The sequence below is a fragment of the Panthera pardus genome, unplaced genomic scaffold (genome assembly GCF_024362965.1).
Source record: "Panthera pardus isolate Hobbes unplaced genomic scaffold, ASM2436296v1 HiC_scaffold_17, whole genome shotgun sequence".
NCBI classification, from domain to species: Eukaryota; Metazoa; Chordata; class Mammalia; order Carnivora; family Felidae; genus Panthera; species Panthera pardus.
In genome coordinates, this window is record NW_026526732.1 from 145,074,409 (window position 1) to 145,138,759 (window position 64,351).

At 46.3% G+C, this 64,351-nt stretch overlaps 1 protein-coding gene across 8 annotated transcripts; it reads left to right on the forward strand.

Moving 5' to 3' along the window:
• Window positions 1–27,586: 27,586 nt before the first annotated feature.
• Window positions 27,587–60,738, forward strand: ETV7 (ETS variant transcription factor 7). Of its 8 annotated transcripts, none has more exons than XM_019456929.2 (9): window positions 27,591–28,150; window positions 28,966–29,044; window positions 29,706–29,835; window positions 43,595–43,759; window positions 44,128–44,253; window positions 46,326–46,541; window positions 48,932–49,074; window positions 51,111–51,211; window positions 60,130–60,733. In XM_019456929.2, the coding sequence occupies exons 2-9, from the start codon at window positions 29,039–29,041 to the stop codon at window positions 60,518–60,520; spliced, it is 1,278 nt and encodes a 425-aa protein (XP_019312474.2). In that variant the 5' UTR covers window positions 27,591–28,150; window positions 28,966–29,038; the 3' UTR covers window positions 60,521–60,733. The 8 variants fall into 8 exon arrangements, with proteins under 8 accessions (XP_019312477.2, XP_019312474.2, XP_019312473.2 ...); XM_019456930.2 differs by lacking the exon at window positions 27,591–28,150 and adding an exon at window positions 28,190–28,790; XM_019456928.2 differs by lacking the exon at window positions 28,966–29,044.
• Window positions 60,739–64,351: the final 3,613 nt, after the last annotated feature.

Here is a 64,351-nt window from a genome sequence, read left to right on the forward strand (position 1 = left end):
TTGTGGCTAGGGGCACCTGGCTGGCTCAGTCAGTAGAGCATGTGACTCTTGATCTTGAGGTTGTGAGTTCAAGCCCCAAGTTGGGTGTAGAGATTACTTAAAAAAAAAAAAAAAAGATTTGTAGCTGGATTCACAGTTACTACCAACCAAGAAGTAGTTATTTAGAGTTTAACGATCTTAGTTTTTATGATTGTTCAATTATTGTTACAGAAATACTATAATATGGACTCTTGTCCATCTCCAAACTTATTTTACAATGAACACTTTTAAAATTATAATGTACTAGGGGTGCCTGAGTGGCTCAGTTGGCTGAGCATCCGACTTCAGCTCATGGTTCGTGAGTTTGAGCCCCGCATTTGGCCCTCTGTTGTCAGCGAAGAGCCCGCTTAGAATCTTCTGTCTCCCTCTCTCTCTCTCTGCCCATTCCTCTCTCTCTCAAAAATAAATAAACATTACAAACAATAAAAAAAGTAAAATTAAAATGTACTGATAGTAATGTGCACCCAGATCAGCATAGTGTATGAGTTTCTGCTGTTATAAATGACCAGAGACTGAGTGACCAAAACACAAATTTATTATTATCTTATAGTGCTGGAGGTCAGAAATCTAAAATGGGTTGGCAAGGCTGCATTCCTTCTGGAGGCTCTAGGGGAGAATCATTTTTCTTGCCTTTTTTAGTTTCCAGAGGCTTCCTCTATTCCTAGGTTCATAGAATCTTTCTCATATCATTCTGACCTCTGCTTCCATTGTCATACCTCCTTCTCTGACTCTGACCTTTCTGATTCCCTCTTATAAGGACCCATAGGATTAGGTTTTACCCAGATAATCCATGATAATTAGGTATTTCTCAACAGCTTTAATTTAACCACATCAGCAAAATCTATTTTGCTGTATAAGGTGAAATATCTACAGGTTCTGGGGATTATGATGTGAACATCTTTGGGAGACCATTATTCAGCTTACCATACATAGGCAGCAAAATGTAAATCCTGGGGCAGCTGGGTGGAGCATCTGACTCTTGATTTCAGCTCAGTTCATGATCTCAGGCTGGTCATGATCCCATGATCTCATGGGATAGAGTCCCACTTTGGGCTTAAGATTCTCTCTCTCCCCCTCTGCCCCTCTCCCCTGCTCATGCTCTCTCTCTCTCTCTCTCTAAAATAAAATAAAAATGAGTAAATCCATACATAAATTACTTGCTGTAAGAAATGATAAAAACTTCACTCATACATATTTTTTAGGATTTTATTTATTTTCATTTTTTATTAAAATTTTAAAATGTTTATGTATTTATTTTTAATTTTTTTAAATGTTTACTTATTTTTCAGAGAGAGAGAGAGAGAGAGAACACAAGCAAGGGAAGGGCAGAGAGAGAGGGAGACACAGAATCAGAAGCAGGCTCCGGTCTCTGAGCTGTCAGCACAGAGCCCGGAGCGGGGCTCGAACCCACGAACCGCGAGATTGTGACCTGAGCCAAAGTCAGATAGATGCTCAACCAACTAAGCCACCCAGGCGCCCCCATTTATTTTTAATTTATTAAAAGTTTATTTATTTTTGAAGGAGAGAGAGAGACACAGAGCGTGAGCAGGGGAGAAGCAGAGAGAGAGGGAGACACAGAATCCAAGGCAGGCTCCAGGGTCTGAGCTGTCAGCACGGAGCGCGGGGCTCAAACTCATGAACCATGAGATCATGACCTGAGCTGAAGTCAGACACTTAACTGACTGAGCCACCCAGGCACCCCCATTTTTTAATTTAAATTCTAGTCTCATGTGTACCTTAAACTTTAAGTCAGAACAACTTCCAAAGTAGATAAAATAATTTATTGAGTGAAAAATATCATAAATGCATATTGAAATAATAAGACAAGCATAACCCAATGATTATTAAATAGACAACATACATCAGATCAGTAGCTGCTTCTCCTCCATGTGCAAATCCATTATCATGCTTTCATGAGTCATGGGATTTGCTGGTGTTTTCAGGTAGGCACACTATTTCCTAAAGGCAATTATCTAATTATCTAATTATAAAAGAGCATAGTGCTTTTCTTACATATATTTAAAAGTATATTTTGGATGAAAAATATAATTACTATGAATTATTTTTCAATAAATAACCTCTCAACATCCTGCAGAATTGTTTGGGAAAAATGATAATGAAAACCTATTTGGGGAAAATCAATTCCAACATTCTTTTTTTGTTTAAATATTTATTTTTGAGAGAGAGAGAGAGAGAGAGACAGAGCGCAAGCAGGGGAGAGGCAGAAAGTAGGGGTCACAGAATCTGAAGTAGGCTCCAGGCTGTCAGCACAGAGCCTGATGCAGGGCTCGAACCCACAGACTGTGGATTGTGAGATCACGACCTGAGCCGAAGTCAGATGCTTAACTGACTGAGCCACCCAGGCGCCCCTCAATTCCAACATTCTTGATTGTTTACTTTATTTTTTTTGGTTGTTTATTTTAAAAGGTCACGATTACATATTTTATTCTGAGTTCTCTAGCAATGTCATACGAATACATAGTACAAAATGACAATCTTGCAATGGACTGATGGATAAGGCTATCTGGCTCTTTTCAGATAAGAACCTCACTCTGTATCTTGACTGTCAACTTCGACTAATTACTAATTTAATAATTTTATTCAGGGCTGATTTGGCCGTGATGCATTAGCTGGAGAGCATGTCCTTTTTCCAATGTAATGTTTACTTGAGAAGTCAAATTAGGATCAGAAGTTTGCCTGATGAATATAGTTAAAATGTCAAGCTGTTAAAATAGGTGAAGGGGATGAAGACGTACAAACTTTCAGTTATAAAATAAATAAGTCATAGAGATTTAAAAAATACTGTCCAACTGCCCAAGATACCAAAAATGCCCAGGCACTTACAACCCTTCAACCCATAGCTCCCTCTTCCGTAACCGGGCCCAAATTACAAAAATCGAAATATTCAAGCAGCATTCTGCACTGGAAAATGTAGTACATTTGAAAACTGAGTCAGAATTCTACTTGATGATTCCCACCCGCTCTTGGTTTGCATAGCTCAGAAAGCTGCCTATTGCTTTACTTTCATTTCTTTTTAGTTCTTAATTTTTTGCCTCAAGCTGCAATGCAGCCACGAGTCACATGTAGCTCCTGAGCACTGGAAATGTGGCTAGTCTGAGTTGAGATGTATTGTAAGTGTCAAATATATACTGGATTTTGAAGACGTACATTAACAAGAATGTAAGATATTTCTTTAATAATTTTGTGTATTGATCACCTGTTGGAATGATAACATTTGGATTTATTGGGGGATATATTTGATTAAAAAATATATCATTAAAATAAATTTTACGTGTTTCTTTTTACTTTAGTGTAGCTGCTAAAAACCTTAAAATTACATATGTGGTTCACATCTTTTACTGGATAGCACTGATCTAAGGCTCTTGAAGGCCTCTCCTGTTACTTTCTTTGGTTGTTCTTTATTGTCTAGCTTCTCTTAACCATTCCTTCCCTTTCCCGTAACTGCTTAGATTTGGAAGGTAAAATAAAAAAACTAGAAAGTGAAACTCTGTGGCCAACCTTTAAGCCAAGAGAATTAAGTGTACTGGTAAACAATGAAAATCTCAGTTCAATTCTTCAATATATTGGATTGGTGCTACAATACTGGAAAAAAGGGGGTGGGGGGTGGAGAATAGTCTTCATTAGTGTCTGTAGGGATGGGCTACATGTATATGGAGAATTAAAGAGATAATACAAAATCACACACATACAAGGTAGTAGGACAAAATGTATTTCATCTCCAATCCTCCCCATCTCTAGGTTTTTAATCTATTTTCTTTTGGCTACACTAATTCGTCTCCCTTTATCTATGCATACTAATTTAGACTGCTCTCTTGGTAGAATGTGGCTGTTGAAAAGATGAAGAAAAACTGTTTGGAGATGAGAATGTGGGGTGGTGTTAGATCTAAAGACGAACATAGAAAGATGTTTATCTAAGTTGAAAAAGACCTTAATTACCCTGTTCCATTTTCCACTCAAAACCATAACCCTTTTATGCATAGAAGAAAGGCTGCTTGTAATGTTGGAACATTAATATTCATCAAACATACTGAATATATACCGATGGGGGAAATTCTCTGAAGATATATTTTTCAACAGAGAAAAACATGATGCCATTGTTTGTGAACCTAAAGAACTTCTGAATCCCTCTCCCAAAGTAACAAATTGTTGCAAATCCCTGTGGTGAAATACAGTTTTCAGAAGGAGTACATGACCCGACTTGTTAGCTCCCAGCCAGTTTCAGCCATGTCAAGAAGCCCAGGTAAGATACTACTTGCCTTAAGCTAAGATAGATATTTTTCTTGGTGTTGAGGACATAAAATTGGACATTAAATAGATTACTTAAACATTAATTGTGAGAAGATAGTGGTAAATCTATTCATCAATATTCTTAGGTGGTAAAAATCTAAAACTGACTTTGCTTCATGGTATTAAATCTCTTAGTTTCTATTAGTTCTGAATTGTTGATGTGACAACTCATGAAGATGATTGCAAATTAACTAAAACAGATCCAATTTGTCTTTTAACGAGAACATGTCTTTAACTTGACCCTGCAATGTTAAGCAGGGAAAATTCAGTTTCGATTCCTCTTTGATTTTGCCTATATAGGAAAGAACATGAAGGAAAGATAAACTTGCATTTTTGTTTTGCAAAAATTTGCATGATTCCTAGATGCCTTTGAATGTTGGAAGATTAAAGTTTTATATTTTGAGGAGCATTAGAGAGTGTTGGGGTTAAGTTTATGGGGTTTTAGACGTTTAGATTAAAAATATGCTAGCCATGGGCCCCTGGGTGGCTCCATGGATTAAGCGTGCTACTTCAGCTTAGGTCATGTCTCATCGTTTGTGAGTTCCAGCCCCGCATCCAGCTCTGTGCTGACAGCTCAGAGCCTGGAACCTGCTTCGGATTCTGTGTCTCCCACTCTCTGCCCCTCCCCCGCTTGCACTCTGTCTCTCTCTCTCAAAAATAAATAAACATTAAAAAAAAAAAAAAAAAAAGAATATGCTAGACACCCGAAAGGAAGAATTAAAGCAAATCTCAAACTATTATCCGGTTTCAAAAGAATTATATGCCACTGAGAAGGTGGAAATTTCAGGCTGATAGTGTCCAGCCACCATATCAGACATGGTATCTGTTTTCCAGGAAGAACTAAATTGACTAAAATATTGAATTTTGATTTGTGCAGATGTCAACAATAATTTTTCAGAGCCTGAGATTCTGTCACCTAGGAATACCTTCTGGCACGTATCTTTTGTTTTTTTTTTTTAATTGAGATGTAATCCATACACCATAAAATTCAACCTTTTAAAGGGCACAATCCAGTGGTTTTTAGCATATTCCTAAAGTTGTGCAATCGTTATCACTGTTCTGGAACGTATATTTTACTGTAAACTTTTCTCGGTATGTTCTCACACTTCGCTATGCCAATTGATCCTCCTCAAGCACCTTCAGAGGTGCCGTGTAGGCGGTTGCCACATTTACCCAAGATGTTTTCCTCATTAGTTTCACCTCAAAAGCATAAGGAAGCTGAATTAATAAAGCTACTAAGTTTGATTTCTAGAGTAACAGCCAACAACCTAATCTACGTGTTTGTTTCCGTGCCTAGAACTCTCATTTTATTATGACTGTGAAATCTTATTTGTGACAAGTATTGTAGCCGGGTGGGCCACCGGTGGGCGTCCAAGGACTGCCAAACAATAGGAGACAAGGGGTCGCTCAGTGTGAGGTGGCAGCAGGCCCAAGCCTCCCAGGTCCTTTCCACTCGTTCCCTGGCCCAGGAGCCAGCAGCGCGTTTCTCCCCCAAACGCTGAAGCGTTTAGAGAAGGGGGGTGTGCAGGCTGAAGGGGGCGGTGTAAGAGGGACACGGAGGTGTCAGTACGGCGTCAAGAACGCCAAGCCGCAGGGTAATCGGAGGTGCCCGGCAGGGTGTTCGGGGGGCCCAGTCTCTTGGTCACACGCTCTGGTCGGTCGCCGTGAGCGAACAAGGCGCGCCGGTGCCCGCGCGGGAGACCGCTTCTGGCCGCCGCGCGCGCGCGCGCGCCATGTGCGTCCCTCATTGGCCACAGCGGGACCACGTGACCCCTGCCGCCAAAACCGCCGTCCGGGCGCGCGCCTTCCCGCCAGAGAAGGGGCGGGTGCAGCGCCGCGGGTGGTCAGTCTCGCCGAGGTGGAGGGAAGGTCGCTCGGAGGGTTTGGGGAAGTTGTCTTAAAAAAAAAAAAAAAAAAAAAAAAAAAAGGTGGGGGGCGCCTGGGTGGCTCAGTCGGTTAAGCGTCCGACTTCAGCTCAGGTCATGATCTCACACTCCGTGAGTTCGAGCCCCGCGTCGGGCTCTGTGCTGACCGCTCAGAGCCTGGAGGCGGCTTCAGATTCTGTGTCTCCCTCTCTCTCTGCCCCTCCCCTGCTCATGCTCTGTCTCTCTGTGTCTCAAAAATAAATAAAAACGTTAAAAAATTTTTAAAAAAGTCTTAAGTACTGCCCAGCGTAAAACTCCTTCTGAGGAAGCTGATTATTGAAAAGTCCCGTTATCCCCTCAGTGGCTTTTGTGCCAGGCTGCGACACAGACTGGAAATGGAAATCACCAGTCATTATTCAGTGACTCGTTGAAGCCAAAATTTGTCTCTGTTACTTTAGGGAAATAAACACGGATGAGCACGTAGCTTTTTGGAGAAAGAAAACGTAATTTTTGTAGGGGAAACTTAAAGCTGTTTTTTCTTAGAAAAGTTGAGGGGATGGGTAGGCTCTTGGGAAGTCCGGAACAACCACCCTGGTAGGGTCATTTCAGGGAAATGAGAAACTCTTGGGAGAACAAAAGTTAGTAAAAGCAAAAAGAGGCCTTTCCCACTTCTAAAAATGTGATAATTATTGGTGGGAAAGGGCAGAATTATGTTCACATGTGTGCATGTATGTATGTATGTATGTAAGTAGTATAAATGGGATATACTGATTGTAGAAGTCAGTAGAATCCAGATATTCAGCCTCTTTTTTCCCTTTGAGAGTGCTTGGATGCTCATTTTTGCCCCTCTCTTTTTCTTCCAAGGCTCATCAACTCTCCCCCTCTTCCTCCTGATGGACGCATTTTAGTTTTTTATTCATTAAAAAAAAAAATACTAGGGCCTATTATATTTGACACTGTGCTAGATATTGGGGTGACACTGGTGAACAAAAGCATTAACAGCCCCTTCCTTCCTGGAACATACAGTCTGGTAATGGAGGCAGATAGTAGTCAATTAAACATACTAATGGAGGCGCTTGGGTGGCTCAGTGGGTTGAGCGTCCGATTTCAGCTCAGGTCATGATCTCACACTCCGTGAGTTCGAGCCCCGCGTGGGGCTCTGTGCTGGCAGCCCGGAGCCTGGGGCCTGCTTCAGATTCTGTGTCTCCCTCTCTCTCTGCCCCTCCCCTGTTCTCTCCTCTCTCTCAAAAATAAATAAACAATAAAAAATTAAAAAAAAAACAACCCATACTAATGTTAAATACAATGTGCTAAGGGCTGAGAAGAGGTCCAGATGCTATAATGGGGCTTCAACCCGGCAGGGAGATTAGAGAAGGCTTTCCTCAAGATGTACGCCTGGACTGAGACCTGAAAGAGTTAAGGGCGGTGGGAGTTGCAGGCAGAGGGAGAAGCTTGGGCAAGGGAGAGCTGATAGCCTCTCCCCTTCCAATGACTGCCCATCTCATTCATTTCCACTACACATAAATTAATCTTGCCTCTTAGTTATCAGAGACACTTCTTTTTTCTTTCAATTGTTAAATTCTTGGGGATTAACTCATAATCTATAATTATTGTTATAGACAATGTGTGTAAACTAGCTAAGTATATTAACATACTCATCTATTAGGCATTATCATCTCTTGCTTCATATAACAATAAAATTAAAAAAACTGTAGGTATGCAAAGTGGTGAGAGATCATATTATTTTGGAAAATTCAAAAAAAGACATCTTGAGAAAGTAAATTTTGAGATGTGATTCAAAGGTAAGATTTGGTCAAGCAGTGTAAGAAGTCTGGACAGATAAGTTGAGATATATTCTAAGAGCCTTGAAAACAAGTCCAAAGAGTTTATGGAAACTAAATAGAAATGTTCTATCTAACTTTTAAGGACTTTTCTGAGATATTTTTTTCCCTTCCAATGTTTACCTTGGAAAATTTAAATTCTACAAAAAAAAGTTGCGCAAATAAGCCTATTGTTACTCATATACCATTCGCATGAATTTATCATTAGAAAAAAAATTTTAATGCTTCTTTATTTTTGAGAGAGAGATGGGGCGGGGGGAGGGACAGAGAGAGAGGGAGACACAGAATCTGAGACACAGGCTCCAGGCTCAAAGCTGTCAACGCAGAGCCCAATGTGGGGCTCAAACCCACAAACAGTGAGATCATGACCTGAGCCAAAGTTGGACGCTTAACCAACGGAGCCACCCAGGCGCCCCTGGATTTATCATTTTTTGAGGGGACACGTTTGCTTTATCTTTTTATCTCTCTCCATACTCATATACACACATATGGATGCATGTGCACGTGTTTTTCTCTGCTACGAAGAAAGTTATGAGATAAAGTTATGAGATACTAATTTCATCTCTAAATAATTCCATCTCTAAATAATTTGTCTCCTAAGAACAAAGATTATTTTTTGCATAACCACAATACAATTATGACACTTCTAAGATGCGTTTTAAATTAACTTTTGAGTATTTGTGTTAATACATTAAAAATAAATGAGTTACTAATTTTAAATGGCTTTCAACAGTGGCTGACACGCCAAGTGCTATATAAGTGCTTAAAAAAATATTTTCATGGTTGGAAAACTAAAGAATATGAAAAGGCATATGGTGAAAAGTCTTTTTTGTATTCTTGTTCCCCGTCTGTTCAAAATCCCACTCTTAACACTCCTTATTCTAGTCAACCATTGTTCTTGTTTCTTGGGCATTCTTTTAGAGGTTCTTTATGCAAATATGAACAATTGCGAATATAGGTTTTTATACCCTCTCTCTTTTTAGAGGCAAGGTAGCATGCAAAGCACACTATATTTACTTGCTTTCTCACTTAACAATATGATTTGGAGATCTTTGTGCATTAATATTTGCAGAATGTCATTCTTATTTACAATGGCATAATATTCCATTGTGTGAATATAACATATAGTTTATTTAAATATTTTATTCTTAATATACATATGGGTTGTTTCCAATCATATATATATATATATATATATATATATATATATATATATATATGGGCTCTATCCCACAACCCTGGGATCATGACCTGCGCTGAAGTCAAGAGTTGGATGCTTGACCCATGGAGCCACCCAGGCGCCCCCAGCAGGTCCTTTTTTAAAAGAGCAGTTTGACCTTGGTAAGATACTTTGAGCCTTCTTGAGGCTGATTAGTATTCTCGCTAAATTGAAGCAAACTTCAATTGCAAACTTTGAAATTATTAGGTATTGCTAGCAATAGAACATTCAACTACAATGTGTTTAATTGGTTATGAAAGGGTTGTCCTTTGAGAGGAGGCAGTTGCTGTTGATTTTGCACTTGACAGATTTAGATGTTGAAAGTTGGCTGAACCTAAAGCACTAGCTAATGGCTTAAAGCTCTCCTAAAAGAAGCCACTTTCCTCAATTAAGGGAAAAGGTCACACCGAGTTTGAGGTGAGGCCTTGTGTTCTGGTAAACTGGTCTGTCTCTGCAAAGGGGAGGTGTTTTCCAATCTGGAAGCAGAGAGGCCAAGACTTCAAAACCTTCGTACTCGTTTTTGTCCACCTGTTGTGTCAGCATCCAAAGGTAAAAGGTTGTGCAAGACTCTGGGAGTTAGGGATGGTAGCTACCAGGAATAAAATCTGTAAGTACTGGAATGATTTTTTCCTGAGAATAGTCACTTCCCAGTAATGAAACAAGGAACTGAAACGGCGATTGCTTAAAATTTGGCCCAGTCGTACAGGTAGAGTACCGTGAAGTTTAACACACAGGACTATCCTGCTGGGAAGGAACTATGAAGCGGTTCCTTCATTTTCAACTTAGGCCACATTTTAATTTGCTTCACATTCAGACCATAAACTTCCTGCATGACCTTTTATTGTTTTCTGGACTTGCTCGTTGCCTTTCCTTCTCTTCTGCCACATGATGTGTAGTGACGATTGCTTTGAGTTTCCCCCAGTTTTTAGCAAGTCTCTCTTGCCCCCGGAACTTCCCTCCTGGGGCTGTTCTTTTGCTCCATTCTCGGTGCTCTGTAGGCCTATTGTACCTCTGTCATCCTGGGACTTCCCTTCACACGGGTTGAATTCACCTTCTGCTAAATCTCCTTTCTCTTTCTTGGTTTCGTCATACTCTGGGTTTTTGGAATACTCCCTCGGGAGACTTCCTAAGAAATTCCGTATGGGAGGAAAATCTTCCCGAGCCCTTGCGTATCTGCAAATGTCTTTATTCACCTCTCACATATAAGTGAGAGTTCAGCTAGACATAGAATTCTAGGTTGAGAATAATTTTTTAGGGGTACTGGGTGGCTCATTCAGTTAAGCGTCTGACTCTTGATCTCAGCTCAGGTCTTGATCTCAGGGTTGTAAGCTCAAGCCCCATGTTGGTCTCCATGCTGGGCATGAAGTCTATTTAAGGAAAGAAAATATTTATTTTATTTTATTTTATTTTAAAAAATTTTTAATGTTTATTTACTTTTGAGAGAGAGAGAGAGAGAGAGACAGATTATGAGTGGGGGAAGGGCAGAGATAGAGGGAGACACAGAATCTGAAGCAGAATCTGAGCTGTCAGCACAGAGCCTGACACGGGGTCGAACTCACGAACCATGAGATCATGACCTGAGCCGAAGTTGAATGCTTAACCAACTGAGCCACCCAGGTGCCCTAAAAGAAAATAATTTTTTATAAAATTCTGGGGCAAAAATTGTGCCTTTATATTCTAGTATTTGTTGTTGTTGGGAAGTCAGTTGCCAAATTAATCCATGTTTCTCTTTGGAGATTTTTAGCATCTCCTATGCTTGGTGTTTTGAAATTTTAATATGTTCTAGAAGTGAGGTTTTTACTTCCCCATTTGTGGTCCTGAGAACTTGGTGGGGCTTGTGTGTGTGTGTGTGCTTGCGTCCATGCACATGGGACTTTCTAGTCTGAAGTTTGGTGACCTTCAGCTTTGGGAAGCTGTCTTACACTGTTTGGTTTGAAATTTACCCCCTCTATTGATCTCTTTCTGGTACTCCCATAAATCAAATGCTTGTCTTTCCATATCGGCCCTCTACATCACCTATCTTTTCTCTCATGTTTTTTAATCTTCTTTTTTTTTTTTTTCCTGAGTGATTTCCTTGACTTTATTTTTTCAGACCATCCATTTTATTTTTGATTTTGAAAATCATATTTTTAAAATTGGTAAGATCTTGTTTTGGGATTATTCTTTTTTCCATAGCATTCTCTTTTGTTTCTCGAATGTAATACTTTCTTAAATCTCTCAAAATATATACTCTATAATTTGCAAACTTACTTTTCTATTCCCTGAGTTCTATGTTTCTCTTGGGGTTAATTTTATTTGTTTTCTGGTATTTCTCTTGCATCCTGTGGTCCTTATCAATTGCTGGTGATCCTTTGTTATTTTAAAGAAATATGGACTGTGTAGCTGGTGTGGGTTTTTTCTGCTGTTGTGTGAGTAGGACTGTTTTCTTAGCAGCAGTAGCTAACAATTATGTAGTGTTTATCCAAGTTCTAGGCACTGCCCTGTGGGGGATAAATGTATTAACTCATTTTATCATTTCGACAACCTCTCTATGAGGTAGTTACCACGATACTTCATTAAGTTTGATATTCCATCAACTGTAAAATATACCATCATTTTGTTTACTCCTAAGAAGGTAAATGTTGTTGAAATACGACATGCCTAGGATGTAAAACGCATTCTGATTCTGGAGGCAGTAAAAAGCTTAGGGTTGATGAAATAATACATTACTATTCCTATCTTACACTTGGAGAAACTGAGGCATAGAGAGATTAAATAACTTGTCCCAGGTTACATAGTGTTATCTGTAGTGGATTTAACAATCAAACCCAAGTGATCTGGCTTCAGGATTTTACCACTATGCTTAACTGGCTCCCCAATGAGTAGGGACTCATATGGGGGCATAGGAGGGCTCTGACTTGGCAGTGGGCATTAGGGACATGAATTAGGGAGCTCATTTTATGGCCCCAGGTCCCCTAAATGCTAGAACAAGGAGACCTTTTTTTCCCCTTCCGCCAAGGAGACCTTTAATTTGAGGCACCAACATTCATAAAAAGGCTTTAGCTTCCTTCACAAGATTCGTTCTCTTCTGTTAGAGAAGAGTGTTTTTTGCTTGAAGTTTGTGGTGGGTATAGTGGCCTGGGGGTGTTGAGGGACCAACTGGTACAGCTGATCCTCATCAGAGTTCCAATCTCTCATCTCCCTCTCCCAGCTTTGGGGTTTTAGTGAGTAAATGGGCTTCCAAGCCTCAGGAGCTCGTGTGGTGGGGTCTTGGCGCTTTCTCTGTCTGGCCCATTTGTCCTCTTGTCTCATTTGCTTTCTGCCTTCCAGAAACACGTACACATCTCTCATCTGCTGTTGACCCAGTCTCCCATTCTTTTCACTGTTGTGGTTTTATTCTTTTTTTATACATTCATTTTGGTTGTGCCTTGGGAGGGATTAGGGGAAATGGGAGACCAATGCTTGTGCTCACTCTTGAGCCAGAAGTCCCTATGCCTCTATTTTTAGTGAACAAAATCAAGATTCTGAAAGTGATCACCATATGAGAAAATAAAGTATTCACATTATAGTTAGCAGCAGAGAAACACTTATAAAATCTTAGAAGCATGTTTGCTTAAAAGTTTTCCAAAATGCAACTGAAGGGACAGTTGGTCAAAGTTGCTTATGTAGGACTCACAACACATAGCAGTGTTTTTTAAAATTCCACTACATTGAGGCTTATTATTTGCTTTATGAAGGAATTATTCTTGCAAAAGGATTAACCACATGATTGTCCCAAATCTCCCAGTAGGCCATTTAGACTATGATTTTATTTTCAGAATTCTGTGTGGGGATATATATCTCCCTCTGTATTAAAAATTCAATACTTGGGGGGTGCCTGGGGGCTCAGTTGGTTAAGTGTCTGACTTTGGCTCAGGTCATGATCTCATGGTTCATGAGTTTGAGCCCTGCATCGGGTTCTCTGCTGTCAGCACAGAGCCCGCTTTGGATCCTCTGTCCCCCTCTCTCTGCCCCTCCCCTGCTCATGTACACTCGCTATCTCTCTTAAAAATAAATAAACATTTTTTTAAAAAAAGGAAAAAAGTAAAAATTCAATACTTGGAAAATAATAAAGGTTTACCTTTTTTGTTTAATTCATTTTGATTATCTTGTCACAAGACTTCTCACTTCTCCAACATATGACTATTTTATTTTTATTTATTTATTTTTCAAATTAACTATTTATTAATTAATTTATTATTTATTTAACATTTTTTTAAATGTTTATTACTTATATTTGAGAGAGAGAGCATGAGCAGAGGAGGGGCAGAGAGAGAGGCACAGAATCAGAAGCAGGCTCCAGGCTCTGAGCTGTCAGCACAGAGACGTATGTGGGGCTCAAACCCATGAACTGTGAGATCATGACCTGAACCGAAGTCGGACGATTAACTGACTGAGCCACCCAGGTGCCCCAATTTATTTTTTAATTTACATCCAAGTTAGTTAGCATATAGTGCAATAATGATTTCAGGAGTAGATTCCAGTGATTCATCCCCTACGTATAACACCCAGTGCTCATCCCAAGTGTCTTCCTTAATGCCCTTTACCCATTTAGCCCATCCCCCACCCCCCCTCCAGCAACCCTCAGTTTGTTCTCTGTACCTAAGAGAACATATGACTATTGTAGAGCTTTGATTTAGTAATTTCTTTCCTGTAATCTTATAATATTTCTTATACTGTGGTGGTATAACTGTTTTGCTGTGTAAATGTCTGTAGGAGAGGTATACTGGCTCTCTTTAGTCAACAAATAATTCTGACTAAATAGGTTGAGTACTGAATCCATTTTGCATTCGACTTTTGTGAGGAGTGGGTAAATGACCGGAAGCAAAAACAAAAGCCTCTAGCGTCAGGAACCTAGTTTTTTTTTTTTTAAAGATTTTTTTTTCTTTTTTTTTTTTAACGTTTATTTATTTTTGAGACAGAGAGAAACAGAGCATGAACAGGAGAGGGTCAGAGAGAGAGGGAGACACAGAATCTGAAACAGGCCCCAGGCTCTGAGCTGTCAGCACAGAGCCCGACGCGGGGCTCGAACTCACGGACCGCGAGATCATGACCTGAGCCGAAGTCTGACACTTAACCGACTGAGCCACCCAGGTGCCCCAGGAACCTAGTTTTTAAATTTTACTTTCAGAGTCTATCCTGAAGCCAATGTATAGCCAACACTATTTCTTACACAGTTTTATTTATATTCAACAGCTCTGGACAATGATAATTGACATAGATATTTATGATTATTTGTTTGGTTACAGGGAAGAGAAACGTACTCCGGTCACCTCCAGAAAGCTGTGGTTGCTGGTGAGGATGCTTGTGAAAGAGAACTGAACTTGGAGGGTTCAAGTTCTAAGGCAGTTCTGGGGCCAGTCTTTTCTTTTTCTTGCTATCTTTCTAAGTGTTTGCTCTGCTTAGGTCTTCTCTATCAGCCAGCTTCTTCCATCTCTCCTTCAAATGTTTCCTTCCCCTTCATAATTTTCACTTGCAAAGGCTTTGACTTATCCTGGGCCCAACATAATCCCGTGGCATTCCTGGTCCCACTGCCAACTTTTCCTTTAGTCTCCTGAACTTAGTCTCCTAAACAATGAACAGAGAGGAAGGGACCCTGCTCTCTTTTGGCCAGCCAGTGGATGATATGTTCTTGGCTCAGGTGTCCATCTCTGATCTAAACAGCTGTGGTCTGGGGTTGGGGTGGGGACGTGGGAGAAGGAGCTAGACTGCTTAGGCAATATGGCAGATTCTTTTGGAAGGGGGTGTGGGCAAGTCAGACAATGATTGGCATCTTTAATGAAAGGACTTTAAGGTGTGTTTCAGGATTCTGAATCACCTGAATCATTCTGAATCATCACCATTAACAGCAACAACAACAACAACAACAACACACACACTGACACATACACGGTCATTTTCTGTATACCATACTTAACCAAGTAACAATGCCCATTAGTACAGTTTAGAAGGAAATTTTCAACAAGCATTGAAAGATGGTTAGAAAATACTGTTATAGTGTTTCTCCTGTTTCCCCATGTACCTCTCTGACTATTCCTTCTCAGTCATTTTTGTGGGCTTTTGTTCCTTTGCCTATCTTGTTAGCCATCAGTCTTATCCATCAGCTACATAAACTTTGAAAGATCTTATCCACACCTGCATTTTTATTGAATAAATAAATGATAACTCTTAAATCTTTAAGTTCTGACATCTCTTGAGCTTTAGGTATATTCCTTTTATTATTATTATTATTATCATTATTATCATTATTATTATTATTATTATTATTATTATTTGCTTCAGATATATTCCAGATGTCTGCTAAGATGTCCTACAGGTACCTTAAATTTATAAATGAACTCGAATTTTCTTCTTCCTCTTTCTGCCTGCCTCCTCTGCCTTCTATACCTGTCCTCCCTCGACCCTCATTCTCTGTACAGGCTGATACTGCCATCACCTTTCCAGTCTCCTGAGCTGGCAAAGTAAGAATTTCCCTTTCCCTCCCCTTTTTCAGCAAATCTTTTGCCAAATTCCAGCCTATTCTGCTTCCTAAACATTTATAGAATCTGTTCTCCCCACTCCACCTCTGTTAGTACTATTTCAGGTTAGTACTAGTTCAGGCTCTGTATGCTGAGGTTTAAGAGCATGGGCTCTGGAGCCAGGCAGACCTGGGTTTAAATCCTGGCTCTCACGCTTTCAGCCACTGGCAAGTTACTCATTCCCTCTAACCCCACCCCTCCGCCCCGCCCCCCCATCCCCAAGCCTGGTTGCACATGGGAACCACTTGAGGAGCTTTAATCAAAATACCAATTCTTGGCTCAACTGATTTCGCTGGAATGGAGTGAGGCCTGAACAGTGGGAGTTTTAAAAGCCTCCCCAGGGGTGCCTGGGTGGCTCAGTTGGTTAAGCGTCGACTTAGTTGGTTAAGCGTCGACTCGGTTAAGAGCCGACTTCGGCTCAGGTCATGATCTCGCGGTCCGTGAGTTCCAGCCCCGCTTCGGGCTCTGTGCTGACAGCTCAGAGCCTGGAGCCTGTTTCAGATTCTGTGTCTCCCTCTCTCTGACCCTCCCCCATTCATGCTCTGTCTCTCTCTGTCACAAAAATAAATAAACGTTTAAAAATAAAATAAAATAAAAGCCTCCCCAAGGGATTCCAAGGTGGAACCAAGTCTGAAAAGCACTGCTCTAAACCACAACTCTCTCATCTGTAGCATGGGGTAATGACCTCATGGGGGTCATTGTGAGGGAGTACTCAGTAAGACAATGCGTATATGGCCTGGCATGTGGTAAGTATGCTAGTTATTTTTAGGCAACTCCTTATCATCTCTCTGCAGCACTTTGCCGTAGCCTTAAAAAAAAATTTTTTTTTAATGTTTATTTTTTAGAGAGGCGGGGGAGGGAAGGGGGGGGGAGAGGGGGAGACACAGAATCTGAAGGAGGCTCCAGGCTCCAAGCTGTCAGCCCAGAGCCCAATGCGGGGCTTGAACCCACGAACTGTGAGATCATGACCTGAGCCAAAGTCGGATACTTAACCGACTGAGCCAGCCAGGCGCCCCTGCAGTAGCCTTTTAATGCATTCCCTGCCTTAAGTCTTGCCCATCTTCACTCTGATCCCAGAGGGTAAGAGCTAGGAGCGAATCTGATCAAGTCATTTCCTGCTTGAAACCTTTCAGTGGGTCCCCTGCCCTACTGGATGAAGTCCTAGCCTCTCACTGTGCCTTCATGATTTTGCTCTTGCCTACTCTGTTACCTACCTTTTTCTCCCATCATTCGCTGCCTTTTAACAGTAGCACTACTTAGAGGTTATGTACAAAGGCTCACTGTCTGTTACCCCCATGCCTTTGCTCATGTGACACTTGCTGCTGTTGGCAAGGTCTCCTTCCACTCCTTTCTAGCTGGCCCCGCCCCCATCTCCCCATCTCTCTCTTCTTCTCCTGGCTGATTCTTATTCATCCTTCCTTCTTCAATGCTGAACTCAGTTATCATTTTCTTTGGGACATCTGCCCCGGCTCCTCTGTGCAGACCTTACTTTTACGTACTATAACATGTTGAATTGTGGTTTGTGTCTCTCTCCTGCTAGACTCTTTGAGGACAGGACTTAATCTCTCAGTACTAAGCCCGAAAAATCAAAGTCCTTCAAATTTTCAAAGTCCTGAAACAACACAGGTTCAATGCATAATTTGCTGTATCTATGATACAGCTTATATCTATTTTAGCCCAAAATAATCTTCTTCTCCTCTGTATTCCTGAAGCACTTGCTAATTGTTTAATCCCTAACCAGTGGGTTATCAGCAACGTAAGGACAGAAACCTTGTCTTTATAAGTTCCCCAAAGCACTCAACGCAGTAGTTTACTCATAGTGTTGCTTAAAAACACTTATTGGTTAGGGGAGCCTGGGTGGCTCAGTCAGTTAGGCATCAGACTTTGGCTCAGGTCATGATCTTGCGATCTGTGAGTTCAAGCCCCTCACTGGGCTCTGTGCTGACAGCTCAGAGCCTGGAGCCTGCTTCAGATTCTGTGTCTCCTTTCTCTGCCCCTCCCCCATTCTGTGTGTGTGTGTGTGTGTGTGTGTGTGTGTGTGTGTGTGTTAAAAAAACACACTTATTGGTTGTTGGAAGCAAATAAAGTTTGGAGGGACTCATTCAAGGATCATGGATATAAGCATTAAAATGGAAAGCTCTATCTTACAAAACTATAAAGATACAGATCTGTACTGTCCAGGATGATAGCTACTAACTGTTTGTTTCTTGAGTGCTTGAAATGTGGCCAGTTGAGGAACTGAATTTTAAATTTTATTTATTTTCAATTAAAGTTTAAAAACTGATACTTGATTTAATTGTTGGAAAACTATTAAGTACATTTGGAACAACATATATATATATATATATATATATATATATATAAACATATATATATATATATATATAAACAACTTGGATATATGATTCTACCTTTTAAACTGTAAGTTTCATGAAATACAAATACAAATCAGGGTTTTCCAATGAAAAGATAGCACCTGGATTGAGATGTGCTGTAAGTATGAAATAAACACTGGATTTGAAAGACTTAACTATAAAAAATGCAAAACATATTGTTGGTAATTTGGGGACAACTGCGTGACTCAGTTGGTTAAGCGTCTGACTTGATTTCAGTTCAGGTCATGATATTAGGGTCGTGAGATCAAGCCCATGCTAGGCATGGAGCCTGCTTAAGATTCTCTCTCTCCCTCTCCCTCTGCCCCTCCCCTGCTCTCCCTCTCCCTCTCCCTCTCTCTCTCTCTCAAAAAAAAATTGTATTGATTATATGTTTCATGATAATATTTTGGATGTATTGTCTTAAGTAAAATATATTACTAAAATATTTTTGCCTGATGTTACTACTAGAAAATTTAAAATTAATGTGTAGTTTGAATTATGTTCCTATTGAACAGAACTAATCTATCCCAATGCAAGGCTTTGCTTTTCTATAGTCATCGATGATGAGATTTCATCCCTTTCATTGTCTAAGACAGTTTTTAGTGACTAGTGGTGAGTGATTTATAGTTAATACTCTCTTTTGAACTCTTTTCTGTTCAATGTAGATCACAATCTGCCTTCTCAGCCCAAGGAGAGTAGCATTGGCCAGAACCATCACCAGGAGGAAACAATCCACAAGTTGGCCATGCAGTTAAGAAACATTGGGGACAGCATCAATCGTGGGATGGTTCAAGAGGTAAGTCTTCAGTTTCCTCAGAAACAGCCAGTCAGGTAGGAAGGAAGAGCAAACAGAACCATGATTGCCAAGTGGCTGGGAGGCCCAGGAATTAGCAGAACATGAGGATTAATAATGTCCAAATGCTGAAACATTAGATCTGAAAATTGTGAACCTGAGTCAAAGCCAATATTTGATCTCACACTTGTTACTCAAACTGTGGTCCGTGGACAGCAACATCAGCATCATGTAGCATCTGGTCAAATATGCAAAAGCTCACGCCCCAGCCACAATGCCAGAGTCAGGATCTACTTTTTTACACACACCCCAGGAGGTTTGCATGCACATTAAAGTGTGAGAGACTTTGCTCCACACCCTCCAACCTGGGTGCATATTAGAATCACCGTTGAAGTTTTAAGAAATACAGATGCCTGGGCCCCACCTTGAGAGATTCTAATTTTATTGTCAAGAGGTGTGGCCTGGGCATCAGGTACTTTAAAAGCTCCACAGGTGAATCTAATGCCCATTCAGGGAGGAGAAAACCCTTAACTGTGGTTTTCCTCCTTGAACCGACCCAGAGGTGATGATCTAAGCCCCACTCCTGCTGATTTCTTTGTTTCTCCTGATTATTATATGAGATAATAAGGGAAAGAATAATGGTTACTGTTTGAGATCTTAGAGGAGTTCAAGTCCACTAGAATAACCTATAGTTGGCAGTGGAGAGAGAATGATATGTGAGGCTCCACGGGGGAGGGGGCTTCCCCTCAGAGCCTGACTTCTTCCCCTCAAAAGTACCTGTCCTGTGAGGATTCATCACTGCTGCTGCCATCATGCTGCTTTCAGGGATGCCATGTCCTCTTTTATGCTCTGGTTCAAACGCGGCTAATACTCAGCCTTTCCCCCAGGTAAAACATTCCCTGAGACAAAACATGAATGAACGGTCCCAACAACAACACTACTGAAAGTAAGAAGGAAACAAAGAGGAAAGAAACACAGAGAGTCGAATAAAATACCTGACGGACTGATTTCATTCAAGCAAATTTTATTTAGTGTGTACTATATGCAAGACTCAGTTCCAGGCATTGGCAGCTAGAGCAGAGAGCCGGACAGAAGGGGAGCCTGCTCTCATTGAACTCGTGATGAAGAGTAAATCGGATAACTAGGCAGGGATGTAGGCTCAAAGCAGGATTGGGGATACCGAGTGATGGAGAGTGACTTTGGATGGGTGATCAGGGAAGGCCTCCCTGGGGAGGCAAGATTTGAGCTGAGACTGGAAGCGAGGGAGTGAGCCATGGGAATACCTGGGGGACAAGTGTTCCAGGCAGGGGAACAGGGAGCGCGTGCGATAGGAACAGGCCTAAGGAAGAGCGAGGGGGGCCAGAGTAGCTGGAATGGAGTGAGTTGAGGTCCAGGAGTTGGCTTCAGTCATAGAGGCAATGATAAGATGTTTGGGTTTTACCCCACACATAAGGAAGCTTCTGGAGAGGGAGAGCAGGAGAGCTTTGTGAGCTGATTCACATTTAGAATGGGTACTGGCTGCCGAGCAGAGAGTAGGCTGTTGTGAAAATTAAATGAGATAATCTTTGTAAATCACTTAGAACAGAACCTGACCCACAGAAAATGATCAATAAATGTTAACTCGAACAAAAAATTGTTTTCTGCCTTTGCCCTTTTAATAGTTGTGCCCTGGACCACAAAACAGTTGGAGTTGACCACCTCTGTGCTATGGATCATTTACCAGCATGCTCGAGATATTTACCATTTCCTTTCTATGCTACAGTTTCCTCTGTAGGAAAGTTTTCACTGATGACTGGACTTTATGCATTCTAGGAAAGCCCTTAGTGTATCTTCCCTGCCTCTTTATCTGCTAATTCTGAATACTCATGGTTCCTTCTAATTTTTTCTCTGAAGAGGACAGAGGACAAATCACAACCAACTATTTTCTGTATTTGCCTCAACCCAATCAAGAGGTCACTGCTCTCCATAGCCTCCTATTCCATTTTTCTCCCTTTCTTTCTTTCCCTTACCTTTGAAGTTATAATTTACGTGTGTCTTAAATTGACCCCTACAGCTTAATAAGTTGACACTGAACTCCCTAGCTTTTTTTTAAAAAATGAGGGGCACCTCACAGTTTGTGAGTTCAACCCCTCCTCGGGCTCTCTGAGCAGAGCCCACTTCAGATCCTCTGTCCCCCTCTCTCTCTGCCCCTGCCCCACTTATACTCTCTCTCTCTTAAAAATAAATAATTTAGGGGCGCCTGGGTGGCTCAGTCGGTTAAGCATCCGACTTCAGTTCAGGTCACGATCTCATGGTCCGTGAGTTCGAGCCCCGCATCAGGCTCTGGGTTGATGGCTCAGAGCCTGGAGCCTGCTTCCGATTCTGTGTCTCCCTCTCTCTCTGCCCCTCCCGTCTCTCTCTGTCCCAAAAAGAAATAAACGTTAAAAAAAATAAAAAAAATAAAAAATAAATAATTGAACTTAAAGTTGATTCTGATGATGGTTGTACAGCTCTGTGAATATTCTAAAAACCATTAGCTGTACATTACTCAACAGGAAAATTATACAGTATATAAATTTTATTTTTCCATAAAGTTATCATTAAAATTTTTTTTAATGTTTATTTATTTTTGAGAGAGAGAGAGAGAGAGAGAGAGCATGAGCAGGGGAGGGGCAGAGAGAGAGGGAGACACAGAATACAAAGCAGACTCCAGGCTCTGAGCTGTCAGCATAGAGCCCGATGTGGGGTTGGAACTCATGGAACCGAGAGATCAGGACCTGAGCAGAAGTTGGACGCCTAACTGACTGAGCCACCCAGACGCCCCTCATATTGTGGTTTTGATCTGCGCTTTCCTGATGGCTAGTGTTGTGTATCTTGTTATGTGCTTACTGCTCATTTGGATGTCTCTTTGGAGAAATGTCTGTTCAGATCCTTTGCCCATTTTAAAATTGGCTTATTTGTCTTTTTATGATTGAGCTATTGGAGTTCTTTATACATTCTAGATGTAAGTTCCTTATTGGATACATTATTTGCAAATATTTTCTCCCATTTTCACTTTTTGGATGGTGTCCTTTGAAGCACTGAACTTTTAAATTTTGATGAGGTTCGATTTACCTATTTTTTCTTTTGTTTCTACTGCTTTAGGGGTCATAGCTAAGAAATCATTGCCTAATCCAAAGTCATGAGGATTTACACCTATGTGTTCTTCTAAGAGATTTATAGTTTTAGCTGTTAAATTTAGGTCTTTGATCCATTTTTGTGTATGCTGTGAGTTAAAAGTTTACCTTCATTCTTTTGCATGTGGGTATCCATCCAGTTGTCCCAGAACCCTTTGTTGAAAAGACCATTCTTTCCCTATTAAATTGCCTTAGCATCCTTGTCGAAAATTAATTGACTGTAAATGTGAGCGTTTATTTCTGGGCTCTCCATTCTATTCCATTGATCTATATGTCTATCCTTATGCCTGCCCTAGCGTTTCCTGCAGCATTTCACAAAGTCGGCTTTGCCCTAGGCTTTGAAAGGTACCTTGGCCTGGACCACAAAATTGCATTTTAGGTCCACCTTTAAGTAGCTCACGGTGCGTCTAAAAAATAATAGTAAAAATTCCTCCAAAGCGTGGCTCTAAAATGCTCAAGGCTTTTTACTCTGCTGCTTCGAGACTTAAATCAAGCAACTGTAGCAGAATTTCAAATCTGGAATGATGTATTTCTTTTGTATATAGTCATCGCGGATTCACCTTGTGTATTCTGTTTAATCAAGCGGTCACACCGATCCTCCAGATGTCTTCCTGCTTTTGGCATAAGGAGACTTTCATTCTTGCGCTTGGAGCTCCCTAGCAAGGAGTTCACCAAGTTCTGCTTTGGTCTGCGAGTAGATCTCTCTTGAGCGGCTACAAAGCTTGGTCTCTTGTTCTTTTCACGTAAGCAAGTGTTCTTTGTTTTCAAGCGGGCCTTGATTCGCAAAATAACGTCTTCTATTTTGCTATTTAGCGTTTTGGAGGGATTTTGGTTCAAGGACCTGGTCTTTTTTTTTTTTAAATCTGGAGCATGTACTTTTCCTAGATATAAACTATGTTTTAAAATAGTCTTCCCATTGCTTTTAGGATCTTAAATGTGTCTTTGGAATTTTATCTCCATAGGACTCTCTCCTTCTGGGTTCTAGTAACTGTGCTACCCTATATCCCCAACACTACAGGCAACAACTCAGACGTTACCAGCCCACGTGGTATTGTGCCACCTGTGTGCTCCCCACCTTTGTAGACTGTCTCTTTATTTAACTGTCCCTGAATTATCCTAATTTGAGTGTGCCATCTGTCTCCTCTGGGACCCTGACTGGTACAGTAATGCATATGGAATTTCTTAGTTTGTTTAAAAGAGGGAAGGGAAACTAACATCTATTATTAAACAATTTCTTCCAGGTACTCTTTGAGAGACTCTTATGTGTTTTAGTCAATTCTCTCAATAACTCTATGGATTAGTGGATTAGTATGAGGTTCAGAGAGATTAGGTAACCTAAGGTCATTTGGCAATTAAGTGCCAAAGCTGGAATTTAAATATATGAGCCTCTGACTTGGTGCTCTGTACCTTTTCTTATCTACCTTGCTGGAAGGAAATCCATTCCATTTTCCTAACTGATACCAACTATAAAAGAGAAAAAAACCCCTTTAATGATTCCTAGTTGCTGACAGGACAAAGTCTAAATTCTTTAGTTTGCCACTGTTGGTTTATCATTCATTCATTCATTCATTCATTTATATAACTAATATTTATAGAATACTGTCTATTATGTGTCAGGATCCGTTTAAGTGCTGGAGATATAGCAGTGATTAAAAGAGAGAAAACTCCTTGATCTCATGGAGCTTATATGCTTGTTTTTTTTAAACATTAAAAAAATTTTTTTAATGTTATTTATTTTTGAGAGAGAGAGAGAGAGAGAGCAGGGGAGGGGTGGAGAGAGAGGGGGACAGAGGATCTGAAGCAGGTTCTGTGCTGACAGCACAGAGCCCGATGTGGGGCTTGAACAAACTGTGAAGTCATGATCTGAGCTGAAGTCAGACGCTTAACCAACTGAGCCACCCAGGGGCCCCTCTTGGAGTTTATATCCTAAAACGGGAGACAGACTATAAGCAGACAAAGTATGCAGTTTAATCAGTCAATGACAAATATTGTGCAGAAAAATAAAGCAAGGAAAGGAAGGAGGAGTGTTGGGGGGTTTATAATTTTAAGTAGAGGGGGAAGGCCTTACTACTGAGAGGATGACTTCTGAGTGAAACCTTGACAGAGGTGTAGGAGGGAGCCGTGCATCTCTGGAGGGGGAGAGCAGTGGAGGCGGAAGGGGGGTGGGAAGCAGAGACGTGGAGGCAGGAGCATGTCTGGCATGTTTGAAGAAGAGCAAGGAGGCAGCGAAGGAAGCTGAGTAAGGGAGAAAGTAGTAAAAAGTATGGTCAGAGCGGCTGGTTGGGGCAGAGTGGGCAGGATCCCAGGTCCCCCTGAGGACTGAAGCAGAGCCATGGGAGAGCACCGAGCACAGGAGGCACATTTCACTGTTCACCGTTCACCAAGGCTGCTGTGTGGTGAATAGACTGCAGGAGGAGGGGCAGGGCCAGGGAGAGCCATTTGTTCTTCTTTGATGTTCCGGAATAAACAGCGGCCTTTACTTACTCCTCCACAAACCTGCTGTGCTGTCACCTCCCACTTCGCTCATACTCACTCCCCCCTACGCTCATCTAAGTCCTATCAGTTCTTCCAACCCCAAAACAAACACTTGGCTTCTTTGAAAGGACTAAGAAAGTGCCCTGCAAAGCCAGAGGCAGAGGTTACCAGCCCCGGAAAGAGTGCCCCCACGTGCGGATGATTCGGATGGAAAAGATAAATCCAGACGAAGCTTCCCACAAGGCGGGTGGAGGAATAGACCCAGATATCCTCCTGCTCATACAATTCATAAAGCAGCCCAGGAAGCTTGTTTGTGGCATTCGTTGAATTAATATTGAGTTTCTACCTTTGGATTATTTTATCGATTTAAAAAAAATTTTTTTAAGTTTATTTATTTTTGACAGAGACAGTACGAACATGAGCTGGGGAGGGGCAGAGAGAGAGAGAGAGGGAGACAAAGAATCCGAGGCAGGCTCCAGGCTCCAAGCTGTTAGCACAGAGCCCGACCGAACCCACGAACTGTGAGATCATGACCTGGGCCAAAGTCAGACTTACGCTTAACCCATTGAGCCACCCAGGCGCCCCTATTCTATCGATTTTTTAAAAAAGCCTCTCTCTCGGGGCGCCTGGGTGGCTCAGTCGGTTGAGCGTCCGACTTCAACTCAGGTCACGATCTCGCGGTCCGTGAGTTCGAGCCCCGCGTCGGGCTCTGGGCTGATGGCTCAGAGCCTGGAGCCTGCTTCCGGTTCTGTGTCTCCCTCTCTCTCTGCCCCTCCCCCGTTCATGCTCTGTCTCTCTTTGTCTCAAAAATAAATAAAAATTAAAAAAAAAAAAAAAAAAAAGCTTCTCTCTCCCTCTTCTGTTCAACAGGATCTTCTCCAACAGGAAGTCAGGGAGGCACTGGCTCATTGTGTCTTGGTTTTCTTTGGAGGAGTTCACGCACTGCAGCGCTTTCTCTGGAATATCCGTTGGATGTAAAAGATATGTAAATGCCACCTTCTAACCTCTGAGAAAACAAGAATCCCACTGGGGCAGATGGAAGCAGACCCTTCTCTGTCTCCCTCTCTTTTTACTCATCACTGTTGGTTCACGCCCGGTTTCTTGGAGGACTGCAGACTCACTGGCCGTTTGTCTGTTCAGAGCCACCTGCCGTGAGACGTCTGTGACTGCCTCCCCGGCAAAGCCCCAGGAGGCCTTGCCACTTAGAATTCTACCACCAGTGCTGTGGACGGTCCCCGGTGCTCTTTGTAAAGCAACCTGAAGCATCTTCTTTCATGAGTGAAATTGAACCTTGTTCTCAAAGCAGAGGTCACGGAAATGGGTGCTTTCTCCTGGCCCTTCCCTGGGTACTGGGCCCTCCAGCAACCTGCTGACTCCACCCTTGTTGCCTGTGTCCAGACCTGCAGTGCCCTGTTCTTAGACCTCTCCGTCTACCTCACCTTCCTTCTCTTCTCCCCCTTTTGGAAGCATTTAGAAAGTTTCTGGTTATAAATTATAAGTTCTATATATACATTTTGAGTTCTTTGTAGGAAGAGTGCTATTTAAAAATTAATAATTTAAGAAATGAAATAAATATTGTTATATTTTTGAGCATGAAACACCTGTGCATGTTCCTTTTGTGAAGGAGGGGTTCCACTTGTTTCTGTCATATGGGTTCAAAATTTTGTAGATTTTGATCATATGTAGCATTCCCTTCCAAAGGGAAACATCCTCATTTTTTCAGTTTGTCTCAGGCCATGCCTATACAGTTCCAAAATAGATAAACATTAAAAAAAATTTTAAACATCTTTCTTATTTATTTTTACTCTTTTGATAGGTATTTATTCCCATGGTTAAAAATCAAAACATATAGAAAGGCTTCAATGAAAACTCTTGCTCTTCTTTTCTTTTTTTAAAAAATTTTTAATGTTTATTTTTGAGAGAGAGACAGAGAGAGAGACAGAGTGTGAGTCGGGGAGAGACAGAGAGAGAGGGAGACACAGGATCCGAAGCAGGCTCCAGGCTCTGAGCTGTGAGCACAGAGCCAGATGGGGGCTCAAACCCACGAACCACGAGATCACGACCCGAGCCAAAGTCAGACGTTTAACCGACTGAGCCACCCAGGCACCCCATGACAGCTGGAATTCTAAGCCGGGTGGACTGTCCTGAGTCTAGGTTCCTAAAGACTATGCTGTACTGGCTCTTGGAGAACTTGCCATCCCTCACAGAGAGATGAGACAGTGTTCTGTTAAATGGATCTACCATAATTTATTTCATCAGCCCCCTTTTAATGGATGCCTGGATCGTTTCTAATTGTTCCTTATCATAAGCCATGCTGAAATAAACAACATGTACGTTTTGGATAGGTGCGTTGGATTCATTGAATACATTGCCGGCAGTGGGACTGCGGGCTGAAGGGTATATGCATTTGTAACTTTGCCAGATCCTGTCTTACTACCTTCCGTGGGCTTGCCCAATGTGCTCTGTTCCCCTCGGCCTCTCCAGTGGATTATGTCATTAGACTTTTGAATTTTTGCCAGATTAACAGGTAAAAAAATGATATCTCAGAAAACTTTATTTTGCACACCTTAATAATGAGTGAGTCTGAGCACCTTCTATATCCGGGGCCATTCAGCATTTTGTTTTAGGAGGACTTTCTATTCATATCCTTTGCTCCTTTTTCTGTTGGGTTTCTGGCCTTGTTCTTATTAGTTTCTAGGAGCTCATGGCGTATCAGTGCTAAGTAAGCATTTGCAACAGCATCTACCCCCTTGGGAATTTCTGCACAAGGTCAGGCTTTCTCCTTTTCCTCCGGTGAGTGTGTTGGTTTGCCTGGAGAAGCCAGCGGCCTGGGAAAAGGTGTAGGGGGATTCCACTGAGTACTGGGGTCTAAGGCAGCAGGGGGTACCACAGCCCCTCTGATGGTGGGGCTTGGGCGGGCCAAACGGCAGGCAGAGGCGGGGTCAGGGCCAAGAAAGTCACCCATCCCTAAGGGGCGAGGCACCTGGTCCAGGCGGACAGCATCAGAGGACCCGTCCCCATCCAAATGCGGAGACACACAGGGGTGACATGAAGGTGGTCTGTTGCTGTCCTGAGCCCAAGACCAGGGGTTCCTTCGGCTCCCCAGATCCCGCAGCATCTCACCTCCATGCCCCTGGAAACCAGGGCCAGGCTGGCCGGAGGAGGGTCGGTCCACTGGCGGGGGCACGCCGGCAGGACCGACGCCTCCGGGCTGGCGAGCAGACAGCGCCCGCGGCTCTGCTCCCGCAAGGGCCGGCCCCTGCCTCCCCGGAGCCCGCCGGGGCGGGAGTGGAAGCCGGATCCCGCTCTTTCGTTTTCGTTTCCCGGAAGGATAGAGATTACCGGAGCGCCCTTGTGAGCCTGCTCGCCCCGGGAACCCGAGGCCACCCGGCGCTTCTCTTCTCGAAAGAGATTTCCTCCTAGGCCACCTTCCAGTTTTGGGAGCCGAGTTAGGGGTTGGGGGAAGGAGGCCCAGCAGCCGCAGCCGGCGGAGCGCTCACGACGGACAGCCGGTGGCTCCCTCACCTCTCCACCTGTGATGCAGGTAAGAGCCCAGCGGCTGGGCTGAAGTCCGCAGTGCGCAGTGCGCGAACTGAGCCTCCTGCCCCCCATCCCTTCTCCATTACCTCAATCAAGTTCCATACTCATTTTATCAGAACTTTTTCCTGGCTGGAATCTCGCTTTCCAACACATAACCAAACTTCACCCTCCATCCCTCTCTCGCCGGCCCTCTCTCCTCCTAACTCACCTCCAGCCCTTCTGTGTTATATACTGCTCCTCCACACCTCCTCCTCACCCCTCCATCAACCAGTTGTGATGTCCCAGGAGGTTCCTGCACAAACCAGACCCTCACAGCTGGCAAACGCGACCGCGGAGGCCTCCCCCCACCCCCCTCACTCCTTAGCAGTCCCTCTGCCTTTACCGTATTTCCCCAGCAGCCTCAGAACCGCCCCAGAGCTGGACTCCCTCTTCCCACCTCCAAGGCCTTTCTCCACCTCCTCTCTCCATGATCAAGTTTCAGATACATATCCATATTTTATCAGACCTTTCCCCTGGCCTTCCTGCTGAGGCCCAGACCCCTCTCAGCAGCTCCCTGGCTGGCATTTCCCAGGCAGTTAAAACCCCGGATTTGGCTGGTATTAGAATGCTTGGAAGAGGGTTGAAGAGTCCACGAGGGGCTTCCTGTGAGTATCAGGCCCTAGACCCTAGACCCTTCTCCAGCCTGGCAAGCCCTCCCTCCCAGTGGCAACCTTGGAGGCTGGATTACCTGGGAAACAGCACCCACGGAGCAGGGGGGCTGGGTCCCAGCCAGAAATGCCCTGAGAGCTACCCCAAAAGTTGCCAAATCCTCCTCTGCAGGCTTCTGGAGTTTGCTGTGTGGCTCCAAATCCCCAGTCTTTCACTGCAGGTTGCCCTCCTCAGACACCAAGAGATGAAGGTAATGCTCTTGAAGATCCTAGATCGGGAAAATGACTTGCTGGGACTGGTTTCACTTTTGCTTTTCACAGGGTGGCACCTGTGACTGGGCATAAGTCCCAAGGATCCTCCTGTTTCTACAAAATCCTGTCACTTTTGTCATGCCCTCATCCTAACGGATGAACCGAATACCTCTGGGGCGAAGCTGGTTGTAAAATTGTAAAGATACAGGCTTCCCTTGGTGGGACCTTGGGATTTAGAAATTTATCCTTCCTTTTTTCTCTTGAAAACAGCATTTACTTGGTTGCTTGTTTATTTCTGACTTCAGATCTTTTTATCCTGGCCCCTCAGGTCCCCTGTGTCCTCTCACCAAGGTCCCAGAGAGCATCCCCAGGCTCTTAGATTTTCAGCGTACTATCAGATCTTGGCAGGGGAGGCTTCTGGTGGGGTTAGGCACATTCGTGAAAAACTTGCATCAGAAAGGTGAAATTGATCAAGCGTCCACTGCATACGAGATGTCGAAGGTACCAAGCTGAAGACATACATGGTTCCTACCTTTAAGGCAGATGCAGAGATGGTTGCTCTTTCCACTGGAAAAAAAAAAAATCTTAATACATGTAAGGATGGCTGAGCCTTCACCAAGAAGGCTCTTCTTTGACTGCTCCGGCTTTTCTACTTTCTAGGAGGGAGAATTGGCCAGTTTTTCTGTGAGCCCCGAGGCAGCCACACCACCCCCAGGCACCCAGGCCAAATTGGAAGCTGGAATGGACTTGCTGGGTGAAGGGGGAATCTGCAAGCTGCCAGGAAGACTCCGTGAGTAGAGGGGAGGAGAAAGGCTGATGTTTTTATGTTTTTTATTGAAAAAAAATTTTAAATGTTTATTCATTTTTGAGAGACAGAGAGACAGGATGCAAGCCAGGGAGGGGCAGAGAGAGAGAGAGAGAGAGAGGGAGAGAGAATCTAAAGCAGGCTCCAGGCTCTGAGCTTTCGGCACAGAGCCTGACGTGGGGCTTGAACCCATAAGCTGTGAGATCCTGAGCTGAGCCAAAGTCAGATGCTTAACCAGTTGAGCCACCCAGGAGCCCCAGAGGCTGATGTTTTTAAAGGACATAAATGTGACACATGGACTTCTTACCCAAGAGGCTACCTTCCCTCCATTTGCTATTTCTCTGCTGGGTTTTCTGTAACTTTTCCTTGGTGAGGAAGTCAGAGGAGGTCAATGTGAATTTTCACTGCGGGGAGGCAGCTGCCATGGTCAAGGGTGAAGACGAGAAGTCTCCTCATTAGTAAGATGAGGGTTGGGATCAAATGAGCTATGGGATCTCTTCCAGCCTATAGACAAAGGATTGGGGATGTTGCCAATGAGGAAGCCAGATGAGGTGAAACAGTGAACCATAGTTGTATGTATGTAGAACTCTCTTTTAAATAATTATGCTTCATTTTTATTATTCCTAAAGTAGCATATGCTTATTGTCAAAAATTGGGAAATGGCAGGGAAGCAGAAGAATATGTAAAACAATCAAACCCACCCAAGGAGAGCCATGGGAGACATATTGGCCATATCCTTTTATTTCATTTTCCCGAGGAAACTCCTAACCATAGAACAGGCTGTAGATTGTTTCAGTTGCCAGAGCTGAGGGGTGGAAAAGCTAAGTGACATGCTCCAGAGCACATGGGCTCTCCATGCTAAGGCCAACCCTTGGCCCTGCTGATAATCCTCTAAGAGATTTTTAAATGTACTTCCTAAGCCAAGGGAATCATAAGATAGGCAGCAAGCTGACTGCCAGTGGGAGGTCTTAATCTGGGGTGGGGGGAGGCGGTTCTTGGGGTGGCTGTGGGCGGGTACATCTGACTGGGATTGTGAAGCATCCAGGCCACTTCTTGCTCGGCTCATCCAGGGGCTGGAACACTGCTTAACTGATTTCATACCCTTCTGATTTCCTGGCCACGACCTACTTTTTGAGCTGCTGACAGGACTGAGCAGCGGGCGTGACTTCACAGGCCTTGGGGGGACCTGGCTGCCTTTGCTGGAAACAGTGTGGCATTCTCTTAGCGAGGAATGCAGCCTGTGGGAAGACGGGGACTCATGGATACGAGAGAACCACAGAACATGGGTGCCCTCACGTCTCAGAGCAGCAGTGGAGGGAAGCGGGAGTGTGATGTGGGGACAGGGGCAAGGGGCTCTGTGAGGAACCTCTCTTGTTTCCGTCTTGTCCAAGCGCAAGCCCTGACCGGTAGGTAGCTTGGAGCTCAGGGCTGTTCCAAGGAGATGTTTGGCAACAGTTACATAGAGGGTAGGATTTGGGTTCTGTTCACAACCCAAACCGTGGTGATGAGGAAAAATGGGACTTTGGGGACAGAGCTGAAGACCCTGAGTGTTGCTGTGAAGAAGGACCTTTGATGACATCTCATGGCAGCTGAGGACACCAAGCCTCAGTGGTGGTTGGGGGGGGGCTTATTTGCAGGTCCCACGAGGCCCTCTATTATCCCCCGTTACCTCCCCATATTCAAAGTCCACTCTCCTAATTGGCACACCAAGTCCTAGAAAATCAACACTGTAGAGACCTGAGGTGTCCCTCAGGTAATTCGCTTGCATTCCAAATAAGGAAATTGGGGGCCAGAAAGTTGTGTTCTGCCCAAAGTCAAGTAACCTTCAGTTACCTCCCTCTTTTGGGTGCCTAGCTCAGAGTTACTGGGTAAGAGGATATAAGAGGAGTGGGGCTTTAGAAAATGTAGTCATCACCTTGGCAAATACGACTACACCAGACTTTTAATTTTTTGAAGCCCCTTTCGGTGGGGCCGCTCTGAGACGGTCACCAGGTGTTCCTGCACGTTTCTAGTGACAAGAATTTCCTCTTCTCTTCAGCCAGCCTGTTCCCTGGTTACTCAACTCAGGGTGCCGATTTAGAACTCCTGGGGTATTAGTCCTACTGCCTTTGGCTACATTTCTCCAGAAACAGGCCCTGAAGTACTTCCCCACAGAGGAGCGAAGGAAATCCAATTTATTTATTTTTTATTTGATGTTTATTTATTTTTGAGAGAGAATAAGAGTGTGTGTGCGTGCGAGTTGGGGAGGGGCAGAGAGAGGGGGACAGAGGATCTGAAGGAGGCTCTGAGCTGTCAGCACAGAGCCTGATGAGGGCCTCGAACTCATGAACTGTGAGATCATGACCCGAGCCGAAGTCGGACGCTTAACCGGCTGAGCCATCCAGGTGCTCCTGAAATCCAATTTAAATGTAAATTGTAGCACGGTGGGCAACTGGGGCTCACTACCAGTGGGGACCTGTGGGGGACAGTGAGAGCACACCCTGAGCTATCCCAGCCCGGGGGTAAGGAAGCTGGGTTTTCATTCACCTGCCTCCCATCCGTGATGGGGTGAGGCTGCTTCCACTGACTCCACTGCAAACTGAAAAGACCCCCTTTTGGGAAGGAGCTAGCAAACCCAGCTGGCTTGGCTCGGCTTCATCCCCACCTTCCCTTTCCAAGTTGCCCTTTGCGCTGGCAAAGTCAGGCGCAGAGTCAGGTGCTCACATTCGACATCTGGCGGCCATCAGAGAGTAGAGGTGAGAGCCAAGGGCCATGGGCAGGGCACCAGCAGCGTCCTCTGTACTTCTTAGATTTCATGACTCATATTTACTTCTGAAAGTATTCAGGCAACAAGTCCTGGCCTTTGGTAAATATCTAGCAGTCTTCCAAGACTGGGAGCGCTAAATGACTCATTTTCCTGTCAACAGCGTCCCACATGAGCGAACTGCTGACCCCCAGTGAGGGGTTGACCTTTCAGACGGCTGTGGTGATGTCATGCCCCTTTCTTACGTTTCTGGAAATTGAGTTTCCCTCGCTGGGCGTCTCTCTGAGTATTTATCCCCCGTCACCCACCCCCCTTCCCTCCTCCACCTCCAGCTCCTCTTATCAGCAGGATGATTTGCCTCAGCAGGAAGGTGAACGAACAAAACAAATCTTGCTTAGCTTTGTGAGTGGGTGCCAAGTGGCACACACAAGTTCCCTGCAGAGCTTACGTTTCCGTGTTTATTTGCCCGACAAAGATGTGCGGTAGAGCAGGGCAGAGTCCACTCTGGGGGTGACTGTCCTGTCTAGTGACAGGAAGGGGGCTGAGACGGAGGGGCTGGATCCCCCAGGCTCTGCACGCACAAAAGGAGACTCACAATGAGGCTTCCCTCTGCGCAAGTGGAGAGTGAAAGGGGATTCATACCTTCCCTCCCCCAGGCTGCATCCATGAGGGTCTCCCCAAGGTCAGGGGTGAGTCGGGAGCCGTGAAGGCAATACAGGCCCTGGGACCACTTACGGGAGCCGGGCTGAGGTCCCGGGGAGTGGGTCTTGGGGGCGGTGATGCAGCCTCTAGGGACAGCTCAGGGGATTTTGAGGAGGCAGTTTAGAGATGGTCACCAGCACAGCCGCGTTTGAGGACAGAGAAACTGAGACTCTGTGCAGCTAGCGGCCAGATGGGGCCTCATGCCTCAGACTCTTAGTTCCTGGTCCTGAGCTGCCACATTTTCCTGGAGCTGATTCTCTGGGAAAAAAAAAAAAAAAAAAAAAGAAGCTCTGTGAACTTCCCACGGTTGGCTGCAGAAGAATTGAGATCTCTGCGTTTAGAAATTGACTTTCAAAGCTCCTAGTTGTGAACAAGCCACGGGCAGAGACCATAGAGCGCCACGTCTGATTTTCAGACGTCGTGGGCAGAGGGAGGACACGTTTCTGCAACGCCCTCGCAGCATACAACACGGGAGAAGTTCCCTTGGGGTATTCCAACAGGTGTTCATGCTGCTGCTCAAGTTCATATCCTTCACTTATAGAGAGTCCCCAGGCACTTATGTTAATGTGTACAATTCTTTTTTTTTTTTAATTAATTTATTTATTTTGAGAGAGACAGAGAGTGCCAGTGGGGGAGGGGCAGAGAGAGGGGGAGAGAATCCCAAGCAGGCTCCGCACTGTCAGCATGGAGCCTGACGCAGGGCTCCAACCCATGGCCATGGGGTCATGACCTGGGTTGAGATCAAGAGTGGGATGCTCAACTTGCAGAGCCACCCAGGCGCCCCAACAGTCAAGTCTAACAGAGTGGCTTCCAGCCATCCTAGACCAGAGCATCTCGAATTTTCATGTGCACGCGAGTCTCCTGGGAGCGTTATAGAAATGCAGATTCTGATTCGGTAGGTTTGGGGTGAGACTCTAGTAAGCTATACCTCTAGTAAACTCTTGGGTGACACCACTGCTCCCGGAAATACATTCAAGGGCCACATTTTATACAGCTGTGTCCTAACAGTGCTTTCCCAAGTGTTTGGTCAGGGCAGACAGCCCCTCCTCTGCTGTCCTGCCTGCCCCTTCGTTGCGGTGTATTCAGTAAACTTCTATCTTCTTAAAACAAAAAACAAAGCATTTGGCCAGGACTAAGGAGTGAAATCAGTTTAGTGGGTCAAAATAAGTATTTTTTAAAAAATGAAATAAAACAGGGCGCCTGGGTGGCTCAGTCGGTTGAGTGTCCGACTTCGGCTCAGGTCATGATCTCACGGTTCGTGGGTTCGAGCCCCGTATCGGGTTTGCCCCTGTCAGCGAAGAGTCTGCTTCAGACCCTTTGTCCCCCTATCTCTCTGCCCCTCCCCTACTCATGCTCTCTCTCTCAAAAATAAATTTTAAAAATTAAAAAAAAATTTTTTTAATGAAATAGAACATTTCACAGTACATCATAAATGGTAAAGGTAGCTGTGATCTCGTGAATACTTTGTTTTGGCTCGTTATAAGTACATGCTTGTGTGGGTCATGATGTAAAATGCATTTTTTTTTTTTTTTTTTTTACTGCGGGTTGCAATTAGAATGGTCTGAGGAACTGCCCTAGATCAAGGCAAGAGAAGCAGTAAGTTAGGTGGAAGCAGGAGCCAAGGGAGAGGTGGGGTGGGGTGGAGTGGGGAGGCTGGAGACTAGAAGTGGGTGTTTGGGAAGCTTTGAGTATTGACAGTGATGTTGTCACCTGCCAGTGAAAGGGAATATGGCAAACAACAAACAGATGGGAGATTCCCAAAGCCAGCAATTTCGGGACAGAGCCTCCTGCTCCCTAAAGTCAGGGCCTGGGCTAGACCATGTGCATCTCTGTGCAGACTGAAAAGACCCCTCCTCTGGGAAGAAGCCAAGCCAAACCCAGCCAGGGCGTGGGTTGGCTTCTCCCATACCCTCCCATTCCTTCTCTCTAGTGGTGCCTTTGTGTAGGACACCACACAACCGTATGCGCGGGCCCTGCCCCACGGCCTGGTGACCATAAAACTGAATGTGGTTACCAAGAAAAGCAATATCAGCCAGGACGACCAGGATAGACAATAGGGTGATGGATTTGAGGGGACTCTGGACAGACAGTGACACTCAGTAAACCACGGAAAATGGCGATTGCTAAACTGCAGTCATTGTGGCAGAGAAACCAGCTAGTCCCTCTATTTCCAGGCGGGCTCCACCAATGAGGATGCTGATAATCATAATGAATACTATTTGCTGAGTATTTACTCTGGACCAGGCATTGTGGCGGGCATATCATACGCACTGATTGAATACACTTAAATAGGACGGGAGAGTGGCTTCTTTTATTATTCCTACCTTACAGATGTGAACACTGGGCTTGGAATCGGGAGAATTACCCTCTCCATAGTCACCCCCCAGGAAACTGGTGGGGCTGGGATTCAAACCCACGTACCTCCAAACCTGCGGCTGTCACTTACGCTGAGCAAAAGCCTCCGATGTGGGATGATGACAGCTCCCATGTTTAGAGGACTGGCCAAGCACTTTACCGTCTCCCACGTTCCTCCTGGAACCCTGCCAGGGAGGTAGAAGCCAACTGTTAGTTCTGATTTGATTGTTAAAGGTAGGCCCAGCTCTGTTGTTCTGGAAGTCACTCTGTCTAGCAGACTGTGGGGGTGTGGTGAGGAGAGTACCTGGGAAATAGCTTTGATCAGGGGGGGAGGGGCAGCTTGAGGCGGCTCTTGAAACAAGGACAGAGGAGTGTTGACTTGCTGGGGTGGAGAGTTGAGAGCCATGTCAGTTTCTTTTTTTTTCTTTTCTTTTCTTCTCTTTTGTTTTCTTTCCTTTCCTTTCCTTTCCTTTTCTTTTCTTCTCTTTTGTTTTCTTTCCTTTCCTTTCCTTTCCTTTCCTTTCCTTTCCTCTTCTTTTTTCTTTTTTCTTTTTCTTTCTTTCTTTCTTTCTTTCTTTCTTTCTTTCTTTCTTTCTTTCTTTCTTTCTTTCCCTTCCTTCCTTCCTTCCTTCCTTCCTTCCTTCCTTCCTTTTTTTAAGTTAATTTAAAAAAGAGAGAGAAAGCACAAGTGGGGGAGGAACAGAGAGAGAGGGAGAGAGAGAGAATCCCAAGCAGGCTCCACACTGTTAGTGCAGAACCAAATGCGGGGCTCGAACTCACAAACTGTGAGATCATGACCTGAGCCAAAATCAAGAGTCAGAAGCTTAACTGAGTCACCCAGCCGCTCCGCCATGTCAGTTTCTTGAGCAAAAGAGTGAAAGGGGTGTTGTGGGAAGAGAGACCTGGTTGGGGTGGGACTGGGGGGCCAGAGAGGGGTAGATCAGGATGCCTGGAAGTCTTTCAGCACACTCATGTAGGCCATTTATATTTATTGAGCATCTACTATGTCCCGGGCATTGCTGTAGGTGCTGGAGAGAGCAGTGACTGAGACTGGCAAAGTCTGTGGTCAAGGAGCTGACATCCTAGCGGGGGCTGCAGTGACTACATAAGGAAGCTGGAAGCTCAGTGATAAGGGCAGTGGAGGGAGATGCAGCCCAGGATGGGGAGGGGGGCCTTCAAGTCCTACCCTGTTCTGGGTGTGCGTGGGAGACCGTGCTAACTCTTTAGGGAGATACTCAAACCCCCCAGTGGTGTCTTGGATACACAGCCCCTCCGGCTTCCCCTTCTAGGGTCTCTGTCCAGATCTGTCCCAGAAGCTTAGAACTAGCCAAGCTGGAAATCCCCAGGGAGCAAGTGGCTGGGGCCGGGAGAGGAAAGTGATAATCAGGCTGGAGTCTTGAGAGGCAAAGATGGTTGGTGTGAGGAACTGAAAATACGGTGGGTCACAGCCAAGAGAGGGAGAAGCATGGGCTGCTCTGGGGTGAAGCCCCTGGGTGTGGTTGTACCAGTAAGGGGAGACTCAGTTGGGCTCATCCCAGTAACCAGGTCAGGAAGACGTCTTGGAGGGGGGGGCGGTGGACACCTTAGATCACACTCGCCAGCAATTGCTGAGCTCTGAGGTGTGCTGGGCCCTGTGCCAAGCACTTTACCCGTGTCACCCCAGCTAACAGCAAGAGCTCCGCTCATCTTGGAAAGTGCATACGACCTGCCAGGCCCTGGTCTTCAAATTGATTGTCTCATAGAATCCTGTGACAGCCCCATGTCGCTAGTACTGTATTTGTCACCCTTGGTTTGCAGGTGAAGAAATGGAAACACGGTCATTTAGCCAGCTTCGATACTTATTGTTGCATATTTTTCCTTTTCCTTTTTTTTTTTTTAGGCATACTTTACATACAGTCACGTGTACAAATCTTGAGTGTACAAATGCTTATGCATGTATACACTTGAGCAGCCACCACTGAGATCAGGAACTAGAGCATTTCCAGCGCCCCAGGAAGGTGCCTTGCACCTCTCCCCAGGCCGCTCCCCTCCAAAGGGCGACCACTATTCTGTCTTCTCTCCCTAGACTAGCGTCTATTCTTGATTGTGTTTTTACATCTGGCTTCTTTCCTTCACCGTAGTATCTGTGAGCTTTAATCCACGTGTCACATGAAGCAGCCCCTTGTACTCTGTTTTATGGTCGAGCGGCACTCCATTGTCCGCAAACATCACAATTTGATTGTCCGTTCTCTGCCTGATGTTTCCAGTTCTTTTCTACTATGAATAGAGCCACCGGACATTCGCATACATGTCTTCCGGAGGGTGTGTTCCCACCACGGCTCTTAGGTCTTCACTCAGGGGTGAGTTGCTGGATTGTACAGATGCAGCCTGGGCTCCTAACCCCTACGCCACCCTGCCCCTCAAACAGCACAGTAGCCCAGTGAGGCAGTGTTTTATCTCATTTCACAGAGGGGGAAATTGAGGCTAAGAGAGTCTGAGCAGCTTGTAGGTGACTTGGCTAGCAAGGGGCCGAGCTGGGACCCAGATCCTGGGGTTGGAGATTTAGCCCAGAGCTGGGTGGCTCATCCGAGCTTGGAACTTGGTCCTTCCCTGGGGTCTCGAGTCCTATTGGAAAGCCTTTTGACCTGGGGATTCTTTGAAGACATAAGGAACAGGAAGGTCCCTTTTCTGTATTTATTGGACCTGAGAAGCTGGCAGTAAACGGATGAAAGGTGAGGGTAGGAGTAAGCAAGAGGTAGTGAAAGAAAAACCCAATCCCACTGCAGGGTGATGACAGGCTTCATTTTCAAGTGCTACTGTGGGACCTCAGAGTCCCTCGGGGACAGCATGGGAAGTCCCCTGCCCGTGTCTCTGGACCTGGTAGCAGGACCACACCTGTGGTTGATACTGTCTGCCAAGTTCATGATGTCCCCGCCTTCGTGCAGTTTTAGTGTTTCCATGGAGGCAGGACAGCTAGAGGGGTGTGGGATCCATCCCAACCCTCTGGCCACACACGGGACAATGCACCCTTCTGACTCAGGATCATAGTTTTGAATTTTCAGGTCGACAGCCTCCAAGATCATGGAATAGGCAATCCCACAAAAAAAAATGCAATGGCCATTTGGCCCCCAGAGCCCCAGAAGTCCTGGCTGGCTCATAGGCCTGCCCCTGGCACTCCTGAATCTCACTGTCGGGTGGCCTCCAGCTTTCACACCACACAGCTTTTGTGTCTCAGTCACTTCTGTAGCCACTGGACGGACCTCCCGCGGAGGCTCCTCATTTCTATTTCCATCAGCCAGGCATTCTGTTCCCTGCATTCCTGCCAGCTGTGGGCGCTATCGTTCAAATGATATCTCACTCTTCTCTGATTGTGCCTGTTGGGGACCAGTGAGGTGTCACGTCCTGCCACATGAGTATTAGTGGATTTGTTCTACTGCAGAAGTTCTCAACTGGCAGTGGTTTTGCCCCTCTCCCTTGGGGACATGTGGCAATGTCTGCAGACATTTTTGATTGTCACTCTTGTTGGGCAGTGTGTGTGTGTGTGTGTGTGTGTGTGTGTGTGTGTGTGTTTGCTGCTGACATCTAGTGGGCAGAGGGCCAGGGATGCTGGGAAGCATTCCACAAAGCTCAGCACAGCCTCCACAGGGAGGAATTATCAGGTACAAAGTGTCAGTAGTGCTGAGGCTGAGAAATCCTGCTCCACCGTGAATTGCTGGTAAGATTTTTTTTGTCTTAAAAAAAAATCAGTGTAGAGATGCTCTTCCTCTGTGATAGACATTAGCCCTTTTAAAAAATTATTTATTTATTTAAATGTTTGTTTATTTTTGAGAGGGGGGGAGAGACAGAGCATGAGCGGGGGAGGGGCAGACACACACACACACACACACACACACACACACACACACAGAATCCGAAGCAGGCTCCAGGCTCTGAGCCGTCAGCACACAGCACAGAGGCCGAAGCGGGCTTGAACCCACGAACTGTGAGATCATGACCCGGGTGGAAGTTGGACGCTTAACCGACTGAGTCACCCAGGCGTCCCAGCCCTTTTTTTTTTTTTTTTTAATGTTTATTTATTTTTGAGAGAGAGAGGGAGAGTGAGAGAGTGAGAGCAGGGGAACGGCAGAGAGAGAGGGAGACAGAATCTGAGGCAGGCTTCAGGCGCTGAGCTGTCAGCACAGAGCCTGATGAGGGGCTCAAACTCGTGAACCTTGAGATCATGACCTGAGCTGAAGTCAGATGCTTAACCAACTGAGCCACCCAGGCACCCTGACATTAGCCCTTTATCTGTTATCTGCATTGTAAATATTTCCCTTTATTCTGTCCTCTTTTAATTTCTTTTATGGTATCTTTTACCACACACACAACTTACGTAATCAAATGTATCTTTCACTTGTTATAGCCTCTGAATTTCCCGTCGTGGTTGAGGGCTCACCTACCCATGTTTAATGCATATGGGTTTCCTATTTCCACTTAAAAAAAGACTTTAGGGGTACCCGGGTGGCTCAGTTGGTAAAGTGTCCGACTTCGGCTCAGATCATGATCTCACGGTTTGTGGGTTTGTGGGTTCGAGCCCCACGTTGGGCTCTGTACCGACAGCTTGGAGCCTGGAGCCTGCTTTAGATCTGTGTGTCTCTCTCTCTCTGCCCCTCCCCTGCTCACTCTCTCTCTTTCTCTGTTTTGAAAATAAATAAAACATTAAGAAATTTTTTTCTAAATAAAAACAAAAGGACTTTATTTTTAAGGGGTGCCTGGGTGGCTCATTCAGTTGAATGTCTAACTCTTGGTTTTGGCTCAGGTCATGATCTCAGGGTTCGTGAGTTTGAGCCCCACATTGGGCTCTGAACTGCCAGTGCGGAGTCTGCTTGGAATTTTCTCTCTCCCTCTCTCTCTCCCCCTCCCCTGTTCCCATTCTCTCTCCCAAGATAAACTTTTTTTTTAAAAAGTAAAAGATTTTATTTGAAACAAATTTTTTTTTAATTTTTTTTAACGTTTATTTATTTTTGAGACAGAGGGAGACAGAGCATGAATGGGGGAGGGTCAGAGAGAGAGGGAGACACAGAATCTGAAACAGGCTCCAGGCTCTGAGCTGTCAGCACAGAGCCCGACCCGGAGCTCGAACTCACGGACCGCGAGATCATGACCTGAGCCGAAGTCGGACGCTCAACCGACTGAGCCACCCAGGCACCCCTTGAAACAATTTTTAATGTTTTTCCATTTTTGAGAGAGAGACACAGAGAGACAGAGTGTGAGCAGGGGAGGGGCAGCTAGAGGAAGACACAGAATCGGAAGCAGGCTCCAGGCTCCGAGCTGTCAGCAGAGAGCCCGACAAGGGGCTCAAACCCACAAACCACGAGATCATGACCTGAGCCGAAGTCGGATGCTCAACCGACTGAGCCACCCAGGCGCCCCTAAAAGATTTCATTTTTAAGTAACCTCACACCCCATGTGGGGCTCAAGCATACAACCCTGAGATCAAGAGTCACATGCTCCATTGGCTGAGCCAGCCGGGCACCCCCTATTTCCACTTCTATTCAGGTTTCTATTGTTGTATTCATTAGGTCTTAATCCACCTGGAACTGCTTTTGATAAATGGTGACAGGTGAAGATCCAAATATATTTTTACCAGGTGGCAAACCAGTCATGATTTTACCCTGTCTTAAGTTCACTATCCTTTTCCACTGAATTAAAATCCCATCTCTATCATGTATTAAATTTTCACACACCCACACGCACGCGCGTGTGCACGCGTGCAAATATACACACATCTCCTGGCTCCTTCTGTCCCAATGATACTTGCCAGTCTTAGGTAACAGCATCAGATCTTGATGATACTACATACCGCAAAGGTCAGTTGCCACTTCTATTCTTTTTTGTCCCCTTAATTTTTTATTCAATTGCAGATATTTCTTCTTTATTATTCCTTCTCAGGTCCCAAAATAAAGTAAGGGGAGCCTCTCCTTCCACCCAAGCCGGGCTGTGTTGCCCTGCTTTCTGCGTTTGTAGCCTGGAGTCCCGTCCCTCTGTGCAGCTGAGCAGGAATTGTCCTTAGTTATTGGTTGCCTCGCTCCTGCCAGCCTCCCCCTGGGCCATGTCCCCAGCTGTGGCACAGTGCCTGGCACATGGCCAGTGCTCATTAGATATTGGCTGAATCGATGATCAAGCAGATGCACGTTTTCTTTTTTGGTAAACGGGAAAACTGGTTTTCTCTCTTGTGCTAATTTGGGACCAAGGCAGTCACAGGTTGGTTTAGCCTTTGGACAGTTACCTCCTCCGTCTCAGTTTTTCTACCTGTCACACCAGCCCTGATGAGCTGGGCGCCTTCCACTGTCACGTGGCCAGGGTCCTGACAGGGCTGAAAAGCTCTCGGGAGGACAAGAACCACACAAAGTGCAGCACCAGGCTGCCATCACAGTGGGCACAAGGCTGGGGGCTCCAATACGTTTAAGGGGCCCACAAAAATGTTCTGACTTCTTTTAAAATCAAGAGAGGGGCACCTGGGTGGCTTAGTCGGTTAAGCTTCCAACTTTGGCTCAGGTCATGATCTCATGGTTCATGAGTTCAAGCCCCACATCGCGCTGTGTGCTGACAGCTCAGAGCCTGGAGCCCACTTCGGTTTCTATGTCTCCCTCTCTCTCTGCCACCCCTCTCCTGCTCGTACTTTGTCTCTCTCTCTGTCAAAATAAATAAACATTAAAAAAATTTAAAAAATAAAATGAAATCAAGAGAAAAAATATGAACTTTTAGGCAGAAGAAAACGTTTTAATACATCACGATACACTCATCTGTATGCAATGCAGTCATAAAATATAATTTAAAATATTTTTTAGTGGAGGAAGGGGCCTAGGAAGGCAAGAGTCCCAAGGGTCCAGAAAGCCATGATGTGGCCTTGTTAAACACAACCCAGATTAGTGGGGTAAATATTTGGCATTGGTTGCCTAATAGACCCAGGCAGAGTAGAAGCATAGGAAGGAATAAAATAAAGCAACTGCTTGTCTGGGTATTTCCAGAGATAAGAACACACACACTGAAATGGGTGCAGGAGACTTCCTTGTCCGCTGGGCGGTTCCCTGAGCAAGCCCAGACCTGAGCTGGCGCATTAGAGCTGAAGAGTGGCAGCCAGACAGACCTGGATTCTGGGCCCGGCCGTACCTTGTGCTACCTGTGTCACCCGAGGCTAGTCACTTAACCTCTGGGAGTCTCAGCTTCCTCATTGGGAAAACAGTAACGGCAACACACGTTCTTTGTAGGACCGTTTAATCATACATGCAATCGGTCAACACCTGTTTAGGGAGCACTTCCTATGGTCCAGGCACCGTCCTGGGTGCTGAATACATACAACAACGTGCCCCAGCACATCCCGCCCAGTGCCTGGCACATAATAGTTCCTTAGTAAACATTTGCTGAGTTAATAGTTGGAAAGCAGGCTGGGCTGGTAGGAGGAGCCACCAAAAACAAAATAGGCAAACACAGGGCACCTGGGTAGCTCAGTCGGTTAAGCGTCTGACTCCTGACTCCAGCTCAGGTCACGATCTCACCGTTTGTAAGTTCGAGACCCATATAGGGCTCTGTGCCGACAGCACGGGGCCTGCTTGGGATTCTCTGTCTCCTCTCTCTCTGCCCCTCCCCCTGCTCATGCTCTCTCGTGCACGCTCTCAAAAATAAAGAAACTAAAAATAAATAAATAAATAACTGAACACAAACATAAGGCATAGATAATGACAAAGCTAAACATGTACGTCAAATGTAATGACAAGGAAAGTAAGGTGCCAGGAAGGAAAAGAACAGGACGTGGTGACAAAGTGGGGGGCAGGACAGAAGAGCATCTGCTCAGGTGTAGCGTTCAGGGTGGGCTTCTCGGGGGAGGTGACACTCCTGAAGTGCAAGCATGAGCGATTATTGAGGGGAGAGCCCTTGCCCCCACCCTGTGCCCTTTCCCAGTCCCTGTCCTCACGGTGGTTGCAGGCATCCAGCCGGCACTCTGGAGCAGGGAGGACGTGCTGCACTGGCTGCGTTGGGCCGAGCAGGAGTACTCTCTGCAGCACACGGGGGAGCACGGCTTCGAGATGAACGGCCGAGCCCTCTGCATCCTCACCAAGGATGACTTCCGGCTTCGTGCACCTGGTTCAGGTCAGGGAAACTCGCTGGCTTCCCTCTAAAACGTGCTGACAGAGACCCAGGTAGGCCCAGGGGGGGATGATGGACGCACTGGTTGGAGGAGCTTGCTCACCTCCCAGCATGGCAGATGTCCCCTTTTCCGTAAATGTTTCCCGGGGGGCCCCTCGCTAGAGCGGGCCTGCAGGAAGCTGTTTGGCTGTTGTTTGCAGAGTCCCCAGTGTCCTGTCCTGCTGTCGCTTCCCCTCCCCTTCCCCGTGGCTCTCATCTCCCCTACCCATTTCCATCCTGCCACCTCTCATCTCGTCTGCATGAAGCTGTGACTGACGCTGGCCCTCCCCTGAGAGGCAGGTGACTGACCTGCCCCCTGCCCCCACCCCCAGGTGACGTCTTGTATGAGCTGCTTCAGTACATCAAGACCCAGCGGCAAGCCCTGGTGTGTGGGCCCTTTTTCGGAGGGGCCTTCAGGCAGAAGATGCCCCCTCAGCGCTGCCCCTGCCTCCTGGAAGGTGAGGGAGGCTCTTCTGGGAGCTCTGGGACCTCCCCTCAGTCTGCCTCTTTGGGAGGGCAGGGCTTCCTCCAGGCAAAGGAATGAATGGAAGAGGCAGCTGTGTGGGCCGAGCCCCCCCCCCCCCCCCCCCCCCCCCCCCCCCCGCCTCCTCAACCCTCACCTCTGGCCCCTCCCATCTCCTCAGTTCTCTGCTCTCCTCTCTAGCAAAGTGTTGTTTTCTCGTGTCCCCATTTCCTCTCTTCCTGATCTCCCTGTGCAAATTGCTCTTGTCAGGGACTCTAGAGACCTGAACGTGGGGATGTCCGCGTCCAATGTTGGTCCTTATTCACTGTCACCTCTCATGACCGCCCCTCAGACTCTTCCCTTGGCTTCCAGAACACCCCACGGTCACTCCTTCTCAGCCTCTTGGCTTCTCATTTTCTCCCCTACTTCTAAATGTTGGGGTAGCCCCAGACTCAGGGGGTCTCTCCTCTATCTGCACTCAGACTTAGGTAATTTCATGTAGTATTGGGCGTTTAATACCGTCTAGTACTGATGATTCCTACAGATACCCAGACCTCTGTGAATTCCAGACGTTTGCACCCCACACTTCCCCTGGAATGCCTAATGGACATCTCAACCCTAAAAGCTCCTAAAGCAAACACCTGATTCTTGTCCCACCTCCCTCCCCCCAACCCTGCTCCTCTCCTGGGCTTCCTTGTCTCAGCAAACCGCAGCTTCATGCTCCCAATTGCTCTGGCCAAAACGTTGGATGTCACTTTTGATTGTTTTCTCTCTTTCCTGCCCAAATCACAGAATCCCAACCGTCAACAAGTCCTGTTGACTCAACCTTCAAAATCTATCCAGGGGTGCCTGGGTGGCTCAGTTGGTTGAGTGTCCAACTTTGGCTTAGAGCATGGTCTCGTGGTTCGTGAGCTTGAGCCCCGCATTGGGCCGTCTGCTGTCAGTGCAGAGCCCTCCTCAGATCCTTTGTGCCCACTACCCACCCCCCCCCCCCCCCGCCCCTCCCCTGCTCTCTCTCTCTCAAAAATAAATAAACTTAAAAGAATCTATCCAGAATCAAACCATTTCACACACCTCCACTGCTGTCCGCGGCCCAGCCTCTATCACCTCTGGAGAACCTCCTCACTGGTCTCCTTGCTCTGCTCTTGACCTCCTATGATCTATCCGCAATAGAGCAGCCAGAGAGATTCATAAAGCAGATCGTGTCGCTTCTCTGCTCAAAATCTTCCAATGGCTCCCATCACACTCAGAGTCAAAGCCACAGTCTTTACAATGACCTCCTGCCCTCTGCTGTCCTCTCCTGCCCCTCTCCCTTTTGCTCTTGCTGCTTCAGCCACTCTGGCCTCCATGTTCATTGAACAAACCAGAGACTCCTGCCTCAGGGCCTTTGCATTCACTGCTCTCTCTGCCTGGCATTCTCTCCTCTTGATACCCACATAGCTCACCCGTCTACTTTCTTCAGATGTCTGTTAGATGTTAACACGTCAGTGAGGCCTTCCCTTACCATCACGTAGCTCTCTATCTTTCCTGGGATTTCCTATCTGCCTTAGAGTGCTTTATTCCTGCCCCCTGCCCCCTGCCCCATTGTATACTCTTTCTATTTTATTTCAACCATCTCCCTCCCTTTCCAATCTCCCACTCCCCCACTGCTAGAATATAAGCTCCATGAGGGCAGGGGCTTGTTTTGAGTTCAGTGATATGTCCCCAAGAATTTTAGAACAATGCCTGGCTCACAGAAGGTTCTCAGTAAATATTTATTGGGTGGATGGAGAGGACATAGGACTGAGATACAAGGCACCTGGATTCTGGATGTGGCTGTGTCACCCCTTGGCTTTGCAAACAACTTTACAGATGAGGGAACAGGTTTGAGAGATTATGTCACTTGCCTGCTGGGAGCTGGGGTTAGCACTGGGCTGTCTGGCCCTCCATTGCCTCCCGGACCTTCCAGCTGGGAACTGGACGGATGAAAAGCATTAGGAGTGCTGTCCCACGGGGATCCCAGGCATGCATGGAGGGGTTGGGGGAGGCCCTGGGCCCACAGAATCAACGGTGCTCATCTGCTTGCAGAGGGGACTGGGCGACCTCAATTGGCCCCCCGAACGGGTCTCCTGCAGCAGCCACCACACCTGGGGTTTGCCAGCTCCTTGAGCCACCTGGCCAGGTGGCCCCTTGGCAGGGAGGACTCCCTCAACGTATCTCACTGTTCAGAGCTCAGCTGCAGGGCTGAGGGAGCCTGCTCCTCCCCCATGATGCCGGAGGCTCCCATTGATGGCAGGATCGCTGGTGAGTAGGAGGCTTGTGTGCCCCTGGCCAGGAGGGAGGTGTGCTGAGGCCAAGTCCCAGAGGGTTATGAGTGACAGGGAGGAGGGTTGTTTTGAGCTGGGTGATGAGAGGGTCTGTGCTGGGCTATTGGAGTGTGGGGTGACCGTCCTGTGTACTGGCCACAATCTAGCCACAGCAGTCAGTGCTGCCCAGGATTGCCAAGCCCACCCTGTCTCCAGTTCAGCCAGTCCTAGTCAGACAGTGAGCTTGGCATGGGTGAGTATTCTGCTCCTTTATTTTTTGTTATTGTTTTTAAAAATCTGTTTTTTTATTTTCTATATATTTTATTTTAGTTTTTGGTTAGATATTCAGTGAAATTTCTTTTTTCTTCTTAATTTAAATCCAAGTTAGTTAACATATAGTGTCATGATGATTTCAGGAGTAGAATTTAGCGATTCATCACTTACAGAGAACACCCAGTGCCCCTCCCAAATGCCCTCCCTAATGCTCATCACCCATTTAGCCCATCCCCCACCCAACACCCCTCCAGCTACCCTCAGTTTGTTCTCCGTATTTGAGAGTCTCTTACGGTTTGCCTCCCTCTCTGTTTTTATCTTATTTTTGCTTCCCTTCCCCTATGCTCATCCGTTGAGTTTCTTAAATTCCATATATGAGTGAAATCATATAATATTTATGTTTCTCTGACTTATTTTGCTTAGCATAATACAGTCTAGTTCCACGCACATTGCTACAGATGGCAAGATTTCATTCTTTTTGATTGCCGAGTAATACTCCATTGTATATATACACCACATCTTCTTCTTTTTTTTTTTATGTTTTTTATTTTTGAGACAGAGAGAGACAGAGCATGAGCAGGGGAGGAGCAGAGAGAGAGGGAGACACAGAATCTGAAACAGGCTCCAGGCTCCGAGCTGTCAGCACAGAGCCTGACGCGGGGCTCGAACTCACGGACCGTAAGATCATGACCTGAGCCGAAGTCGGAAGCCCAACCGACCGAGCCACCCAGGCGCCCCTACACAACATCTTCTTTATCCATTCATCGCCTGATGGACATTTGGGCTCCTTCCATAATTTGGTTATTGTCGAAAGTGCTGCTATAAACATTGGGGTACAAGTGCCCCTATGCATCAGCACTCCTGTAGCCTTTGGATAAATTCCTGGTGGTGCTATTGCTTGGTCATAGGTTAGTTCTATTTTTAATTTTTTGAGGAACCTCCATAACTGTTTTCCAGAGTGACTGCACCAATTTGCACTCCCACCAGCAGTGCAAAAGGGGGGGGAGTATTCCTCTCCTTTAAATGACGTGGGGCTCAAACTCACAAACCTCGAGATCATGACCCGGGCCAAAGTCGAACATTCAACTGACTAAGCCACACTGGCTATTTATTTATTTATTTATTTATCTATCTATAAATGGTTGGGTGCTTACTATGTGCCACGTGTGATTCTGAGACTTGTATTTAATCCCACGTTGGCTTTTTGAGGCTGGTATTATTAGCCCCATTTTACAGGTAAGGAAAATGAGGGACAGAGAGGTTAAGGGACTCCCCCACGATCGATCACACAGCAATAAGTGGCAGAGCTGGGACGTGAACCCAGGCGGTCTGGCTCTAGAGCCACACTTCCGTTCTACATTCATTGTCAAAGGGTTGACTAACAGGCTGCCAGACAGACCGACAGAGAAACTGGCTGCCTTTCCAAAGGTGTGTTGGTTAGCCATGGCAGAGTAACTACATTTATTCTAAGACACCACAGAGGGGGCAGGAGCCTGGCTTCTGGATCAGAAACAACTGGGGATCACTGAAACACAAGTATTTGATCTCTTACAGAATAGTGCTTAACATTCTTTGAGCACTTACTCTGTACCAGGTACCATGCTAAGGAGTTTTGGATATATTATGTTACTTAATTGTCATATCATCCCCTACAAGGAAACTGTGGCTCGGAAGAGGTTAGGTAACCTGCCTGAAATGACCCAGCCAGGTGGCCCAGGTAGGGGGACTTAAGCTTTTGTTCCCAGGCTCCCTCTGCCGCTTGCTCTCCATGATGGCACGGTTGATTTTCCCAGGCCTCTCACCAGGGTGCTTGACAGGATGGGTTTAACAGTTAGACTCCTTGGTCTGCCTGCCGCTGAGGAGCTCCGTGCCCGGGACATGTCCAACCCCTCTCTGAGCCCAATTCTTTATGTCTTCCTGGGGATAAAGGTAGCCACTTCCTAGAGTTAAGGCGAATCAAAGAGGCAATAAGCCCCCACAAGTGGCTGTTTCTGGTAGTATTGTCGTCTTGACCATCCTGCCGCATGGCCTTATGAGCCCCAAAGCACCTTACGAATGCCTGTCCTCACAGCTCCAGGAGAGTGCCCTGTCCCTACCCTCTGTGCTCTATTGCAGATTGCCGGCTGCTGTGGGATTATGTGTACCAGCTGCTCTCTGACACCAGGTACGAGCCCTACATCAGGTGGGAAGACAAGAACGCCAAGATCTTCAGAGTTGTGGATCCAAACGGGCTTGCCAGACTCTGGGGAAACCACAAGGTAAACCTCAGCCACCAGGTGGGATGACCTCCACACATCCAGAAGAGGACAGGGTAGGGGGTCAGAGTGGACCCATCAGCACTAAGGGATGGTCCTCAATGGACAGGGGCTTCACCAGCAGCTCCAGATATGTCAGGATGGTTTTATTTTAGGAGCGACTGAGGGACAGGAAGTTACTTCTTGAGGATGGGGAAGTTCAGGGATCTTGCCTTCTACTTGCTTAGCACTTGAGACCTTTTTAATTTTGTTTAATGTTTATTTACTTTTGAGAGAGAGACAGAGACAGAGACAGAGTGTGAGCTGGGGAGGGGCAGAGAGAGAGGGAGACACAGAATCCGAAGCAGGCTCCCGGCTCTGAGCTGTCAGCACAGAGACCGATGCGGGGCTTGAACCCACAGGCCACTAGATCGTGACCTGAGCTGAAGTCAGACGCTTAACCGACTGAACCACCCAGGCGCCCCATGAGACTTTCAAAGCATGTTTCCATGAGTGGTGCCACATCTGCTGCGGGGCGGCTGGGCCAGATGAGGAAACTGGTTTCTGGGGGGCAGCTGGGGTAGAAATCCAGGTCTCAGGCCCTGCGGGAACATCAGGCGTCAGGGCTGGAAAGGGCTGGGAACCCCTGGGGCCAGCATTCCCAGTGTGAGGGACGCCTATACCTAAAAAGGGCACCTGCCGGAGGACTTTAGGTGGTTGACTCCAAATTCTAATAATTAAGTATTTATTTTAGTAAGAAGATGAAAAGTTTTAACTATGATGTCAGTGTCTTGATTGACACTGGTGATATAAAGCAAGTGTCCTTGTCTATAAATAAAGTCATTTAACTAAAAAAGGAGCCTTAAAAAAAAAAACTATTAGCAATAATGGTGATCTACAGTAGATAGCATTTCTTTCTTTTTTAAAAAAAAAAAATTTTTTTTAACATTTATTTATTTTTGAGACAAAGAGAGACAGAGCATGAACGGGGGAGGGTCAGAGAGAGAGGGAGACACAGAATCTGAAACAGGCTCCAGGCTCTGAGCAGTCAGCACAGAGCCCAACGCGGGGCTCAAACTCACATACCGCGAGATCGTGACCTGAGCCGAAGTCGGACGCTTAACCGACTGAGCCACCCAGGCGCCCCAGATAGCATTTCTTAAAATGGCATAGGATTTCATTGCTAGGCGCTGCTCTGAGAGCTTTCCCCATAGTAACTCATTTAATTCCCAGGAGACATCATGAGGTAGGCGTCAGAGGGGAAATGGAGGCACAGAGCAGTTTTTCCAAGAGTTTGCAGGCAGTGGATGGCAGAGCAGGGGCTGAACACAGAGAGTGTGGCTCAGTGCTCCCCTCTTGTTGCCTCTCAGTGGTCTGGGGGCTGGAAGGATGCAACGGACTAAAGTTTGGGCGTGCTTACCTGGTCCAATCCCCAAATAGTACAGGGAGGGAAACTGAGGCCCAGAGAGCAGCAATTCCATTTCATGAACGTGTACTACCTGCCAAGCATTGTGCTAAGTGCTCTATGGATTAGCTAATTTAATCCTCAAACAAACCTGTGGGATGGATGTTCTTATCCTCATTTTATACCCAGGGAAACAGATGCAGAGAGGTAAAGAAACTTACCCGAGGTCACGCAGCTGCTTTATGTTGACCCCAAAACCCAGCCTCTTTGCCCTTCCTCTGCACTGCCCACCCCTCAGAGAGAGAAGAAGGAAATACCTTGGCTAAAGTCACGCAGCTTGGCGGGGGACTACTCCTACCATATGCCCCTTACTGAGCTAGCTGTCGTCATTTCCAACTAGATATATACTTATTTGTTACTACTTGTGACATTGGCTATTTAAAAGCAATGTGTGAGTCACTCCTGCCCCATGGTTCCCAGCCCCGTATTTGTCCTCCCAAACTCAAGGGAACTCTTGTAACCCCTCACAGAACCCTGGGCTGAGGGGCTTAAGAAACCATCCAGTTCGACCTGCTCCTTTCCAGGTGTGGAAACCAAGGCCTGGAAGGAGCAAGGTAGGGAGCGGAGGGTGACGTGGGACTGCTTTGCCTTCTAGAACCGGGTGAACATGACCTACGAGAAGATGTCACGTGCCCTGCGACACTACTATAAGCTGAACATCATCAAGAAAGAACCTGGGCAGAAGCTCCTGTTCAGGTGAATAGCCTAGGGGCCGAGGTGAAAAGGGGAAGCAGGGCTGGGCTTGGGTGGGCTGGAAACTCTCTGCGGCTAGGACAAGGGCTGATTTGCTCCTGGGGCCCAAATTCCAGATTTCTGAAGACGCCCAGGAAGGTCGTCCAGGACAGGGAGCAACCAGAGAGCCCGGAGCAGGGCAGGTTGGATTTCAACGAGGAGATGCTGCAAGTCTCTCCCTGAGGGGCAGGTGGATTCTGGGTACCAACCGAGTCTCCCGGGAAGGCACCTGGCCACACGGCGGCCTCCTCCTCCCTCCCAGGGCAGCAGGGATCCCCAGCAGGTTTTGCACTCAAGGGATCACAGCTGTTGTCTCTGACCTCAAAGCTGCCTGGGCATCTGGGAGGCTGGGAACTGGGAAGCCTCACATTCAGGACATGGTGGGGTGGGGGGCATCATTCTTCGGTAGGGCAGCCCTGGGGCTCAGTGGAGTGCAGGGAGTGATCCCTCTCTCTGCCCTACTCCTTGCTGCCTGCCCAGCTTGGGAGTGAGAGCATCCAGCCCAATTCCTTCAACTTACAGAAGAAGGAAGCGGAGATCCCTTACTGGACCTCAGTTTCCTCATCTGTGAAAGGGATGAGCTCATGACAACCTGCCCTCGGGGGGGCTGATCCTGCCTGGGAAAAAGGAGTATTGTTTCGTCAGTCTTAGTAATAATGACAATAACAATAATAATAATAAGCTGCATGGGGAAAAAGGAGTACTGTTTCATCAGTCTTAATAATAATAATGGTAACTGACATTTAAGTGTTTACTATGTGCCAGGCCTTGTGCTAAGGGTCCTGCCTATAATTTATGTCATTCAATTCACACTCCAAACCCCTGAAGTTTAAAGATGGGGAAATAGAGGCAGAGGTTTGCAGAGCTGGGATGTGTCTCCAAAACCCAGTGCTATTACTTGGTTGGTTGGTTGGTTTTAGTGACTCTGAATGTATTGGGCACTTCTCAAGCAGAGGCCGTGGCCCTACCTCTCTGCCCTCAGCATCTCTGCTGAACAGTTCATTTCACTTGGCCCAACCTCCATTTCCCGAGTTTTCGGAACTTTGGTGCCTCTGTGACAGTGACCGAGTGAAGATCTCCACTCCCTCTCCACCTGTGGTTTCCTATCTCCCGTTCCTGGACCTGCCGTGTGACCTTGGGCAAGTTGTTTCATTTCTCTGGAGCCTCAGGCTTCTCAGCCACAAAATGCAGAGGCTAGTCCTGCCCTGACCTCTCAGCATTGCAGGAAATCTTCCTAAGACAGCGTCTGTGACATGCTTAGTGGGCACCTGCTCTGTAAGGAGTACGGAGTCCGTGTTAGCCAAGAGGACTCTGCAAACCCAAAGCTGCTCTAAAGCAGGGAAATGCCTCTGTGCTATGGGTTCAGCTTCTCTCTGCTCCATACCCCCCCCTTCCCCCTGCCTCGAGACTGGCTGGGGCCTCCCGAGGGGGTCAGAACCTCTGCCCTGCGACCCCTCCAGTAAGGTTTAGGGGAGAAAGGGAAGGGAGTGTTTTCACTTCGCTGAAAACAGAACTTCTTATAGTCACATCTTCTTTCTTGGAAGGAGGAAACGACTCCTGCCTCTCGCCCCCAGCAGGTCAGGAAATCCCCCTTCTGGCTGAGCCTGAACTGGCTTTGAATCACTGTGCAGAAGCTGATAAGGATTCTCAGACTTTGGCCCTCAGAACTGTGACCACTCCTGAGCGGGGCTTATGTCCTGGCTTAGTTCCCCCCCCCCCCCCCCGCCACGGGGCCCTCGTCAGTTCCACACCAGAGGAGGCCGGGCAAGTGGCCTTGTCCAAAAGGTTCAGTAGGAAAATCCTTGGCCGCTGTCATCTTCCTTCAGACTGTTCTATTTTCTTGACTTTGTTCCAGGATGAACCCATGCCCCATAGCTTTTCTCATCCTCTTTAACCCAGAACTACACAACTGGGCTGGGAAAGACTGTCACAGTCAGCGTGTCCAGACTCCTTTTATTGATAAGGCAACTGAGGCCAGAGAGGGGGACTGACCTGCTCAAGGACACACAGCCCAGCTCAGCCTGCTGACTTCTAATGGGGTCTCATAGGTTACTTCTTCCAGGGAGCCGTTGGCAATTGCCTGCTGATGTGTTTGTTAATGGTTAACAGCTGCTTATCCCAGTGGTTGTGTCTTCTTCACCCAGGGGGTGATGAATCTCACCCAGTGTTGGGACCACTGGGGCCTGGGTTGGGCAGAAGTCTACCACCCCGGAGGAACTCGGAGCCCTGGCCTCTCCACTCATTCCCGGGGAGGGGGATCTCCACCCTTTCCCCATCTCCCCAGGCGCTAGTCTGGAACCTACACCTCGGTGACAGGAATGAAAGGATTCATTCAGCCCTTCCCTCCACCAGCATTAATGGAGCACTTGCTGTGTACCTGGCGTCAGGGGAGGCTCTGGGTTTACATCCAGTTTTTACATAGTCAGATTCTTGAAAAGTGATGGGTCACTGGAAACATGTCAGAATGGACTTCCTCACAAATGATTTTACAGAGCAGGAAATATATTCTCATGATTTGAAAAAGTAGCCAGCCATGTCTGTCTTTTTCTTTTTCTTTTTTTGCCAGATACTATTAAAGTCAACAGTTGATAAACAATTTCTTTCAAAAGTGAGTGTGTTAAGAGGTTCATTAATGAAACAAATGACACCAGTCACTGTCTCCGTCCGGTCAAACCACTTACCGCACTAACCCAGGAGCACAGGCTCCATTGTTCTCCATCTTCTCTGCTATGTGGATTCTTGCCAACAGTCTTTTTCCCTCGCAAGGAAATTCCACACCCCCCCCACCCCGGCTTTACTGAGGGATGATTGACATATAACACAGTGTACGTTTGTGACGACATCTAGCGCTTCCTTCAATCCTGGTGACTCTGCCGCACTTCGGGCTCCTCGATGCCGGTGACCCATCATCTCTCGCGAAGGAGCCTAGTGGCGACGACCTTTCTTGGCTTCTTCCTCTGGTCCCTCCCCGTGAGGTTAATCCACATTTTCTACCCAAGTGTTCTCTCTGAAGTTTTGTAGACATGAACAAAAAACACGTACGTTTCCAGAGTAAGGTCTTCATACCCCCAACTCTCCAGCATCTGGCGGTAAATGTGAAGGTGCTCCTGGCTCAGAAGGAGTCCGGTCCCCTCCTCTGTGCTGGCTTGGCCCCTCATTGGGACTTCTGGACTCAGCTGCCACAGGGATAGCTCCACGATTTGGGGGAAGAGTTTAAAAAGTATGTTGTTCTGGGGTCACGTGGGTGGCCCATCAGTTGAGCATCTGACTTCTGCCCAGGTCGTGATCTCGCAGTTCAGCCCCACATGGGGCTCTCGGCTGTCAGCCTGTCAGTGCAGAGCCTGCTTCAGATCCTCTGTCCTCCTCTCTCCACTCCTCCCCTGTTTGCACCCTCCCCCCAAATAAATAAACATTAAAAAAAAAAAGTATGTTGTTCTAGGGCGCCTGGGTGCCTTGGTGGGTTAAGCGTCCGACCTCGGCTCAGATCATGATCTCGCGGTCCGTAGGTTCGAGCCCCGCGTCAGGTGCTGTGCTGACAGCTCGGAGCCTGGAGCCTGCTTCACATTCTGTGTCTCCCTCTTTCTCTGCCCCTCCTTGGCTCGCACTCTGTCTGTCTGTCTCTCTCTCTCAAAAATAAACATTAACAAAATTATATATATATAGAAAGTATGTTGTTTGAAATCAGAATGTGCGTATTTTAAAAATATTTTAGGGGCGCCTGGGTGGCGCAGTCGGTTAAGCGTCCGACTTCAGCCAGGTCACGATCTCGCGGTCCGTGAGTTCGAGCCCCGCGTCAGGCTCTGGGCTGATGGCTCGGAGCCTGGAGCCTGTTTCCGATTCTGTGTCTCCCTCTCTCTCTGCCCCTCCCCCGTTCATGCTCTGTCTCTCTCTGTCCCAAAAATAAAAAAAAATAAAAATAAAAAAAAAAAATAAAAATATTTTAATGATGAACCAAATTTTTTAAAATTCCAAAACCACTGTGAGTTAATTGCTGATAGGGGGAGGGATGCTGGTGGCATACGAAGAGAGTGCAGCCCTGCCTCTGGGAAGTTCACACAGACATTGTCGCAGTCCCCAGGGAGAGGTTCAGTGAGAGGCATGACCACTGGAGACAGTGGTGGACAAAGTGGCATGGGTGAATTCTGCTTGGGAGGTGCCAGACAGGGGTTGTCTAAGAAGGTTCAGGGGCACCCAGGTGGCTCAGTCAGTTGAGTGTCCCACTCCTGATCTTGGCTCAGGTCTGATCTCATGGTTCAGGATTGAGACCTGAGTTGGGTTCTGTGTTGACAGCATGGAGCCTGCTTGGGATTCTCTCTCTGCCCCTCCCCTGCTCAGGTGCGTTCTCTCTCTCAAAAATAAATAAACTTAAAAAAATTTTTTTTAATGTTTGTTTATTTTTGAGAGAGAGAGAGAGAGAGAGAGAGAGAATGCACACAGGCAGAACGCACAGAATCCAAACAGGCTCCAGGCTCTGAGCTGTCAGCGCAGAGCCCTGTATGAGGGGCTCGAACCCACAAACCCTGAGATCGTGACCTGAGCCGAAGTCCGATGCTTAACTGACTGAGTCACCCAGGCACCCCATCTAAATAAATAAACTTAAAAAAAAAAAAGGATCCTATGGGCTTCTGTCTCTGTTTGCCCCATTTCTGGGGGGCCTGGATGTGTGGTGGGGCTGTGGGCTTTCTGATCACGATAAGCTGAGGGTGGGCCAGGGGAATCAGTGGCAAGGCTGACTGCAGAAGCCCATCCCTTGGGGGGGGGGGTGCAAAAGGGTCCCCAAGTCATGTGCTTGGTTTAACCTTGCTTGCTAAGGCAGGAAAGCAGACCAGGGTTGGGGCTGACACCCTCATGAGGGTGAAGGGACAGCCTTTGGGGACAGGGAGGGGCCGTCCCGTGGTTGACCCATGAGGACCTCTGGGTCCCAACAGCACCAACTGCACATACCCCACATCACGGGGCAACGGATGCTGTGAGGAAACATCATTATTTAGAGTCCGCAGGGAGCCTTCGAGTGTTCACCCACCGGATGACTTAGCAGCCTGTCCCGCTTCAAGGGAACCAGGCTGGCCTCTAACGCCCAGGACCAGGCTTGGGATGAATGGTTAATTAAAACCATGCCCTTTTCCCCAGAACTGAAGTGAAACCAAAAGGAGAAGTGGTGAGAGGAGCCGCTGGCCTGGGGCAGGGCGCCCACTGCCCTCCGGGGGCGGGGGGGGCCCCCCCCCCCCCCCCGGCGTCACCACCCGGAGCCGAAGGAAGCCTGGCCCAGAGCCGGAGCCTGCTTCAGTGTTTTAGGGGGGCTGAACAGAATCCAGCACTCCCCTCAGATGGGACGGCCCTGGCCCACTGAGCTTTCAAATGTCTACGCTTTTGCTCAATTAAATGAACGCCCTATAGTAATGCTGATAGCTGAGGCCCTCGGTGGCTCCCACTGGTGGCTGTAAAGGCCTTTGATGATAATAATGATGCAAGAGGATAATAAACATAATGAAAATATGCACTGTGGTTCACAGAATCTTTCAGGATATGGTGTCCATGGGGCAAAAGCTTTTAAAAGAGTTTTTAAAAAAATTTTTTCATGTTTATCTTTGGGAGAGAGAGAGAGACAGAGACAGAGACAGAAGGTGAGTGGGGGAGGGGCCCAGGGAGAGCGAGACACAGAATCGGAAGCAGGCTCCAGGCTCCGAGCTGTCTGTGCAGAGCCTGATGCAGGGCTTGAACTCATGAACCGTGAGATCATGACCTGAGCTGAAGTCAGATGCTTAACTGACTGAGCCACCCAAGTGCCCCTAAAATTTTGTTTTAAAAAAAAAAATTTTTTTTTAAACGTTTATTTATTTTTGAGACAGAGAGAGACAGAGCATGAACGGGGGAGAGTCAGAGAGAGAGGGAAACACAGAATCTGAAACAGGCTCCAGGCTCTAAGCTGTCTGTACAGAGCCTGACGCGGGGCTCGAACTCACGGACCGAGAGATCATGACCCGAGCTGAAGTCGGGTGCTTAACCCTTAACCGACTGAGCCACCCAGACGCCTGGCATTTTTTTTTTAAATCGTTGTTACTTTTTTTTTTTTTTTTTTTTTTTTTTTGTGGTTGGTGGTTTCTCATGCAGAAGAGAACTGGGAAATCTTACTTCCTGGCAAAGACAATTCAAGGTCACTCCCAAATCCAAAGACAAGCAGAACAAAGAAATGAGCCTCCTCCTGCCAAGTGCTTGTCAGTTTGTCTTCCCAGGAATCTGGAATAAAGTTTAGGGGGGATGTGTTCCCTCCAATCCCAGGGACACACCTTAGCAAGCCCTGAGTCCCGTGAATAAATCCTCCCCGTAACAGTGGCCTCTCTGAAGCCTACTGGTGCCTGATCCAGCGCAGAGTCCGTGTTGAGCTTTCACAGATGAATGCAGGTCCTTGTGAAACTGGTAGAGCCTCTATCTGTCTTCATGGCCCAGGATTCTGGGGACACTCAGGCGGTGGGCTTTTCTCCCTGGAAAGGCCTGCAGTTTAAAGTCCCGTCCACCAGGTGGCGCAAGGCCTCTTTTTGGGGCGGGTGTCGGAGCCCACTGCCTGTTGACAGTATCCTGTGTTGCCGTGAGCCCGCCTTCTCTGCGGGTGTGAATACACATCTCCAGCACGGGTCTACTCCGTAAGTGGGCATCCAGCCCTTGCTTAAACACGTCCGCAGATGGGGAGCTCAGCACCTCTGGGAGCAGAGTAAATAGTGGGGGTTGGGGGCGTGGGGGTGGAATCGAGGGCACCAAAAAGCTACCTGTTTAGGGATAATGTCACCTTTCCTTTCCCAACCCTCAGGCCACTGGCTTCTAAAATCCCTAGTCCCAGGCTCTTTGTTGGGTCTCCTTCTCTTATCACCTTATCCCTGAGTAATTTATCAAATTTTTGAGCAGAGCCCAGATGAGATCTTTCGTAAGTCTGGGGCATGTCAAAAGCCTCTCTCTACCTTTCCCCTCCCCTGCTTGTGGGGAGGCGGGGGGGGGGGGGGGGGGGGGGGGAGGGTTGATTAGGAATCAAAAGGACTGGGGCTACCTGAGTTCTCTGGTGGCTTTTGTGAAGTCAACCTTCTGGGCCTCAGTTTCCCTATCTGTAAAGTGGCTAACAGCATCTTTTATCCTGCTTGCCACATTCAGTTGTTGAGAAACTGTAAATGAAATGATGTATTCATTTATGTAACGAATATTTACTGAGTACCTACTGTAAGGTAGGCACTATTCTAGAAACTAGGGAAGACAGATAAGTAAGCAATAAATACTGCATCTGATGTCAGGTGGTGTGGTAAGTACCAGGAAGGAAAATACAATAGAATCAAGTGTGGGGAAGAGGGGGGGGCAATTTTAATACAATAGAGTCAAGTGGGGGGGCAATTTTAAATTGAGCGGTCAGAGATGTGACAAATGTGGAAGTCTGAGCAAATCTTTTTCACTTACTGCAATTTCCCCCTGTAGTCTGTCTTTCCGAGCCCTTTTCCTTGGCCAGCGGTTCCCATCGTGAAAGTGGGATAGACTTTCTGAGTGTTTTTTCAGATAGACACTGTTCTATTAGTTTCTGTTATGTGCAATCAGATGCAATCTTAATGGGTATGAATAACGTGGGCTGGCTGGGAGGACATGATCAGATTGACCCAGAGCTCTGTTTCCCTCTTTTGCCTGTGGGAGAACCACAAGCTAAGGCCAATGAGGTCATACATTCTCCAGAACAGGCCTCAACCCTCCAGGTCAGGCCCATCTAAACATCTCAACTCAAGAAAGTACTGTGTCTTACTGAAAGCACTCTGGCTGGAAAGCCCCAGAGTTCTAAGTATGGCTCTTGAAATCCCAGCAGTGCTTATCAGGAAGGGATTTCCCTTTAGTCACACACTCTGGCTAGCGACACGCTCAGGTTCTCTACCTGTGGCCTGGGATGGAGGGTAGATAGGTTATCAGGGAGCAGATGGCTGGAGGTGGCTGGACATGGTGTGTAAGTCTCCAGACAGATTCTGAAGCATCTGATAAAGCACTTTTCTCCCAACCATCCCTTATGAGGATTATGATCTGATCCTGTTTGAGGGATGGGACCACTGAAGATCAGAAGTGTCAAGGGAGCCTGAGGGGTCTGGGTCCTGGCTTTCATCCAGGGCCCTTTCCAACCCTTGGAGCAGATCATCCCAACTCCAGCCTTGCACAAACTCTAAAGTGATGTGCAATAAAGAATGTTATGTTTTCCTGGCTGAAGAGTGAGTGAATGATTCACCAGCTTGGATCTCGATCGGCCACAAAAAGAGAAAAGGACCTTTGACAAAGCGGAAGATCTGATCTAGAGCCAACGGCAGGTTCCCAAAGAAAGAGCAGAAACAAAGGCTTTGTGGCTCAACCACATCTTTATTTTCAGCCTGCTGAAGTGCCTTTCTGATCATGTAAATTCATTCAATTGACTTTATAGTAAATTGGACATGCCCAGATCAAAATCCGGCTCCTCTTCTAAGGAAGTCAGTCCTGATTAATCTGCTTCTACTGTATTAGTTAAGGTAACACTAGCTGTGGCACATAAACTGGAATCTCAGTGGTTTAACATGGTAGACGTGTGTTTCTGAGTCATGCAAAGTTTGGTTGGTAGGGTGGGGAGGGGATCCTCTCTCCACGAAGTCATCTGGGGACTCAGGCTGATGGAGGTACCACTATTATCTTCTTCACGTGCTTTCCATGGGGGCTTGACCTCCAGCCAGCAGATGAGGGGGGGACATAGAAGATTGGGAGGGTGTTTTCATGGGCTAGAGCAAGGGGGGGCATCCATCATTTCTGCCCACATTCCATTGTCAGAACTCAGGCAAGTAGCTTACAGATATGTTTCCTGCTCTTACTGAATGACTTTCCACCTTTATTCATTCCACTTCCAGCCTTCTTTATCCTGCTCCGTGGCCAGGAGGCAGACCTGTACGGATTGCACCAATGGGCTCTTTTGTCTTGTGCTTGAGTTGGGTTTGGTCAAGGAAGTCACTGGCAGAAAAACTGGAGAGTGTGGCCAAGGTATGTATTTCCTGCAGTCTCTCTTTGACTGGGGACTTTCCCCCAGTCCCAACCAGGTCTATAGGTTGGCCATGTTCTTCTACTAAAGGCCACTTTTCTGTCACTGCCCTCTCCATATGGTCACTCCCTCCAAGTTGTGTTCCCATTCCCTCCGCTTGCCCTTTTAGACTGAAGGGTGGTAACCGCTGCCCACTGTTGGCAGCCCCAGGAAACTGCACCATCATTTGCTGCTTTCCCTACACCCTGCATGCATCCTTGTAAATGGTCTCATTATTACATTTTTCATACTTGTCCGGTATGAGTGTGCCTTCCGTTTCCTGCCGTGATCCTGACCGCTGCAGGTGGGCACACATAGATGCAGAGGGGCTAGGGAATGGAGTCCCAGCCTGGGTGCCTCTCCTCAAAGTATGGAAGGGACTCTGCTGGACACCTGTCTCTGCCCCATCTACTCTGACCCCCGTGCTTTTTGGCTTTTCTGCCTGGGCTATTAGTGTGTGTGACCTTGGGTTAGGCCCCTCATCTGTAAAATGAGTGGGCTGGCAGAAAATCTATTCAACTGACGTTTGGTAGCCTCTCTAACTGCAAATGGTATCTTGGTTGTCCTGAGCTACCTGGCTCCTTACCCATGAACTCAAGTGCAGGTTTCTCTTTCTGGCTCCAAAATAAAAGTAATCTCATGAAGTACCCCTTGCTACATATCTTCTAACTTCCTTCTATGGATAGCATTGCGCCTCTCCCCACACCCCGCCAAATTCACCTCTTGAAGCCCTAAATCCCAATACCTTAGGATGTGACTATATTTGGAAATAGGGCCTTTAAAGAGGTAACTAAAGTAAAACGAGGCCATTAAGGTGGACCCTCATCCAATCCGACTGGTGTCTTTACAAGAAGAGGAGATTAGGACACACAGAGAGACACCAGGCATGTGTAGGCAGCCGTCTGTAAGCCAAGGAGAGATGCCTCAGAAGAAACCAAGCCCTGCCAGCAGCTTAACCTTGGACTTCTGGCCTCCAGAACCATAAGAAAGTAAATCTGTGTTGCTTAAGCCTCCCAGTCGGTGGAACTTGGTTATGGCAGCCCTAGAAAACTAACACGTGTGCCGCCTTGGGTCCTACCCTGTAAGCTTTTCTGTGTTATGGCTCAGTTCTTTGCTAAAGTCACCTGATGACGTTTCAGTAGAGGTAAGGGAGTTCCTCGAATTTCCTTTCATATCGCATCTCTACTTGAAGAATGAATCTTCATAGGGTGATGCCCAAAAGGGATTGGCAAGAGGATGATGCGGGCGTCAGCCCAGTACCCTTCTTGCCATCCTCCTGCAACTGATTTTGCCTCTGGGAGCAGCTTCTCTCCTACTCCATCACAGCCTCCTGCCCCTGGCATTGGGAAAAGCCTTCGCAACCCAAGCGGGGCCATTGAGCAAAACTCATTCCCCTGACCACAGTGATCGGTCCAGAGAAGGCATGTGACCCAGGACAGGCCAATCAGAGTCCTTCCCTGGCATTTTTCTGACTAGAGCTGGCAGGGAAGTTACAGAGAAGCAGGGAGGTGAGGGGAAGTCATGACAGGGCCTGTTGTCCGTTTCCAGTCCTTGGGAGCCCTGAGCTGTCCCGATCCCCGAAGATCTTCCTTCATTTCTTTGACAACCCCAATAGCTTTCTAACAAATCTCCTTTCACTTAAGTTGGTTTGAGTTGGGGTTTCTGTCTTATACAATGAAGAATGCTCTGACTCTTGTCAAAAAATTGTTTGGCACACTTCGAGTTTGCTCCCAGGCCTGCCACTTCTGTCTGTCCTAGAAGGTGAGTTTCCTATCACTAGAGGTTTTCAGACAGAGAGGGGGGTTGTCCTTTGTCTGGGATGAATCAGAGAACTGTTGCTTTGGCACTCAGGGCAGTTAACTGTGTGACATCAAATATTTTCAGGAATAGTCACTGATTCCATTGTGTACAGTCTCCTGTCAGGGATTAGAGGCCTACTATTTAAATACAGCTCTACTTTTCTCTCAAACCCATACACCAAGAGCTCATGAACATCAATGTACTATACCATACAAATGCAGTGAAAGATAAAACCCACATCATCATCTCAACAGACACAGAAGAATCATTTGACAAAATACAACATTCTTTCATGAAAAACATATTCCTATCTGGGAATAGAATTGAACTTCTTCAATCTGGTAAAGGTCATCTATGAAAACTTTGCTGCTATATCACACTTAACAGTGAAAGAGTAGATACTTTCCCCCTCATGTCAGACATTCTAGCCAGGGAAATTGAGCAAGAAAAAGGAATAAAAGGCATTCGGGTTGGAAAAGGAGAAGTAAAATTATGTCTGTTCGTAGATGATATGATATCGTGTATGAAAAGGGCAGAGGAAAAAATCTATTAGAACAATTAAGTGAGTTGAACAGGCTGCAGGATACAAGATCAACCTATAAAAGTCAACTGTATTTCTATATGCTAACACGAACAGTCTGAAAATGAAATTTAAAAACAATTCTATTTACAATAGTATCAAAAAGCATAAAATACAAAGAAACTCAAATAAAGAACAAGAAATATGCGCTCAAAACTATACATCATTGCTAAAAGAAATCAAAGAAGAGCTAATGACATGGGCAGACATCCCATGTTCATGGATCAGAAGACTTAATATTGTTGGGATGGCAGTACTCACAAATTGACCTACAGATCCCATACAATCCCTATAAAAATTCCAACTGTTTTTTTTTTTTTTTACAGAAATTGATAGGCTGATACTAATATTTATGTGGGACTGCAAGTGACCCTGAATAGCCAAAACAATAGCCAAAGCAATCTTGAAAAGATACACAAAGTTGCAGGACCCACGTTTCCCAGGCTCAAAACTTATTGCAAAGCTACAGGAAACAGTGTGGTATTGGCATGAGGATAGACATGTAGATCAATGAAATAGGATTGAGAATCCTGAAATAAACCCATACATCGATGGCAATTGACTTTTGATAAGGGTGTCAAGACTATTCAATGAGAATAGTTTCTTCAACAAATGGTGTTGAGACAACAGGGTATCCATATGCAAAAGAGTGAAACTGTAACCTTACCTCACACCAATATACAAAATTTAACTCAATACAAAATCCAACTTAATACAAAAATTAACTCAAAATGAATCAAAGACATATGTATAAGAGCTAAAACTATACAACCTTTAGAAGCAAACATAGGAGTAAATCTTGATGACTTGCATTGGGCAACAGTTTCTTAAATGATACCCCAAAAGCATAGCAACAAAAGAAAACATAAATTGGATTTCATCAAAATGAGAAGTTGGAAAGACAGAACAGAAAATGGGAGAAAATATTACCAAGTCCTATATCTGACAAGTGACTTATACCCAGGAAATATGAAGAACTCTTAGAAACCAATAATAAAAATGCAAATAACCCCACTAAAAACAGGCAAAGGACTTGAAGAGACAATGAACAATCACCAAAAAAGATATACAAATGGTCAAAAAACACATGAAAAGATGCTCAACAGCATTGATCATTAGGGAAATACAGACCAAAGCACAATGGAGTACTACCTCACACCTACAAGGATGGTACAGTAAAGATGGTGAGGCACCTGTGTGGCTCAGTCAGTTAAGCATCTGACTTCGGCTCAGGTCATGATCTTGCAGGTCATGAGTTTGAGCCCCGCATCAGGCTCTGCACTAACAGTGTGGAGACTGCTTGGGATTTCCTCTCTCCCTCTTTCTCTCCCCCTCTCCTACATGAACTCTCTCTCTCTCTCTCTCTCTCTCTCTCTCAAATTAAGTAAATATAAACTTTAAAACAAAGATGAATGGTAACAAGCATGTGGAGAAATTGGAACCCTCCTACATTGCTGGTGGGAATGTAAAATGGTCCAACTGCTGTAGAGAACAGTTTAGCAATTTCTCAAAAAGGTAAAATAGATTTACCATATGATCCAGCAATTCCATTCCTAAGTACATACCCAAGAGAATTGAAAATATAGGTCCACACAAAAATCCATACACAAATGCCCGTTGTAGCATGATTCACAACAGCCAAAGAGTAAAAACAACCCGGATGTCCATCCACTGA

Bases quoted from the DNA above. Each gene is read 5' to 3' on its own strand.
- ETV7 (XM_019456929.2), top strand. The intron at 43,760-44,127 runs GTCAGGGAAACT...CCCCACCCCCAG, and splicing joins GCTTCGTGCACCTGGTTCAG to GTGACGTCTTGTATGAGCTG. The intron at 46,542-48,931 runs GTGAGTAGGAGG...GCTCTATTGCAG, and splicing joins CATTGATGGCAGGATCGCTG to ATTGCCGGCTGCTGTGGGAT.